The following is a 60,948-nucleotide window of genomic DNA, read 5'->3' as shown; positions in this document are numbered from 1 at the left end:
TGTTCACTGTGTGCTGAAAATTAAGATAGAAAACAAATCTTTGTAGGTTATGTTTTTTGCCCTTCTTTTCTTTGGTTGGTAGCTTGGGGCTGACAAGATAACAACAAGTATCAATTCATGTTTGGAATTAGAAACTCTTAATGATTCTTTGATTCTTTTAAAGGCGTGTGTGAATTTCATTTCATATTCTAGTGTTACTATTAGTGTTACCATTTTGAATTTAAAGCTATTTTCTCTTGGTTCCATAAGATAGCATCTTCTCAAACTTGTCATGTCTCATGTTTCTTTTCTATTCATATAGTTTGAAGGTGGTGGTTCATTTCTGTTCACTAGTGTTGGTTACTGTTGTGGATGAGTTTGTTACATGTAATTGGGTTTAGTCTAAAAGTGGGGCATCTACTTTTAGTGCTATGTTGCTGGATTGTATCTTTAATTTATATCAACTGGTTCATTAGTATGGACAGAAAGATGGGATTTTTAGGAGATGGTGGAAAGATATGGCTTAAATGGTGGGAGAAGATCTTGGGAAGTACATGTAAAATCCATCAACAGTATTATCAGTGTATTGGTTCTAAAAGAGTTAGGAGAAAATTGTGGAGGAAATTGTTGCTGGCATGGGTTTTGGGTTGGTTTATAGTGTCTTTATGGATCTTTTATGGTATTACCTTACACAACATTGAAAAGAGGAAAGAGACTTTAGCTAGAATGTGTGATGAAAGAGCTAGGATGTTACAGATCAGTTTAATGTTAGTATGAGTCATATTCAAGCCATGTCTATTCTGATCTCAACTTTCCATCATGCGAAGAATCCTTCTGCCATTGACCAGGTACCTACTCTTTCTATTCATTGTCTTGCAATTAAGGATCTAATTCAATCTTGTGTTTTTTGTTTTTTGTTTTGTCTTAACCCTTCTCTTCCCCTATGAAGGGGCTCCTGATAATTGAGTCCTGAACAATTCATCTTTAGCATGAGTTCATTAATCAGTTGAGCCAAATCACTTAGTTTTTCAATTATGTACTATGTAGTAGCTTTATCCTTTCCTTCTGGTTTTCAAGTTTTAAGTCTTCATTTCCATCTGAATTTATGTTTTTGAATAGAAATGAAGTAAATGTATATTTTATTTATGAAGTTGATATCAGCAGTAGTGTGATGTTAACAAATGTACATAATAAGTTGTAAAACATGCAGAAAACCTTTGCAAAGTATACATAAAGAACTGCTTTTGAGAGGCCACATACAAGTGGTGTTGCATATGCTGTAGGGGTGCTTCAATCTGAAAGGGAACAATTTGAGAAGCAACAAGGGTGGAGTATTAAGTGGATGGATACCATGGAGCAGAACCCGGTTCATGAGGATGATTATGTACCAAATGAATTGGAGAATATGCTCCTGTCATCTTTGCACAAGATACAATTTCACATGTCATATCTATTAATGTGCTTTCTAGAAAGGTAAGTTTCTTGTGAGATTATATGTGGAGTTATGGTTTGTACTTTGTAGTCGCTGTTCTTAACTTGTTCATATACAGGAAGACCGTAAAAATATGTTGCGAGCAAGAGAATCAGGCAAAGGGGTTTTAACTGCCCCTTTTAGGCTGTTGAAAACAAACCATTTAGGAGTTATCCACACATTTGCTGTTTACAAGAGAGATCTTCCATCAAATGCTTACCCAAATGAAAGGATACAAGCAACTGATGGGTGTGTATATGTTTTGGAATTTGTCAACGGCCTATTTAGATTCACTTATTTGAGCATAAGAACTTGTAAGATTGATTATACGAGCTTATGCAAACAATTATGACTTGACCATAAGTTGTTTTCAGCTTATTTCCATAAGCTTATCTTGGATAGCTTATGAAAACAGCTTAAAGCATATATGAAAATAGTTTGACTTTATTTTTCTTTTGGTATAGAAATAGCTTATAAATAAACACTTATATGATAAATGTTTGCGCTTCAGGCACTTAATTAACTTGTTTATCCAAACTTGGCCTAAATATGAATTAGCTAACTTCAAGTTCTGAAGTAAATGATTTAGTGAGCAACTTTATTCGATTTGGCGTAAACAATTCATGAACATGGTTAATGTTTTAACTAACTGCTATGGAGGTATCTTGGTGGGGTGTTTGAAATAGAGTCATTAGTGGAGAAATTGCTTCAGCAACTTGCTAGCAAGCAAACCGTGCTTGTTAATGTGTATGATACAACAAATCAGACACACCCAATTCCCATGTATGGTTCTGATGTATCAGGTGACGATTTCTATCATGTGAGCTTTCTTAACTTTGGAGATCCTTTTAGGAAGCATGAGATGCACTGCAGGTAAGTAAAGTGCAGCAGAAAGCTCTTTTTTTCCAAATAAGTTTCTGTCCTTTTGATGAATTAACTTTGAAATAATGGAAATCCGTACTTAGAAATCAAATTTTAAGCTGATCTTTTGCAGAGACTTCTATCATAACGAATAGAGTATATCTGCAGAGTTCTGCATACTCTGTTACAATAATGATGCTATCTCACATTAAGTACAAGATATGTTATCTAAAAACTTGATATATTAGCCTTATAAAACTTGTGATACACTATATTAGGGTCACATGGTATGGTTTGTTTCCTAATTTTCATATTGATTAAACTTTTATGATATTTTAAGATTGATGCTGACACAGGTTCAAAGAGAAACCACCATTTCCAAGGTTGGCGACGGTTACATCAATTGGCATCCTTGTTATTGCACTCCTTGTTGGACATATTTGTCATGCAACTGTGAGTCGACACTAGTACAAAAAATACTTTTTTGATTCGTGCTTATGTCGGTTCGCTCTGCTACCCGTCTTAAGAAGTGACGCGGTGGCAGTTCCGCAATTTTTTCAAACCTTCTTAAGTCGTTTATAAGGTTATCCGACTTAAGGTTGATAAAATGATGAAAAGAAAATATTTGTTATTAATTCCTTAAGTTGTTAGGTTGACCAATTGACTTAAGAAGTTATTTACTTAAGTCGGTCGGTTGACCACCCGACCTAAGAATTTTCCCTTTTTTTTTGTCAATATAAAAACTTTCCCTCTTTTATTTATTAATTAATTAATTAAAATTAGTTAAATTAAATTAAGTAGTTACATAAAAGCCTTTCTCACTTTCTCTCTGAACTTTCTCAAGCCTTTTCTTTCAACGATACTCTTCTTTCTCCCTCTGAATATCAATGGAACTTTCTCACACCCTCAGCGGTTTACTAATCTTGATTCCTCCCTCATCTCCGGAACCTCCACTGCTATCACTCGCTGCCTTACTCACTTGCTGTTGTCACTCTCCCTCACAAATATCGTAGTCCGCCAATCACTGCTGTCATCGAACCTCCACTCCTGTTACTCGCTCCCTCTCTCCCCCACAAAGGTATTTTTATTCTTTTTATTCATTCAGAATTTGTTCTATCAGTTGGGTATTAGGGTTTACTTGAAATTGTCATGCCTTTGAATTGATTTGATAAAATTGATAATTCTAGGGTTTGATGGTTTTAAGTTCTATTAAGTTTGGGATTAAGAAAAGTGAAAACACTTTTCTGGATAATAACCATGGATGTATGTGTCTTATTTGAACAAGGAAAGGTATAAAATTTACTACTGATATTGATTCACAGGGTTCACCGAATGTGAATGGATTCGTGTTCTAGGACGGATAGAAACATGCACTATGTACGCAATGTCATGATCTAGGAAATACTAATGTGTGTCTCTGATATTAGACTTTGGAGATGGGGGCGTTGATTTGTTGAATAATGTTTAGATCAAAGTCACTTTAGCCTTAACGACTCTAGACATAATTATAGAACAAAGAAAGGGTAAATGGATTCTCAAATAGTTACTATATTTTGTTTTGTTTAGCTGTATTTGGTCGGTTACTCTACTAGGTAGGAAGAAAGGTATAAAAGTTACTCTACTGTATTTTAGAATCATTCATACTTAAGTTCCTATGAGAAAGCATATGCTGAAGTTATTACTTTAGGCCTCCAAAAACATTCACTTATTTTTTTTGGTTGCTAGCTATGGTATTAATGTCTGTACGAGCAAGAGTTCTCACTAGTTTACGCTTACTGCCACTCTGTTCTATATAGCAGTTAAATTGTTTTTTGTTTTGTTTTGTCTTGTTTTGTTTAAGAACCTAGTGGCAAAGTTCACACATTGCGGGTTCGAATCCACACCCCAACATATCAAATGTCCTCGTAGCCTTTTATTGACTGAGTTGCACTTATATGACATAGCAATTGAGTTTCTGTAGCACATAAAATGGGCTTCTGCATTATCTACACTCATACAATGGGCTATTGATTTGGGGGGTCTGTTAGGTGTAAGAGACATTCATAGTCTTATACCTGCACTTAACAAATGAGTGAATTATGATTATAGCTATCGAAACTATTAGATGGTCTATTCCGCCAAGTATATGAAGGTAAAATTAGTTTATGAATTTGAAAATCATCAATCAAAGTTTATGAATTTGAAAATCATCAATCAATTTAGTCATTCCTTCAGCCAATTCAATCAATTCTGATTAATTTGGCTCTCATAATAGGGATCAGCAGAAGGTTACAAAAAATATATATTAAGGGTTGTTAGTGCTGAGCCTTTTTATCTCAATTTGTTACTATTTTTTAGGCTATTAAAGTTTGAAAAGATTGCCGAAGTATATATTAAAATGTCATTCTAATCATAAAGTTTGTAATCTTAGTTTCAACTTACAACTATAGAGTAGCTACCTCTCATAAAAAATAAAATAGGAGTAGTTATGACATTTGGAATAACATGACATATGTGTCAATCATAACGCTGTGACACTTATGTAATAACCTAGGAAATATAATACTATCCTATAGTCAAAACATTTTTAGTTAATATATTATTATTATTAAACTATATGTCTTATATTGAGTATAGTAATATTATATCAAAGAATGACATTTTTGTTGAAACAGAAAAACACTTAATGCACATGTCTATGCTTTGTTTCTTGTTTTTATATAGGAACCAGGAATCTTGAAAGCCTTTTACTGCAGTTTTTTTTTCCTCTCTGAGTACTACTTTTGTACTACACTACGATACAATTTAGGCAATATATTTTGTTACAACACCTGTCTTTCCAACATTTTTCATTATTTATATTTATCATATATGTAAATAGGTGTGGAATCAATGGTTGAAGGTGTACCAGTTGAGTAAGTGTTTGGAAACCTTTTGTATGAATAGGTGTGGACTCAATGTCCATTTCTGCCAATGTCCTAATAAAAAAAGAAACTCAAAATTTGACCTGCTGGGCATGTACATCGGTATATATATGATTTAATGCTCAGATTGCAGCCCACCTACCTATAGTGTGTGTTATAAATTGGCTCTTTGCAGCTACTTTATCATGTTCTTTACAGATTGTAGCCTACCTGCCTATAGAATTTAGATAACCATAATGTTCACTTACTCTTTTTCAAGTAGTTGGTTTTTGAACAATAGTTACAAGTTTAAGTTGCCTTAGCGTATAGAGAGTGGTTGTGTCAAAAGAAAATTATAGAGCAGAGTGAATAAATTCCCTGGTTAATGTCAAGTTATTTTTCCTTTTGGCTTAATATGAAGAAACAAGTATTGCTTTGTGATTTTCTAGTTATGTTATCCCTGATACTTCATTGTTGAGTTGACCTGTTCTTTGTTTGACACCGGAATCTCGTTGCTTGCTTGAAATTTCTGTAGCCAATGGTGCTTGCTGTATTTGTTTAAGACACATTGGTCTCCTTTCCCTTAGAGACTTAGAGTTCAGTTAGCAAAATATTAGATTCATGCTCAATAGACTTTAAATAAGAAGACATTTAAAGTTGGATGTAAATCAACTAAAATTGTCTTCTAACTTAAGTTCATTTCCAATATTACTATAATGTAATGGTGACGGTTGATGTCATTGTAGTGCAAACAAGTGGTTACCTTTGACTAAGAAGATTACACAGGACGTGTTGCAGTCTCTAAGCTCTCAACAAAATCAAAGTTTCCCAATTCATTCTCTTAATACCACTCAAATGTTAGCTCAAAGGGCAGTTGATATATTGTTCCAGAGACACTGGATGATGAAGAGGATATGGATATCCCAGAAGAGTGTGAATTGTATATTGATGGAAGCAGTAATATGGTGGCACATGCTAATGTGTAAAACCTAGGGTCCACTATACACAATCAGGTGCTAACTAATGATATGGTTTGAGTGGTTGTTTTCAAGGTGATAGATGCAATGGCTCAAGTACAACAACAATTGTTGTGGCAGTCAACACTTTCATTAAATGACCGAAAAGACTTTTGCGAGTTATTGCTAATATGGTATTTATTATATTTATGTCTATCACTATTTACACTTGATACTGTTTAAACTAGTGTAATGTTTTATTATAATGGTTTAGGATGTTGATACACCTACGAAAGTTGATGTTCCACCAAAAAAGTCGGAACCTATTTGTCAAAAATTGATAGTGAAGGCAATGTATATGGAACAAGTTTTGAAGTTTAAGGCTGAACATAGTGGGATTGATATTGAGCTACCAAGGGACAGTATCATGGACTTGTGTTTGGGTAAAAAAGAATTACACTTGACTATTTTGCAAGTGTGGCTGACGTAAGTATATTTTGTTTGTAAATTTAATGGTCATTCAATTACTTAATTTTATTTTATAATGTAATTTTGTTTAACTATCTTAGGTATCTACAACGTGTGTTGAATTGGTCAAAAGTGGAATGTACGGATCCCTTGATCCATATTATACTCTTAGTCAAAATGACCAAGTTAATGTTCAAAACTACATTCGAAACACGATGGACCATAATAAAAAGGATTTGTGCCTAGCTCCTTACTTTAACAAGTGATTCTTTTTTTCTCTCTTTATATCTAATCACTTGTAATATAGAGATTTTAATTTTACAAATAATAATTTAATTGTTTACTGCCCTTGTAGTCATCACTGGAAGTTGCTCATAATTAATCCCAAGAAGCGTGAGGTGACATTTCTATGTTCATTAGGAAAGAAGCCGGCAAATAAAAAAATATCAGCCATTGTTGATTCGTAAGTATTCAATTTATTTATTGTACATGAACTGTGATATGTTTAATGATATAAGTAGTAACGATTAAGTATTAATTATTGTAGAGCTTTGGAAGCTTATAATAAGCTACAAATGGTGAGAAAGCATAATAAGGTATTATGGTTTTATCCCACTGTAAGTTGTTTACACATGCTACTGCTTCCTCTATCATTTTTTAATAGTATTTACCGACTAAACGGTCACATTTGATCATATTCAATTTCAGAGTCGAAGACAATCGGTTGTTTACGAGAGCGGATACTTTGTCATGCTACATATGTTGAGAATTGTATCCGGTGGCATTGTGGATTCATGGATGCAAGTACGTTATAAGATTTTTTTAACAACTATTATAAATTAATTAATTTGATTTTTACATGTTTGTATGATAAACTTATATTATGACATCATATATTTATTCAGATATTTGCGGATTCAACTCCATTCCAAAAGGATGAAGTTAAAAATGTTCAAGAACTTATCAAAGCAAATTTGATTCTGGAACTTATCGAAGCAAATGCGGAGTCATCTTAGTGTGAGAATTATTTTTGGAGCAGGTAGGGAGTAAGCTTTAGTGTGACACCGGTTTTTTTTTTAGTAGTTGGGGTTTAAGCTTAGTGTTAGCCCTGTTTTTAGTTTTTTGTACTATTTGCATTTTGGTCCTAACATGTACTTTAGTGTGCCAGTGCAGTGACTATTTACGTGTGACATTATAGTTATATTGTTTTACATTATAGTTCTATGGTTTTATTTAATTAGTACATGTAGAATTTGGTTATGGTTTGCTCTTCAATATATTTTTCTATTATTACAAGTTAACAACATCAGATATTTTGCATGTATTCTGTCTAAAAAAAAAAAATCTGCATGTATGCAGTGAACAAAAAAAATGGTTGCAGGAAAAATAAAGGAGCATATTATGCATGAAGGCTATATGGAAAAAAAAAACTGAACTTTGTAAGTCGGTTCCCAGATAATCGACTTAAAAAGTGATGCCTTAAGACAGTTGCTAAATCTGACTTACAGAGCAAAAACTTCTTATGACGGGAGCTATTAGGTCAGACATGTACCCGACTTAAAAAGTCTTTTTTTAACCGACTTAAAATGATGCCTTAAGACGGTTGCTAAATCCGACTTACAAAGCAAAAACTTCTTATGACGAGAGCTATTAGGTCGGACACGCGCCCGACTTAAAAAACCCTTTTTAGCCGACTTTAAAAGGGTTTTTTGTACTAGTGCGAATTGCCAAAGTAGAGGATGATTACCAAGAGATGATGGTGCTTAAAAACCGAGCTGAAGTAGCTGATGTTGCTAAATCTCAGGTATGCAATTTTGTTTTTATTTTTGAGAGAGTATGCAATTTTTGTTGTCGCTATTAGATTTTTATTTATTTAGGCTCAAGTTACACCAATGATATGAGCTGAATCAATTGTCAACATTGCAGTTAGTTGAAAATTCACTCTCTGTATACATAATATCCCAAGTATATCTATTGTTTCTTCATCCATGACCATGCTCTTAAATTGGATTTTGAGGGATGATGAATATGCTCATGGACACTGATCTAGATGTAACCCAACAAGAATATGTCAGAACAGCACAAGGCAGTGGAAAATCTCTGGTGTCAATTATAAATGAAGTTTTGGACCATGCAAAGATTGAATCTGGTAAGATAGAGCTCGAGGTTGTGCTGTTCGATATACGAGCAATTATGGACGATGTGTTATCACTATTTTCTGAGAAATCTCAAGGAAAAGGAGCTGAGGTAATAATATATATGTCTATTCTTCTGATGCACTTCTACCACCATGTTGAAATTTTCAGAATCATAACTTAACAAGCTTTACATGTTTGGTTTTATTCTTTTTTGGGAGCAAAGTTAGCAATTGATGTCTCGGATCAGGTTCCTCACCAGCTTATAGGTGATCCTGGAAGGTTTCGACAAATAATTACAAATCTCATGGGTAACTCGATTAAGGTAAAATACCAATGAGTCCTATCAAACCTCTTTAAACTCGTTCCTTTTGTGGACTAATTTACAAGTCAAAATATGAAAACTAAAATATGCAATTGTTTGGCAGTTCACAGATAAAGGACATATCTTTGTGACTATCCATCTTGTTGAGGAGGTTTTCCATTCAATAGAAGTTGAGAAAAAATCTATTTCAAAAGATGCAGAACATACATTAAGTGGTTTCCCAGATGCTGATGGTCGTCGCAGCTGGGAAGGATTCAGAGCCTTCAGTCACCAGGGACCTCTTGGTTCTTTCTCGTCCACCTCCTCCAATGATCTCATCAGTTTGATTGTATCGGTAGAGGATACAGGCGATGGTATTCCTCTAGAGTCGTAGCCGATGATATTCACTCCATTCATGCAGGTAGGTCCATCCATCTCAAGAAAACACGGAGGAACTGGTATTGGTCTAAGCATTAACAAGTGTTTAGTGGGCCTCATGAATGGAGAAATCAGATTTGTGAGCGAACCGAAGATTGGAAGCACTTTAACATTTACAGCTGTGTTCACCAATGGATGTCCTAATTCAAACGAGCTTCAAACTCAACAAATCAATAACCTACCTCATCCTGCAACCTCAGAGTTTAATGGTATAGCTGCACTAGTTATTGATCCGAGACCCGTTCGTGCTGAAGTGTCGAGATATCACATACAAAGGCTTGGCGTTCGTGTTGAAATAGTTTCAGATTTGAAGCAAAGTTTGTCCACCGTAACCGATGGGGATGCAACTATCAATATGGTCCTGATTGAACAAGAGGTTTGGGAAAGAGACTCAAGTATTTCATCGCACTTTGTGAATAACATTAGGAAAGTTGTTGAAGTTGATAAAGGAAAAGAGTTTCCTCCAAAACTATTTATTCTCGTTAATTCTAGTATTTCTTTAAGAGCGAGTTCTACGGCATCATGTCTTCATAATCCAACAGGTGTCAAACCTTTGAGAGCAAGTATGCTTGCGGGTTCACTACAAAGAGCAGTGGGTGTTGGGAACAAAGGGAATCCTCAAAACTGAGAACATCAGGGTTTGTCACTCAAGCATCTTCTCTCTGGGAGAAAGATTCTTATTGTAGATGATAATAGTGTGCATCGCACGGTAGCAGCTGGTGCTTTGAAAAAATATGGAGCTGGTGTGGTTTGTGTAAGCAGTGGAATAGAAGCCATCACTATGCTGAGGCCACCCCATCAATTTGATGCACGTTTCATGGATATTCAAATGCCTGAAATGGATGGGTATGCATATTAGATTCTTTCTTCTAGAATCTGGATAATTATCTTTTGAACTTAAGATCTAAATTTCATTGAAAACTCTATCTAGGATGAAAATGGATTGCCTGCAGTCACACATTCAAGTTTTTGTGAATATGAACGGTTCGATCTTGATTGGACGATCACATTCTAACTTCCTGTTTTTGACCTATTTTGTAAAGTTAGAATACAATTTGTCTAATTTGAAGATTAAACGTCCCATGTGAATGATGTGTGACTATTTGACTGCAGGGAATCCAAATGCAAAACTTAGCACACTTTTTGAATTACATTGAAAACAATCAATGCACACAATAACACATATCATTCTATATTAGCACATAGTTAGCTAATAACCATTTCCCAACAGGTTTGAAGCTACACGTCGAATTCGAGAGATCCACTACTACAGAAAGGATTTTTCACATCAGTTGAAAATCACTTTTCGCATCAGGTGGCAACTGATGTAAGGTGTCATGATGTGGTATGTCCATGTCTTTTAACATCAGGTACGAATTGATGTGAAAGCTATCTTTCCACATCAAACGTTTCTTCCACTGATGTGGTACGCTCTCTTTAAAATTTAACAATAAGGTTTTCACATCCGTTTTATGATAGAAACTGAAGTTAAATATGTATATTTCACATCAGACCTCTTACCCACCGATGTGAAATCTATTACTTTTTATAAAAAAATATAAGCTATTTTTTAAATCTACTTACCAAATCAGCTTGAGACCTCTCTCCTTTTACATTATAGATAAGAAAAAAATTTATGGATATTTTAATGCCACATCAATATTTTATATATTAAAAAGTACATATGCATACATGAATACAATCTAAGAAGTTAAATTATAGCAATATCAACGTAAGGCTATAACAACATCTTTGGGCATAATCATTTAAAAAAATAAAAACATCTTTGGACATAATATTCATCAAACTATATATAAATATATATATACCCCTATCAAGCATAGCCACAGCAACATCCGACAATATCATCTAGGCCATAATTATGTCCACTAGCATTTCTCATCTGCTAAGAAAAAAGGAATAAAATTCAATTGAAAAAGTTATATCACAGGAAAAAATTTATTTCAAGTGCAGAAAAAGTTGTATCACAGGATTTTCTACAAAAAAAAAATATCACATAAAATTGAATTGAGTTGGAAGGGATAAAAGCTCCAACCTGACAATCTGGTCTAAAATCATGCCCACATTGGCTCACACAGTGAGCCTCATCAATTACAATCCTTGAAAGCAACTAACGACCATGTAAACTCTCCAGTTGATGGGAAATTCGCGCAAGGCTGAGCAGAGACCCTAATGATCAGATGCTTTCATGCTTTCAGTAGATCTGGTCATTATTGAGGATGGAAGACAGGGCTGTCAGTGCAATTAGAATGTAACATAAACGATCAATTTGAGAAAAAAATTAAAGGACCTATGTGAAGAAAATGATAAACTTAGAGGACGACAAACATAATTTCGCCAAACTGAAATAAAAAAATTTCTTACAGAAATTACTTCTTATTTCTAATGATGAATAAATAATAATCTGCAGCTTAAATTAGAAACATGCCTCTTGTTATATCAAGCTGCATCATCTTTCTAGAAATAGCCCTATGGCTTTGAACTCGTTTTAATTTTAAACAGATCTATATCATTTTCAAGTTTCAAATTGCATTTCTTCAACTACAATAAAAACAAATCAATTGCCAACACCTCAAACATCTAGTTCAGCTTTTTCCTATCTACCAGCAACCAAATATCAAGTGACCCTCTTGTTACAAATCGAGCAACTGCTAATGCTAAATCTTGTACATGTCTATTGTGAATTGGACCTCTAAATTCTGTAAAGCTTCCTATTTAAACATAAAATTATATAGGATATTCATTTCTTTATTTTCAAACTTTAGTGTAATGTGGTGATAATGAACAAGCTTATCGCACAAAATTCACCTGAGAATGATAGGGCCACCGGCCACCAATGTCATGAATTTTCAAGATCTAAAACCTTTCAATATAATCTAAAAGTCATAAGAAAAAATTCAGATAAAACAATAGATTAATAATTTCAGGCACACACAAATTATATTGCTAATTTGCTATTGTTACCAATTAAAATTTATAATCAAACACATCAGTCAAAAATAATTTTACAGACTGTCGGTCCATGAACATTCATTCAATGAAGATAACTGAAATTTAAGAATCGTATCAATTCATAACTCACCTCACGTTGTGACTGCTATATGTCCCCATGGAGTTTTTTTTGCTCCAGCCAACAATCCAACAAGCTCAGAAGCAGACTCATTTTTCTCGGTAAATATAATTGTTCGGCCTCCACTGAAACAGTCCACATTTGTCCTTGTACCACAGGCTCATTCAATTGAAACAGACCATATTTCAAAAAACATATTGCAGCAGTATCATATCTCATTACCTTGAGTTGATCAGCAAATCTTTTTCGTTGTACCACAGGGTCCTTCAATTCAGTTCACGCGTTGCAAATCTGAAAATTAACGAAACGGTGATCAGAAGTCAAAAGGAGTGAATCCCATATCTTTAAACATAGATCCCCTAAATATCATGATATTACCTCAAATTTGTTAAAAAACAATTCAAATCGTTCAGTCAGGCCTGGTTTTAATATGTACCACTTTGCCAAAGGACTCGTTATCTCAGGATGGTTTGTGATGAATGTAGGATTGATACATCTTTCCTCCAAAAAGTGCCACATAGATAAACAATCATGTATCCTACAGATAAACATATATATGCTAAAAATAAGGAACTCAGATACTGGAAAGAAGTATAACAACTAGAAGTGCAGACTTTTAAGCTGAACAAACACTTCTATAAAATGACGAAAGAGAAACTACTACAATAAAATTCATTAACAGTAAAAGAAATACAAAAGAGTAGTAGTCAAGAGTTGAATTTAACCTTGACTAAAGATGCGACGACTTTATTCTCATACAAATTATTGTCACATATCATTCAATAATTAGAATTGGCACAACTCTTAACAGGAAAATAGTTACACATGGTAAAACTAGTTGTTAAGTTACATAGACTAAAATGTCAATGGTTTTTTCCACCTCAGATCCACCACTATTTCATTCTAGACAAAAACTAAACTCTGCAGCTGCAGCAAAAAGGTAGGGAAGAGAGTTTTAGAAAGAAATTTTACTGAGATGGTGAGAAAATGAGAGAAGACAAAGGACAACCTTCTATGAGAATGTGAGAATAACAGAATGTCTACTTCACAACTGGGGCTAAGCTAGCATTCCTCATAGCAGTCCCCACCTACAACAAGAGGGGGACCAAAACTTATTAAGGATAAGAATAAGACATGCAAGAGTCTCAACCAATAACTGTATTAGGAATAGGAAGGTAGAAATGGTCAAATTCATTACTGTGCGCAAATTTATTCACTAAATTTTGCATCAAAAACAGAATCAGAACACAAAACAGCAAAAGTGTGCATAAGGAGATACACAAAGCAGCACCCACTGAACACTGTTTTGCAGCAAAACAGAATCAGGAACACCTAAACACAAGGCAATACAGTCACAACAACGGAGACCTTGCCACAACCTATGAAGTACAGACACCTCTAGGACTAGGCGTGTTGCGGTGTCCGACATGCGTCGGTGTCCGACACTCCTATGACACCCGTACGACACATGTCGAACTAGTGTCCTAAATAATTGTTCTTTCCTTTACCTTGACACTCATACGACCAATGTCCGACACCAATATAAAACTCATATGAACCGTGTCGAAAAACTCAGACATATTTCTAAAACAAATTTTTTCTCTCTTGCTTCTGAACACCATAGATACAAGAGTTACGTAACCAAACTAAATGCAAGGAACCAAACAGATTCAAGGAACCGGTAAAAACACGGCGCATGTATACGAAACACCACTCCCTATACAACCATAAAGATAGCTAATGAAGTTCAATGATTAGGTCCTTTGGAGTCAACTCTATGTCATCAATCTCTAAATGATTAGGTGCTAATTTTATAGGCATAAGGCTTAGAGTCAACATTGTAAAACATGCAAAGAGATACAGTTAGATATTGTTAAGTCTTCAATAAATTCTGGTCTTAATTTTTAGATATTGTTGTTGTTGTAGAATTACTATATACTTTTATATAGAACAAAACCTTATACTTAGCCCTTTCAAAAGTTCTGAGAAGGAAAAAATCAAAAATAGTTTTTAGCAGGCAGAGACATACCAAGGTTACAAATAAAAAATACTTAACCTTCAAATTAAGATCTTTGGTTGACTCATATATGTCAAAGTGGCGTGTCCAAATTCAAATCCACCATGCACATGAACATGATGAGATTTGAGAATCCCATCCGCAAATCAAGAAGGTTGAAGATTCTATGGCTCATACATGCCACGAAAAAACTAATGTTTATTTGAGTTTCAAGAATAGTATGCATTAGCAATGAATGAAATGAAGAATAATGTTTCAAGATGTGATACGATATACAATTAAAAAAACCACACAAAACAGAAATGATAAACAAACAGAAAAGATTTAAACATACAATTCAAAGAGCTATAATGTTGTGTACTATAAAAATATAAACAGACACATTTTCAAAATAGGTACACAATGTTAAAGCATGTATTAATGAAATAGGGACACATCTGCGACAAAGAATATCAACAACAAAAGGTTAATCAAATGTTTAATGACAAATGAGATTAAACCCAAGCATGAACTGGAGGATACTCGGTATAACATAAATAAAAATGCAAGTAACAATCAGCCGATATGACATTCTAATTGACAAATCAACAATAATAATCAAATAAATCCATTTATACAAATTATATACTTGTTCTATCAAACAAACCATAAATCAGTTGAGCCACATCACTTAGTTTTTTGTTTTGTCTTAACCCTTCTCTTCCCCTATGAAGGGGCTCCTGATAATTGAGTCCTGAACAATTCATCTTTAGCATGAGTTCATTAATCAGTTGAGCCAAATCACTTAGTTTTTCAATTATGTACTATGTAGTAGCTTTATCCTTTCCTTCTGGTTTTCAAGTTTTAAGTCTTCATTTCCATCTGAATTTATGTTTTTGAATAGAAATGAAGTAAATGTATATTTTATTTATGAAGTTGATATCAGCAGTAGTGTGATGTTAACAAATGTACATAACAAGTTGTAAAACATGCAGAAAACCTTTGCAAAGTATACATAAAGAACTGCTTTTGAGAGGCCACTTACAAGTGGTGTTGCATATGTTGTAAGGGTGCTTCAATCTGAAAGGGAACAATTTGAGAAGCAACAGGGGTGGAGTATTAAGTGGATGGATACCATGGAGCAGAACCCGGTTCATGAGGATGATTATGTACCAAATGAATTGGAGAATATGCTCCTGTCATCTTTGCACAAGATACAATTTCACATGTCATATCTATTAATGTGCTTTCTAGAAAGGTAAGTTTCTTGTGAGATTATATGTGGAGTTATGGTTTGTACTTTGTAGTCGCTGTTCTTAACTTGTTCATATACAGGAAGACCGTAAAAATATGTTGCGAGCAAGAGAATCAGGCAAAGGGGTTTTAACTGCCCCTTTTAGGCTGTTGAAAACAAACCATTTAGGAGTTATCCACACATTTGCTGTTTACAAGAGAGATCTTCCATCAAATGCTACCCCAAATGAAAGGATACAAGTAACTGATGGGTGTGTATATGTTTTGGAATTTGTCAACGGCCTATTTAGATTCACTTATTTGAGCATAAGAACTTGTAAGATTGATTATGAGAGCTTATGCAAACAATTATGACTTGACCATAAGTTGTTTTCAGCTTATTTCCATAAGCTTATCTTGGGTAGCTTATGAAAACAGCTTAAAGCATATATGAAAATAGTTTGACTTTATTTTTCTTTTGGTATAGAAATAGCTTAAAAATAAACACTTATATGAAAAATGTTTGCGCTTCAGGCACTTAATTAACTTGTTTATCCAAACTTGGCCTAAATATGAATTAGCTAACTTCAAGTTCTGAAGTAAATGATTTAGTGAGCAACTTTATTCGATTTGGCGTAAACAATTCATGAACATGGTTAATGTTTTAACTAACTGCTATGGAGGTATCTTGGTGGGGTGTTTGAAATAGAGTCATTAGTGGAGAAATTGCTTCAGCAACTTGCTAGCAAGCAAACCGTGCTTGTTAATGTGTATGATACAACAAATCAGACACACCCAATTCCCATGTATGGTTCTGATGTATCAGGTGACGATTTCTATCATGTGAGCTTTCTTAACTTTGGAGATCCTTTTAGGAAGCATGAGATGCACTGCAGGTAAGTAAAGTGCAGCAGAAAGCTCTTTTTTTCCAAATAAGTTTCTGTCCTTTTGATGAATTAACTTTGAAATAATGGAAATCCGTACTTAGAAATCAAATTTTAAGCTGATCTTTTGCAGAGACTTCTATCATAACGAATAGAGTATATCTGCAGAGTTCTGCATACTCTGTTACAATAATGATGCTATCTCACATTAAGTACAAGATATGTTGTCTAAAAACTTGATATATTAGCCTTATAAAACTTGTGATACACTATATTAGGGTCACATGGTATGGATTGTTTCCTAATTTTTATATTGATTAAACTTTTATGATATTTTAAGATTGATGCTGACACAGGTTCAAAGAGAAACCACCATTTCCAAGGTTGGCGACGGTTACATCAATTGGCATCCTTGTTATTGCACTCCTTGTTGGACATATTTTTCATGCAACTGTGAGTCGACACTAGTACAAAAAATACTTTTTTGATTCGTGCTTATGTCGGTTCGCTCTGCTACCCGTCTTAAGAAGTGACGCGGTGGCAGTTCCGCAATTTTTTCAAACCTTCTTAAGTCGTTTATAAGGTTATCCGACTTAAGGTTGATAAAATGATGAAAAGAAAATATTTGTTATTAATTCCTTAAGTTGTTAGGTTGACCAATTGACTTAAGAAGTTATTTACTTAAGTCGGTCGGTTGACCACCCGACCTAAGAATTTTCCCTTTTTTTTTGTCAATATAAAAACTTTCCCTCTTTTATTTATTAATTAATCAATTAAAATTAGTTAAATTAAATTAAGTAGTTACATAAAAGCCTTTCTCACTTTCTCTCTGAACTTTCTCAAGCCTTTTCTTTCAATGATACTCTTCTTTCTCCCTCTGAATATCAATGGAACTTTCTCACACCCTCAGCGGCTTACTAATCTTGATTCCTCCCTCATCTCCGGAACCTCCACTGCTGTCACTCGCTGCCTTACTCACTTGCTGTTGTCACTCTCCCTCACAAATATCGTAGTCCGCCAATCACTGCTGTCATCGAACCTCCACTCCTGTTACTCGCTCCCTCTCTCCCCCACAAAGGTATTTTTATTCTTTTTATTCATTCAGAATTTGTTCTATCAGTTGGGTATTAGGGTTTACTTGAAATTGTCATGCCTTTGAATTGATTTGATGAAATTGATAATTCTAGGGTTTGATGGTTTTGATTTCTATTACGTTTGGGATTAAGAAAAGTGAAAACACTTTTCTGGATATTAGACTTTGGAGATGGGGGCGTTGATTTGTTGAATAATGTTTAGATCAGAGTCACTTTAGCCTTAACGACTCTAGACATAATTATAGAACAAAGAAAGGGTAAATGGATTCTCAAATAGTTACTATATTTTGTTTTGTTTAGCTGTATTTGGTCGGTTACTCTACTAGGTAGGAAGAAAGGTATAAAAGTTACTCTACTGTATTTTAGAATCATTCATACTTAAGTTCCTATGAGAAAGCATATGCTGAAGTTATTACTTTAGGCCTCCAAAAACATTCACTTATTTTTTTTTGGTTGCTAGCTATGGTATTAATGTCTGTACGAGCAAGAGTTCTCACTAGTTTACGCTTGCTGCCACTCTGTTCTATATAGCAGTTAAATTGTTTTTTATTTTGTTTTGTCTTGTTTTGTTTAAGAACATAGTGGCGAAGTTCACACATTGCGGGTTCGAATCCACACCCCAACATATCAAATGTCCTCATAGCCTTTTATCGACTGAGTTGCACTTATATGACATAGCAATTGAGTTTCTGTAGCACATAAAATGGGCTTCTGCATTATCTACACTCATACAATGGGCTATTGATTTGGGGGGTCTGTTAGGTGTAAGAGACATTCACAGTCTTATACCTGCACTTAACAAATGAGTGAATTATGATTATAGCTATCGAAACTATTAGATGGTCTATTCCGCCAAGTATATGAAGGTAAAATTAGTTTATGAATTTGAAAATCATCAATCAAAGTTTATGAATTTGAAAATCATCAATCAATTTAGTCATTCCTTCAGCCAATTCAATCAATTCTGATTAATTTGGCTCTCATAACAAGGATCAGCAGAAGGTTACAAAAAATATATATTAAGGGTTGTTAGTGCTGAGCCTTTATATCTCAATCTGTTACTACTTTTTAGGCTATTAAAGTTTGAAAAGATTGCCGAAGTATATATTAAAATGTCATTCTAATCATAAAGTTTGTAATCTTAGTTTCAACTTACAACTATAGAGTAGCTACCTCTCATAAAAAATAAAATAGGAGTAGTTATGACATTTGGAATAACATGACATACGTGTCAATCATAACGCTGTGACACTTATGTAATAACCTAGGAAATATAATACTATCCTATAGTCAAAACATTTTTAGTTAATATATTATTATTATTAAACTATTTGTCTTATATTGAGTATAGTAATATTATATCAAAGAATGACATTTTTGTTGAAACAGAAAAACACTTAATGCACATGTCTATGCTTTGTTTCTTGTTTTTATATAGGAACCAGGAATCTTGAAAGCCTTTTACTGCAGTTTTTTTTCCTCTCTGAGTACTACTTTTGTACTACACTACGATACAATTTAGGCAATATATTTTGTTACAACACTTGTCTTTCCAACATTTTTCATTATTTATATTTATCATATATGTAAATAGGTGTGGAATCAATGGTTGAAGGTGTACCAGTTGAGTAAGTGTTTGGAAACCTTTTGTATCAATAGGTGTGGACTCAATGTCCATTTCTGCCAATGTCCTAATAAAAAAAGAAACTCAAAATTTGACCTGCTGGGCATGTACATCGGTATATATATGATTTAATGCTCAGATTGCAGCCCACCTACCTATAGTGTGTGTTATAAATTGGCTCTTTGCAGCTACTTTATCATGTTCTTTACAGATTGTAGCCTACCTGCCTATAGAATTTAGATAACCATAATGTTCACTTACTCTTTTTCAAGTAGTTGGTTTTTGAACAATAGTTACAAGTTTAAGTTGCCTTAGCGTATAGAGAGTGGTTGTGTCAAAAGAAAATTATAGAGCAGAGTGAATAAATTCCCTGGTTAATGTCAAGTTATTTTTCCTTTTGGCTTAATATGAAGAAACAAGTATTGCTTTGTGATTTTCTAGTTATGTTATCCCTGATACTTCATTGTTGAGTTGACCTGTTCTTTGTTTGACACCGGAATCTCGTTGCTTGCTTGAAATTTCTGTAGCCAATGGTGCTTGCTGTATTTGTTTAAGACACATTGGTCTCCTTTCCCTTAGAGACTTAGAGTTCAGTTAGCAAAATATTAGATTCATGCTCAATAGACTTTAAATAAGAAGACATTTAAAGTTGGATGTAAATCAACTAAAATTGTCTTCTAACTTAAGTTCATTTCCAATATTACTATAATGTAATGGTGACGGTTGATGTCATTGTAGTGCAAACAAGTGGTTACCTTTGACTAAGAAGATTACACAGGACGTGTTGCAGTCTCTTAGCTCTCAACAAAATCAAAGTTTCCCAATTCATTCTCTTAATACCGCTCAAATGTTAGCACAAAGGGCAGTTGATATATTGTTCCACAGACACTGGATGATGAAGAGGATATGGATATCCCAGAAGAGTGTGAATTGTATATTGATGGAAGCAGTAATATGGTGGCACATGCTAATGTGTAAAACCTAGGGTCCACTATACACAATCAGGTGCTAACTAATGATATGGTTTAAGTGGTTGTTTTCAAGGTGATAGATGCAATGGCTCAAGTACGACAACAATTGCTGAGGCAGTCAACACTTTCATTAAATGACCGAAAAGAGTTTTGAGAGTTATTGCTAATATGGTATTTATTATATTTATGTCTATCACTATTTACACTTGATACTGTTTAAACTAGTGTAATGTTTTATTATAATGGTTTAGGATGTTGATACACCTACGAAAGTTGATGTTCCACCAAAAAAGTCGGAACCTATTTGTCAAAAATTGATAGTGAAGGCAATGTATATGGAACAAGTTTTGAAGTTTAAGGCTGAACATAGTGGGATTGATATTGAGCTACCAAGGGACAGTATCATGGACTTGTGTTTGGGTAAAAAAGAATTACACTTGACTATTTTGCAAGTGTGGCTGACGTAAGTATATTTTGTTTGTAAATTTAATGGTCATTCAATTACTTAATTTTATTTTATAATGTAATTTTGTTTAACTATCTTAGGTATCTACAACGTGTGTTGAATTGGTCAAAAGTGGAATGTACGGATCCCTTGATCCATATTATACTCTTAGTCAAAATGACCAAGTTAATGTTCAAAACTACATTCGAAACACGATGGACCATAATAAAAAGGATTTGTGCCTAGCTCCTTACTTTAACAAGTGATTTTTTTTTCTCTCTTTATATCTAATCACTTGTAATATAGAGATTTTAATTTTACAAATAATAATTTAATTGTTTATTGCCCTTGTAGTCATCACTGGAAGTTGCTCATAATTAATCCCAAGAAGCGTGAGGTGACATTTCTATGTTCATTAGGAAAGAAGCCGGCAAATAAAAAAATATCAGCCATTGTTGATTCGTAAGTATTCAATTTATTTATTGTACATGAACTGTGATATGTTTAATGATATAAGTAGTAACGATTAAGTATTAATTATTGTAGAGCTTTGGAAGCTTTTAATAAGCTACAAATGGTGAGAAAGCATAATAAGGTATTATGGTTTTATCCCACTGTAAGTTGTTTACACATGCTACTGCTTCCTCTATCATTTTTTAATAGTATATACCGACTAAACGGTCACATTTGATCATATTCAATTTCAGAGTCGAAGACAATCGGTTGTTTACGAGAGCGGATACTTTGTCATGCTACATATGTTGAGAATTGTATCCGGTGGCATTGTGGATTCATGGATGCAAGTACGTTATAAGATTTTTTTAACAACTATTATAAATTAATTAATTTGATTTTTACATGTTTGTATGATAAACTTATATTATGACATCATATATTTATTCAGATATTTGCGGATTCAACTCCATTCCAAAAGGATGAAGTTAAAAATGTTCAAGAACTTATCAAAGCAAATTTGATTCTGGAACTTATCGAAGCAAATGCGGAGTCATCTTAGTGTGAGAATTACTTTTGGAGCAGGTAGGGAGTAAGCTTTAGCGTGACACCGTTTTTTTTTTAGTAGTTGGGGTTTTAGCTTAGTGTTAGCCCTGTTTTTAGTTTTTTGTACTATTTGCATTTTGGTCCTAACATGTACTTTAGTGTGCCAGTGCAGTGACTATTTACGTGTGACATTATAGTTCTATTGTTTTACATTATAGTTCTATGGTTTTATTTAATTAGTACATGTAGAATTTGGTTATGGTTTGCTCTTCAATATATTTTTCTATTATTACAAGTTAACAACATCAGATATTTTGCATGTATTCTGTCTAAAAAAAAATATCTGCATGTATGCAGTGAACAAAAAAAATGGTTGCAGGAAAAAATAAAGGAGCATATTATGCATGAACGCTATATGGAAAAAAAAAACTGAACTTTGTAAGTCGGTTCCCAGATAATCGACTTAAAAAGTGATGCCTTAAGACAGTTGCTAAATCTGACTTACAGAGCAAAAACTTCTTATGACGGGAGCTATTAGGTCAGACATGTACCCGACTTAAAAAGTCTTTTTTTAACCGACTTAAAATGATGCCTTAAGACGGTTGCTAAATCCGACTTACAAAGCAAAAACTTCTTATGACGAGAGCTATTAGGTCGGACACGCGCCCGACTTAAAAAACCCTTTTTAGCCGACTTTAAAAGGGTTTTTTGTACTAGTGCGAATTGCCAAAGTAGAGGATGATTACCAAGAGATGATGGTGCTTAAAAACCGAGCTGAAGTAGCTGATGTTGCTAAATCTCAGGCATGCAATTTTGTTTTTATTTTTGAGAGAGTATGCAATTTTTGTTGTCGCTATTAGATTTTTATTTATTTAGGCTCAAGTTACACCAATGATATGAGCTGAATCAATTGCCAACATTGCAGTTAGTTGAAAATTCACTCTCTGTATACATAATATCCCAAGTATATCTATTGTTTCTTCATCCATGACCATGCTCTTAAATTGGATTTTGAGGGATGATGAATATGCTCATGGACACTGATCTAGATGTAACCCAACAAGAATATGTCAGAACAGCATAAGGCAGTGGAAAAGCTCTGGTGTCAATTATAAATGAAGTTTTGGACCATGCAAAGATTGAATCTGGTAAGATAGAGCTCGAGGTTGTGCTGTTCGATATACGAGCAATTATGGACGATGTGTTATCACTATTTTCTGAGAAATCTCAAGGAAAAGGAGCTGAGGTAATAATATATCTGTCTATTCTTCTGATGCACTTCTACCACCATGTTGAAATTTTCAGAATCATAACTTAACAAGCTTTACATGTTTGGTTTTATTCTTTTTTGGGAGCAAAGTTAGCAATTTATGTCTCGGATCAGGTTCCTCACCAGCTTATAGGTGATCCTGGAAGGTTTCGACAAATAATTACAAATCTCATGGGTAACTCGATTAAGGTAAAATACCAATGAGTCCTATCAAACCTCTTTAAACTCGTTCCTTTTGTGGACTAATTTACAAGTCAAAATATGAAAACTAAAATATGCAATTGTTTGGCAGTTCACAGATAAAGGACAAATCTTTGTGACTATCCATCTTGTTGAGGAGGTTTTCCATTCAATAGAAGTTGAGAAAAAATCTATTTCAAAAGATGCAGAACATACATTAAGTGGTTTCCCAGATGCTGGGAAGGATTCAGAGCCTTCAGTCACGAGGGACCTCTTGGTTCTTTCTCGTCCACCTCCTCCAATGATCTCATCAGCTTGATTGTATCGGTAGAGGATACAGGCGATGGTATTCCTCTAGAGTCGTAGCCGATGATATTCACTCCATTCATGCAGGTAGGTCCATCCATCTCGAGAAAACACGGAGGAACTGGTATTGGTCTAAGCATTAACAAGTGTTTAGTGGGCCTCATGAATGGAGAAATCAGATTTGTGGGCGAACCGAAGATTGGAAGCACTTTAACATTTACAGCTGTGTTCACCAATGGATGTCCTAATTCAAACGAGCTTCAAACTCAACAAATCAATAACCTACCTCATCCTGCAACCTCAGAGTTTAATGGTATAGCTGCACTAGTTATTGATCCGAGACCCGTTCGTGCTGAAGTGTCGAGATATCACATACAAAGGCTTGGCGTTCGTGTTGAAATAGTTTCAGATTTGAAGCAAAGTTTGTCCACCGTAACCGATGGGGATGCATCTATCAATATGGTCCTGATTGAACAAGAGGTTTGGGAAAGAGACTCAAGTATTTCATCGCACTTTGTGAATAACATTAGGAAAGTTGTTGAAGTTGATAAAGGAAAAGAGATTCCTCCAAAACTATTTATTCTCGTTAATTCAAGTATTTCTTTTAGAGCGAGTTCTACGGCATCATGTCTTCATAATCCAACAGGTGTCACAAAACCTTTGAGAGCAAGTATGCTTGCGGCTTCACTACAAAGAGCAGTGGGTGTTGGGAACAAAGGGAATCCTCAAAACTGAGAACATCAGGGTTTGTCTCTCAAGCATCTTCTCTTTTGGAGAAAGATTCTTATTGTAGATGATAATAGTGTGAATCGCACGGTAGCAGCTGGTGCTTTGAAAAAATATGGAGCTGGTGTGGTTTGTGTAAGCAGTGGAATAGAAGCCATCACTATGCTGAGGCCACCCCATCAATTTGATGCACGTTTCATGGATATTCAAATGCCTGAAATGGATGGGTATGCATATTAGATTCTTTCTTCTAGAATCTGGATAATTATCTTTTGAACTTAAGATCTAAATTTCATTGAAAACTCTATCTAGGATGAAAATGGATTGCCTGCAGTCACACATTCAAGTTTTTGTGAATATGAACGGTTCGATCTTGATTGGACGATCACATTCTAACTTCCTGTTTTTGACCTATTTTGTAAAGTTAGAATACAATTTGTCTAATTTGAAGATTAAACGTCCCATGTGAATGATGTGTGACTATTTGACTGCAGGGAATCCAAATGCAAAACTTAGCACACTTTTTGAATTACATTGAAAACAATCAATGCACACAATAACACATATCATTCTATATTAGCACATAGTTAGCTAATAACCATTTCCCAACAGGTTTGAAGCTACACGTCGAATTCGAGAGATCCACTACTACAGAAAGGATTTTTCACATCAGTTGAAAATCACTTTTCGCATCAGGTGGCAACTGATGTAAGGTGTCATGATGTGGTATGTCCATGTCTTTTAACATCAGGTACGAATTGATGTGAAAGCTATCTTTCCACATCAAACGTTTCTTCCACTGATGTGGTACGCTCTCTTTAAAATTTAACAATAAGGTTTTCACATCCGTTTTATGATAGAAACTGAAGTTAAATATGTATATTTCACATCAGACCTCTTACCCACCGATGTGAAATCTATTATTTTTTATAAAAAAATATAAGCTATTTTTTAAATCTACTTACCAAATCAGCTTGAGACCTCTCTCCTTTTACATTATAGATAAGAAAAAAATTTATGGATATTTTAATGCCACATCAATATTTTATATATTAAAAAGTACATATGCATACATGAATACAATCTAAGAAGTTAAATTATAGCAATATCAACGTAAGGCTATAACAACATCTTTGGGCATAATCTTTTAAAAAAATAAAAACATCTTTGGACATAATATTCATCAAACTATATATAAATATATATATACCCCGATCAAGCATAGCCACAGCAACATCCGACAATATCATCTAGGCCATAATTATGTCCACTAGCATTTCTCATCTGCTAAGAAAAAAGGAATAAAATTCAATTGAAAAAGTTATATCACAGGAAAAAATTTATTTCAAGTGCAGAAAAAGTTGTATCACAGGATTTTCTACAAAGAAAAAAAAAATATCACATAAAATTGAATTGAGTTGGAAGGGATAAAAGCTCCAACCTGACAATCTGGTCTAAAATCATGCCCACATTGGCTCACACAGTGAGCCTCATCAATTACAATCCTTGAAAGCAACTAACGACCATGTAAACTCTCCAGTTGATGGGAAATTCGCGCAAGGCTGAGCAGAGACCCTAATGATCAGATGCTTTAATGCTTTCAGTAGATCTAGTCATTATTGAGGATGGAAGACAGGGCTGTCAGTGCAATTAGAATGTAACATAAACGATCAATTTGAGAAAAAAAATTAAAGGACCTATCTGAGGAAAATGATAAACTTAGAGGACGACAAACATAATTTCGTCAAACTGAAATAAAAAAATTTCTTACAGAAATTACTTCTTATTTCTAATGATGAATAAATAATAATCTGCAGCTTAAATTAGAAACATGCCTCTTGTTATATCAAGCTGCATCATCTTTCTAGAAATAGCCCTATGGCTTTGAACTCGTTTTAATTTTAAACAGATCTATATCATTTTCAAGTTTCAAATTGCATTTCTTCAACTACAATAAAAACAAATCAAATGCCAACACCTCAAACATCTAGTTCAGCTTTTTCCTATCTACCAGCAACCAAATATCAAGTGACCCTCTTGTTACAAATCGAGCAACTGCTAATGCTAAATCTTGTACATGTCTATTGTGAATTGGACCTCTAAATTCTGTAAAGCTTCCTATTTAAACATAAAATTATATAGGATATTCATTTCTTTATTTTCAAACTTTATTGTAATGTGGTGATAATGAACAAGCTTATCGCACAAAATTAACTTGAGAATGATAGTGCCACCGACCACCAATGTCATGAATTTTCAAGATCTAAAACCTTTCAATGTAATCTAAAAGTCATAAGAAAAAATTCAGATAAAACAATAGATTAATAATTTCAGGCATACACAAATTATATTGCTAATTTGCTATTGTTACCAATTAAAATTTATAATCAAACACATCAGTCAAAAATAATTTTACAGACTGTCCGTCCATGAACATTCATTCAATGAAGATAACTGAAATTTAAGAATCGTATCAATTCATAACTCACCTCACGTTGTGACTGCTATATGTCCCCATGGAGTTTTTTTTGCTCCAGCCAACAATCCAACAAGCTCAGAAGCAGACTCATTTTTCTCGGTAAATATAATTGTTCGGCCTCCACTGAAACAGACCACATTTGTCCTTGTACCACATGCTCATTCAATTGAAACAGACCATATTTCAAAAAACATATTGCAGGAGTATCATATCTCATTACCTTGAGTTGATCAGCAAATCTTTTTCGTTGTACCACAGGGTCCTTCAATTCAGTTTACGCGTTGCAAATCTGAAAATTAACGAAACGGTGATCAGAAGTCAAAAGGAGTGAATCCCATATCTTTAAACATAAATCCCCTAAATATCATGATATTACCTCAAATTTGTTAACTAACAATTCAAATCGTTCAGTCAGGCCTGGTTTTAATATGTACCACTTTGCCAAAGGACTCGTTATCTCAGGATGGTTTGTGATGAATGTAGGATTGATACATCTTTCCTCCAAAAAGTGCCACATAGATAAACAATCATGTATCCTACAGATAAACATATATATGCTAAAAATAAGGAACTCAGATACTGGAAAGAAGTATAACAACTAGAAGTGCAGACTTTTAAGCTGAACAAACACTTCTATAAAATGACAAAAGAGAAACTACTACAATAAAATTCATTAACAGTAAAAGAAATACAAAAGAGTAGTAGTCAAGAGTTGTATTTAACCTTGACTAAAGATGCGACGACTTCATTCTCATACAAATTATTGTCACATATCATTCAATAATTAGAATTGGCACAACTCTTAACAGGAAAACAGTTACACATGGTAAAACTAGTTGTTAAGTTACATAGACTAAAATGTCAATGGTTTTTTCCACCTCAGATCCACCACTATTTCATTCTAGACAAAAACTAAACTCTGCAGCTGCAGCAAAAAGGTAGGGAAGAGAGTTTTAGAAAGAAATTTTACTGAGATGGTGAGAAAATGAGAGAAGACAAAGGACAACCTTCTATGAGAATGTGAGAATAACAGAATGTCTACTTCACAACTGGGGCTAAGCTAGCATTCCTCATAGCAGTGCCCACCTACAACAAGAGGGGGACCAAAACTTATTAAGGATAAGAATAAGACATGCAAGAGTCTCAACCAATAACTGTATTAGGAATAGGAAGGTAGAAATGGTCAAATTCATTACTGTACGCAAATTTATTCACTAAATTTTGCATCAAAAACAGAATCAGAACACAAAACAGTAAAAGTGTGCATAAGGAGATACACAAAGCAGCACCCACTGAACACTGTTTTTCAGCAAAACAGAATCAGGAACACCTAAACACAAGGCAATACAGTCACAACAACGGAGACCTTGCCACAACCTATGAAGTACAGACACCTCTAGGACTAGGCGTGTTGCGGTGTCCGACATGCGTCGGTGTCCGACACTCCTATGACACCCATACGACACATGTCGAACTAGTGTCCTAAATAATTGTTCTTTCCTTTACTTTGACACTCATACGACCAATGTCCGACACCAATATAAAACTCATATGAACCGTGTCGAAAAACTCAGACATATTTCTAAAACAAATTTTTTCTCTCTTGCTTCTGAACACCATAGATACAAGAGTTACGTAACCAAACTAAATGCAAGGAACCAAACAGATTCAAGGAACCGGTAAAAACACGGCGCATGTATACGAAACTCCACTCCCTATACAACCATAAAGATAGCTAATGAAGTTCAATGATTAGGTCCTTTGGAGTCAACTCTATGTCATCAATCTCTAAATGATTAGGTGCTAATTTTATAGGCATAAGGCTTAGAGTCAACATTGTAAAACATGCAAAGAGATACAGTTAGATATTGTTAAGTCTTCAATAAATTCTGGTCTTAATTTTTAGATATTGTTATTGTTGTAGAATTACTATATACTTTTATATAGAACAAAACCTTATACTTAGCCCTTTCAAAAGTTCTGAGAAGGAAAAAATCAAAAATAGTTTTTAGCAGGCAGAGACATACTAAGGTTACAAATAAAAAATACTTAACCTTCAAATTAAGATCTTTGGTTGACTCATATATGTCAAAGTGGCGTGTCCATATTCAAATCCACCATGCACATGAATATGATGAGATTTGAGAATCCCATCCGCAAATCAAGAAGGTTGAAGATTCTATGGCTCATACATGCCACGAAAAAACTAATGTTTATTTGAGTTTCAAGAATAGTATGCATTAGCAATGAATGAAATGAAGAATAATGTTTCAAGATGTGATACGATATACAATTAAAAAAACCACACAAAACAGAAATGATAAACAAACAGAAAAGATTTAAACATACAATTCAAAGAGCTATAATGTTGTGTTCTATAAAAATATAAACAGACACATTTTCAAAATAGGTACACAATGTTAAAGCATGTATTAATGAAATAGGGACACATCTGCGACAAAGAATATCAACAACAAAAGGTTAATCAAATGTTTAGTGACAAATGAGATTAAACCCAAGCATGAACTGGAGGATACTCGGTATAACATAAATAAAAATGCAAGTAACAATCAGCCGATATGACCTTCTAATTGACAAATCAACAATAATAATCAAATAAATCCATTTATACAAATTATATACTTGTTCTATCAAACAAACCATAAAAATAATAGAAATAAAAATAAACATTTGATAGAAAAATAAAAACGTAAGATCTGAATGAAAAGGAAGAACAAGTACCTGATGATTATATCTGATTAAAATGCCGCAACTTTTAAAACCTTAAAACCCACCAAGATCAAATCAAACGAAATCTACAAAAAAAATCACACAAATCAATAAACCCCAAAACCTAACATTTAGTTCAATAAACTGAAATTCAAAAATCAAACAACACAATCAGCTAAACCCTAAAATTATTTCAACAACAATAACAGCAAATCAAACAACACAATCAGCTAAACCCTAAAATTACTTCAACAACAATAACAACAAAGAAGTTAAAATTAAAGGGAAGCTAAAATGAGTGTTAAAGAAAAGTTATAGGTTTGAAGAGTGAATAAGTTCAGAAACGAAGAACAAAACATAGAAGGGTTTGCGTTTTGCTTCACTGCTTGCTCGAAGAAGAAGTGAAAAAAGATTGGGAATTTGCGCTGTGTTTGGTTCGATTGAAGAATTGGAATTGCGATTTACAATTGTGTTTGGTTCGATTGAGGATTGGGAATTGGAATGAAGAAGAAGAAGTGAAAAAGAGAGGAACGAAGAAGAAGTGAAAAAGAGTGGGTAGATGTGTTTTTAAGATAGAGGAAGGGATAAGGTAAAGGTGAAATTTTGTTTTTACCTCAGGCAATTCTCACCCACTGATGTAAAAATAAGTTAGCCAAAGTCTTCACTCAAATTGCGAAAATGCCACCGTGTGTTTTTCCCTTCATTTCAATTATGCACTGATGTAAATGCTATATGCTACTAGGAATTCCCTTCATATGCTTATGTCAACTGATGTAAAAATTCACAGTGTGTATCTTTCCCTTTAGATATTTTTCCTGCTGATGTGAAAACTAAAACCCCCATGATGTTAAATGTATATTTTGTAGTAGCGATCGAAAACAATGTGAAAGACAGAGAATTGTTTGTTCATCTACCCATTCTGGCTATGACCGCAGACGTGATGCAGGCTACACACCAGGAATACTCTAAGTGTGGGATGGATGGATATGTTTCAAAACCATTTGAAGTTGAACAACTTTATAGAGAGGTTTCAAAGTTTTTCCAATCATCTTGATAAACAAAAATACAAAGCTGTTCTAAACCAAACAAACAATGGAAGGATCAGCGTCTACTCGTTAAGTAGTAGATTGATGAGTCAATAATTAGTAATTTTTATATGATATTTAGTTTCGTTTTATATAGATTTAAGTTTATTTTATTTAAGTATTATTTGCTTTTTGAGCTATTTTACTTTATGACCAAGTAAGGGAGCTATTACTACGACGTAATGTCCTTCGGTCAGCGAAACGTAGGGGCTACTTATCAATGTATGATGAATAAAGTCTATGACAAGACACTTTGGGCGATATTCTAGATGTTTACATGGACGACATGATTGTAAAATCCCAACAAGAGGTGGATCATGCCGCTCATCTCAAGAGAGTGTTCGAACAAACTCGGAAATACAACATGCGGCTCAACCCAGAAAAATGCACCTTTGGAGTCCAAGCGGGTAAATTCCTTGATTTCTACCTGACAGAAAAGGGAATTGAGGCGAACCCAGATAAGTGTCACGCATTTACTGATTTCCCAACACCCCACTCCAAGAAGTCCATCCAAACACTTAACGGGATGCTAACTGCCCTCTCCAGTTTCGTGGCTAAGTTTGCTCAACACGCCCTTCCTTTCTTCAAACTCTTGAGAAAGCAAACAAAGTTCGATTGGACGGAGGAGTTCGAGAACACTTTAAAACATCTCAAAGAAACCCTCTCTGCACCGCCAGTTCTCTCGCGACCCGACCAAGGTGAAGTACTGTACCTATACCTCTCTGTTTCCTCTAACGCGGTAAGCGCCGTCCTCATCAGAGAAACGGCGGAGGGACAAAAACCAGTCTACTTCACCAGCAAAGCGTTGCTAGGGCCCAAAATGAGGTACCAGAGAAACAAAAAGGTATCTCTTGCCCTCCACACAGTGGCCCGAAGATTGAGAGAGTATTTTCTAGCTCATATGGTGATAGTCCGGACGGACCAACCCATCAGACAAATCCAGGGTCGCCCTGATGTAGCCGGTCGGATGATGAAGTGGTCACTCGAGCTATTCGAGTTCGACATACACTACGAATATAGAAAGGCACTGAAGGCACAAGTGTTCGCTGACCTCCTCGCCGAAATAACTTACCCGACCGAGGATAGACCTAAAGAATGGACCGTCTTCGTGGACGGATCATCCAATTCCAAAGGAAGTGGGGCTGGAATAATTGTAGAAGACAACAAAGGTATCATTGTCGAGATTTCCCTTGCTTTATCGTTCCCCGTAACCAATAATGTAACACCCCGTTTTCCCAAAATATAAAAAATTCAATAATAAATCAGAGTATTCAACTTAAAACAGGATGTCACACTTCTTTAACAATTCAAATAGGATGAAGTCACTATTTATTTAAACAGCACCTGTCAATATTTTAATTACTTTGCAGCGGAAAATAAAACATCTTAATTAATTCATCATAATGGCACTATGGCCTCATCATCATTCAACTTATTAAAATCCAAATCAAAGGTTCTTCAACAGAATTCAAAATCAAACATAGTTCTTGACAAATAACATAGTTCATGATAAAATAACATCGTTCATGGCAAATACGTAACACATGGAAACAAGCAATATCCCCATCCCGTTACGTATCAGAGCAACCTAAGACGACACAACGGAGACTACTCAAGACTGCAACTATTCTTGGACACATGCAAGTTACCCATGTAAGTAGGGATGTCAATGGAGATTTTCATAATGGGTCCCCGCGGGGATTCCCCTTTCGGATCCCCATCTTCGGGGATTTTTTTTCCCCACAGGGCGGGGATGGGGAGAAATATTCCCCCGTAGCCACTTCGGGGCGGGGATCGGGGAAGTATCCCCTGCCCAGCAGATTCTCCGATACCCGTGAAAATACTGTAATATCCTTACCTTTTTACAAAAACCTTAATATTTACCCTTGGTTTTTTGGACTTTTCACATGGTTTCACAAAATAAAATAAAAAAGTGTAAAATATAAAATGCTTTTGGTTACTGGAGATTGAGAAACAGAATACAGAAACACGGCCTCCAATTTCCAATTTCCAAACCCTAGCTGAGCTGCGCCTCCCAACTCCACTCATCTTGGCTTGAATCGCCTTCATCCAAAGCTTCAAGTTTCAATCGCCTTCATCCTTCTTCATATCAAATTTCTGCTTATCTTTCTCAATCTTCTCTTTCACAAAAACCCTATCAAATCTTCTCTTTCTCAAAGTAAGTTTTCCTCTCAATCTCAAATTTAAAGTTATAGTTATGTTGAAATCATGCAGTTATGTTAAAATTATGATTCTGTTTTTAATTTTTTGTGAATTTTTCTACTAAGATTATAGTCATGTGTTGTGAGTCTTATAACTTATAGTCAATTTTTGTAGTTATGTTCAATTTATTTTTGAATTTTGCTGCTAATTTTTTGTGAGTCTTACAGTGATGTATACGTATTATATAAAGAAGGGTATTAAGTTCTGTTTTTTTTTTATTGTTCACGATATGTTTGATGAAATGCCAACTATTGCTTTTGTTGAAGTTATGGATTTTTTGTAAATGAACATGATTTGGTACTTATTTGTGATTTTAGGTTATGCCTACTTGTCCTTGTGAAGATAGTGATCATGAGCATGCTTTTAGGGATATTTATGTTTTGTTATGCTTTAGTGCGGAATGAAATAGCGTCCTATAGAAAACAAAAATAGAATGAAATAGTTGTCACTTAGTTAGCTTTTTGTGGCAGTTTACATACATAACTAGGTTGTAGGTGCATACTTTTGGATACTTAGGTTGTAAATGCCAAACTTTTGATAAGTTGATGTTTAATAATTTTGGTTGATGTTTGAGTTTGTCGATTCTTTTTGTAGATTCCATTTAACTTTTAAATTTGCCTTTTATGTGTGTATGTGAAGGTTTTTATCTAAAAATGGCTAATGAAGAAGTTCAGTCACCCAATTTTGGTTGATATTTATGTGTGTATGTGAAGGTTTTGGATCCTAGATATAAAATGCAATTGCTGAATTACTTCTTCCCTCTTATTTATGGTAGTGATTCTTCTAAAGAATTGGAAAAGGTGAAGAAAATGTGTGAAGATTTGATTTTTGAATATCAAGCAAATGATAATATGGTTAGTAGTGAATGCAGTGTATCAACACTAGATGGTCCTTCTGTTGAAAAGCAAGATTGGGAGCAAGGTTATATGAAATATGTGATGGAAAATGCTTCAACTAATGGGAAATCAGAATTTGTTTCTTATTTAGAAGATGGCATCTTGTTGAACAAAGAGAATAATGAGTTGCTTAAAATTTTTGATATACTTGGATGGTGGAAACAAAATGGTGTGAAATATCCAACTTTGCAAAAGATTGCAAGAGACTTTTTGGCAATTCCAAACTCCACGGTTGCTTCGGAATCTGCATTTAGTACTAGTGGCCATGTTGTAACTCCACAACGTAGTAGGTTGAAGGAAGACACATTAGAGGCTTTGATGTGCAGCCAAAATTGGTTCCGAACAGAAATGCAAGGTAGTACATTTAATGTTAAATTCATCTTTTTTTTATTATTTGTATTTTTGTCACCATACTTATAATTTAGCTATTTTTTTCTTAGGTTATTCAAAGATATTGGCTTCTTTTGAATGTGTTGATGAGGATATGGATGATGATGAGGTAGTGTAAAAATTATTATTGTTGACTACTTTCATGTTTTTAAAGTATTTTTGTGAAGTAGTTATGCTTATGACTATATGTTTACTTGTTGTAGGAAATGAGTCAAACATAATTGTGGTGGAGGGTGATGGAGAAGATCTTATAAGGAAAAGTTGGAAGCAAGATACATGATTTTCTGTTGTGAATGGATGCCTTGTTGAAAGATAGAGACATGATTTTTTGTTGTGAATGGATGACTTCCTATTTTGAATTTAGATGTATTATTAAGTAATGTGACTTGTCCACTTTTGTGGTTTTGCTACTAGATTATTAATGTATCAAGTAATCCAACTTTTTCTATTAATTCTCTTTGTTATCTATTAATATCTATTATATCTCTTTAGCCTAGGGTATGTATGTGTTTAGCTATTTTCCATTATCTTGACCAAGAAAGGGACTGTACAGAGCTTAAATTAGCAACAAAAAAAAAACTGCGGGGATTCGCAGGGACGGGGATCGGGAAAATATCCCCCCGTAACGGGGATTGGGATCGGGGATGGGGATCGAGGAAGTATCCCCCGCCCCCGATCCGCCCCATTGACATCCCTACATGTAAGGCAACAACTTCCAAGCAGAAGGGGTGAGATTTCACATTCAATAATAATAAGCATATAATTCATTAGTAGAATTTAACAACATATATAACACTTATTTAACTATGTTACTTCATCATAATACTTCTTAATTCAACTCCTTAATTTATTGATAACTTGGCAACAATGACAATAAATCAACTACGACATCCACAACTTCGACAATGCAACAACAACTAAGACATCATGCATGTGGTACAATTCAGGGCATAAGCCCTCGTCTCTATTGAGCATAAAAGGCTCCCAAGGCTTGACCCCTCATCACTTTTGAGCACAAGGCTCCAGGGCTTGAGCCCTCGTCGCAATTGAGCAAAATGCTCTAGGGCTTAAGCCCTCATCGTTTGTACGAATAGACTCAACAATTTGACATCTTAACATCCTAACATCTTAACAACTCAACAACTTGGCATCTTAACATCTTAATAACTCAACAACTAAGACATCATATAACATTGTATTCAAACATCAACAATTCATCATGCATCTTTGTAAAAATATAATAAACTATACATAACATATTTTCATGTCAAACCAAGGCTATTAGAAAGATATCTCAATTATCAACAACTTTCATGTTATACCAAAGACCAATTCAAAACATAAACATATGAACAAAACGCAAAAACATGAAACAGAGAATGCTGTCACTGTGCAATTTTGCTGTGACCTACGTACAATAATTTGACCATAACTCAAGTTCTGTAAATCGTTTTGACGTCAGACCAATGGCATTAGAAAGCTAACATCCTTACCTACAACTTTCGTGTTTACACCTAAGACCAATTCCGCACCGATCAATACCAGTTTTCATATCAAAATTTGGAAAAAGTTGTTCTTAAATTCATAAAAATTCATTGTGACATACATGCAGTAATTTGACCATAACTCAAGTGCTATAAATCTATTTGACGTAAGACCAACAACATTAGAAAGTTAACATCCATACCTACAACTTTCGTGTTACACCTAAGACCAATTCTACACCGATCAATACCAGGTTTTATATCAAAATTCGGGGCAGAGATGAAAATAATCAGAAAAATCAACGTATATTATTCAAAATCATCACAATCAACAACAACAACTCAACATAATTCATACCCAATTACTAATATGGCATTAACAACAACAATCATCAACAACCACAACTCATAATCATTAATTCAACCACAAATCAACAACAACATAACATAAATAATCAACTGAGCATAATTCATCCATTAAATTGCAATTCAAAACCCTATCTTCTTTTCAAACCCTAACTTCTCTAATCATCAAAATAAAACAACAATAAACACGCTAAACCCTATTTCAGAACCATATACTTATGATTAAAGAAGGTTAGTCCCACCCTTATGATAGAGCCAAACCGCAAGTGCACGGTCTATCAAAGTAATAGTAGTAAAAGAGTATCGTTCCACTAGGGAGTTGTTCAATTTAACTAACTTTAAAAGAATGATTGGAGGAGAAGAAAAGTTATAAAAAGGGAGGTTTAGTTGCTGAAGGTAAATAACAATAATAATAAAAGAGCCTTGGGATCATTGGTTCGTCATAACAACGAATCCGTCACAATCAAGCCTTAAACTTATAATTCTACGTTATTCTTAATTTCTAAAGACAAGTTTATCTTTAGCGTATCAAAGCTTCTCTCGAAGTCGGTGAGTGTATCCCTCCAACAACCACACCTATTCTCATGGGTGATTGCCTTTGGGACCCTTGAAGATCGAAACTTTATATGTCTCAAGGTTTGCTAGACTATTCTCATGTTTCGTAAACCTTGTCTAAATTCACTTGTTCGAATATCAAAGCTCCGAGTTCGCTTTATGAATTGATATTTGAGATGATGAATTAACGATTATCAAACCCTCTGCGTTCGCTTCCACAATTTGATAATAGTTAATTCATGTTAAAGCGGTGAATTTAGATTAGGAATTAAGGTAACATATAATTAGGGTTTAAGGCTTGGTTTGATTCGGATTACGTCATTAGACTTATCAAATAATCCCAAGACAAAGAAGTCTACTCACTCATGTTCATTGTAGACATGGGGGAAGAAGAGAGAAAGCAATAAAATAAATATCGAGAAAGAAAGTAAAGGAAATAAAAGAACTTTATTGAAATAATTCACTAAAATATTCAAAGGAAAGGTGAATGTTTATGATGGAGTGCTCCTCTATTTATAGCTTTACATTTGACTTAAAATCTAAGCAACTATAAGGGCTAATCAGTAAAACTACATCAGAGTAACTTGGGCTTGAAGAAAAGCAGCAAAAGAGCATCCTGGAGGGTGGCACGACCGTGCCACATGTTGGCACGGGCCGTGCCAAGCTTCTGACTTGTGGAGATATATTTTTGTCTCCGTATCTTCGTATTTTTGCAATGTATTTGCTCCAGTCCTCTTTCTTTTGCTCCAAGACACCTTCCACGATATATTCGTTCCTAAAATAAAATAAAATGCAATTTGAAGTAAAATATTCAAAAAGGAAATAAAACTAAAATAAAGTTAAACTAAATCTAAATAAAACGGTACTAAATAATGCATTAAAACGAACTAAATTATGACTCATCAAAGTCCCCCACACTTGAATCTTTGCTTGTCCTCAAGCAAAAGGAAATGGACATAGCAACAACATAAAAGATTAATTATGGCAATGCAATTGAAAACAACATGTCTCTTTGAAGGCTTTGTTTCAAGTACACTATGCCCCTATTTAAGTTTCTTTGTCCGAAGGGTCAAGAGACGAAGTCTTTGATTTGACGGGACGAAGATACTTAAATATTAACATTTGCACTGTTTTTGGACATAAAAATACGTTCTCACATTTGCAAAAACATGAATGTCATGCAACACTTTGATTATAAATGCAAGACAAACGACTGGATTCTACAGGGCATGTCATATCACTCGGGATCTAGGTAGACATTAACAGGGTAGACAAACTAGGGGACGAAAGGTAGGTACAAGTTGTTCTTTGGATTGAACTGGCCACTTGACCAAGTGATACGAACAAAAGGTGGGTACAAGCTGTTCTTTGGATCGAACTTGCTACTTGACTGGGGATAGAAGTACAAGACAGGTACAAGCTGTTCTTTGGATCGAACTTGTCACTTGACCGGAAACATAGACATATAGGCAGATACAAGTTGTTCTTTGGATCGAACTTGCTACTTGATCAATATCACAACATGCAGGCAGGTACAAACTGTTCTTTGGATCGAACTTGTTGTTTGACCGGAAACACAGGCATATAAGCAGGTACAAGATGTTCTTTGGATCGAACTAGCCACTTGACCAATAACAAAACATATAGCAAGATACATGGGGAGCTTGATTTAGCAAGACACAAATTGGGAGTAAATTGACATTGACTTGATTTGAAGATTGACATGACCATTATCGTTGGTCTGGAAGGAACTTTCACAGGGATTTTAACACAGACATCAAGTTTGCAGATAGAAACATGGCCAAGTAACGTTGGCTCACAGAAATTTCACAGGAGTTTTCACAGACATAAACAGAGACTTTAACAGAGACAATAACAGAGGCATTAACAGAGACATTGAATTGAAAATTGAGATTGAAAGAGACATAGGTGTTGAATTGAATTGAAAGTTGAGATAGAAAATGCAACATGTATGTATGGTATAACAATTTTACAAATGCATGAGCACATAGAATGCATGATTATGCATGTATGAATGCTTGGAAATGCATGATTGGTTTACAATTTGGCAGAGAAGTTTTATAGAGACAGACAAAACATTGGAAGATCGGGCACGTGGTGGCTCGTGCTATAACATATACACACAGGAATCCTCTTTGGAGAGACCGTCGTTGAGACGTATCGAAACCATGGCTGAGGGCAATATATCACTTCACATATACAAAACTTGCAGAAGAGGGAACCTTGGAAGATTCTTTAATACAGGTCGTCATTGCTAGGCGTGTCAGTGCTGGGTAAACATTGGATGTTCGCATCTATGGTCAATGCTTTTCATATCATTTTTCATTCTTTTATTTTCATTCTTTCGTTTTTCAATCCCATTTTTGCCTGAACTGCCCTTTCGAGTTTTCGATCCACCTGGAATACATTCTTTTTCATTGCCCCATTTTTGCCTGAATTGCCTTCATGGGTTGTCAATCAGCAGGGTGCTCATTTTTGCCTAAGCCGCCCTTTCGGGTTTTCGACTTAGCGAGCTTTTCATTTTCGTCTTTTTTATTTTTCATTTTTCATTTTTCATTCAGTTTTTTCATTCTTGCCATTGACCACAGATCACCCTAGGGAACAACCTGCTCGTAACATGTATTGAAATGGACATTGACACACATTTATTCATGCATGTTTCACTGGAATGTACCCTATTGCTCAGGTTTGCTTTCAAAAATAGTCAGAAAAAGGTTTTTCAACTTTCAAAGATGTTTGTTTCAGACATTGACATTATCAAATAGAAAGAAAGTATTTTGTATATAGCATTGAAAATAGAAAGAAAATAGAACTTCAAACAAAAGCACAGGCTCAAATTGATGTAGAAGAGTGAAAGTTAGCCAAAGGCATAACTCCATGGATTTACAAAGCTTGGAAAATGGTAATTTTATTGGTTGGTGATACATTGAACACGATGACCACTACATTTCATAGAAATTTTGAATTCACAAGTACAGAAGCTTCTGATGAAGACGATCATTGACAGCTGCGTGTGCCCCAAGGGGGATGGTGATTTGCCAGATATAGTTACTTGTCTTTCATTATCAATCTCATTTTTGCATGAACCGCCCTTTCGGGTTTTCGGCTCATCGAGACGCTCATTTTTGCCTGAGTTGCGTACAATCCCAGCGAGCTTTTTCATATTCATTTTTTTGTCCCTAACTTTTGCCTGGATCGCCCTTTTGGGTTTTCGATCCACCGGGAAGTGCATTTTTGCCTAGGCCGCCCTTTCGGGTTTTCAACCTACCACGCTGTTCTTTTCATATTTTTAGACAAAGTATTTCTTGACTATATCGGCATTTACAGGATTCGGAAGTTCAACACCATCCATGTGTGTAAGGATCAAAGCACCACCAGAGAAAGCCTTCTTGACAACATAAGGACCTTCATAGTTAGGTGTCCACTTGCCCCTTGGGTCGGGTTGCTGGCTTATCCTTCTTTTCAAAACAAGTTTGCCTTCCTTGAATTCCCGAGGTCGGACTTTCTTGTCTAAAGCATTCTTCATTCGCACTTGATACAACTGTCCATGAGCCATAGCACCCATGCGTTTCTCTTCAATCAAATTCAACTTATCATACCGACTTTGACACCATTCAGCCTCAGTTAATTTTGCTTCCATGATCACACGAAGAGACGGAATCTCCACTTCCAGAGGGAGAACTGCTTCCATGCCATATACCAGAGAAAAGGGAGTTGCCCTGGTTGAACTGCGAACCGTAGTACGGTAACCATGTAAGGCAAAAGGTAGCATCTCATGCCAGTCTTTGTAAATAGTGACAATTTCCTGAACAATCTTCTTGATTTTCTTGTTAGCGGCCTCAACTGTACCATTCATCTGAGGTCTATGAGGAGAAGAGTTGTGATGTTCAATCTTGAATTCTTCACATAAAGCTTGCATCATGCTATTGTTTAGATTGGAACTAATGTCAGTGATGATCTTGCTGGGAACGCCGTATCGGCAGATGATGTTATTTTTGATAAACTTCACTACCACTTGCTTGGTCACATTTGCATAGGAAGTAGCTTCAACCCATTTGGTGAAGTAGTCAATTGCCACTAAAATGAAACGATGACCATTGGAAGCTTTTGGTTCAATTCTTCCGATCATGTCGATGCCCCACATAGAGAAAGGCCATGGGGAAGAGATAACATTGAGAGAGTGTGGAGGCACATGAATCTTGTCAGCATAGATTTGACACTTGTGGCACCTCTTGGCATGTTTGTAGCAGTCACGCTCCATTGTCATCCAGTAATAGCCGGCTCTTAACAGTTTTCTTGACATGGTATGGCCCGTGGCATGGGTCCCAAAAGTGCCGTCATGTACATCATGCATCAATTTCTCAGCTTATTGTTCATCAACACATCTCAACAAGACCATATCGTAGTTCCTCTTGTATAGGATTTCTCCGTCCAGAAAGAATCTACTAGCCAGTCTCCTCAACATTTTCTTGTCTTTGTTAGAAGCACCAGGTGGATACTGCACCATTCAACTGTTTGATGTCATAATACCAAGGCTTTCCATCATTCATATCTTCATCAGCCTGACTATGCACTTTTTCAATAGTAAACACATGAGCGGGTCTATCAAGACGCTGCACCTTGATTATGGGCACATCATTCCAGTGATTTCACCCGAAACATCGAAGACAAAGTAGCAAGGGCATCAGCCATCTGATTCTCATCCCGAGGGATATGGTGTATGTAACAGCCCGATTTTCGTTAGATCTATTTTATTATTTATTTGTGTTTGTTATATGTGCTCTTATGTGATTAATTGCCTCTGTGTGTATTTTTGGTTGGGGTTCATAGAATTCGGTGTTAGAAGGGTATTTTAGTCATTTTGGACTTAGGGGTATTTTGGTCATTTTGAGGGGAGGGGTAATTTTGTAAGTTTTGCCGAAGGTTATTTTAGTGCTTAGTGAGGGTTTTATTTTACTAAGTGTTGGAGAGTGTAGTAATTATTTTATTTACCGTTAAGTGACCGTTAGTGTTATATTTTACCGGTAAGTGAGTAGTAACATTTTTGAGGTTGAATTAGAAATGGGTTAGGCCCATTAAGGTTTGTGAGATAAGCCCATTAAGTGAGCCTTTATAAACTTGTGTTAGTGAAGAGATAGGGTTACAAACATTTTCATTTCATTTCACAATTAGAGAGAGTTAGAGAGAAAAGCTCAAGAGGAGAAAAAGGGTTTTGAAGAGAAGAGACTAGAGAGAGCTAGAAGAGGCTAGAGAATCAAGGGTTGGAGCTAAAGTGAGGCACTAGCTATTGATTGTGGAGAATTAAGGTAAGAGGGTTAGGCTTCACTCATAATTTCATAACTTTTCTCTTTTACCCATTTTCATGAAATTGATGAATTGGTTTTAATTGATGTAAATTCGTGCATAATTGTTGTTGTTATGTTTGAGAACATGATTTGTATGATAATTGTGTTGTTGTTGTTGAATTTGTATGTCAAAATGGATGTATATGAATATGATATGATTTTGTGTGAAATTGATGAAGAATGAAGTTGTGGTTGTTAAATTGTGGATGATTTCATGATTAGATGGTGTTTTTGTTGTTAGATGTGTTGTTGATGAATTGATGCATTGGGTATCATGAATTGGAGAATTATGATGAGATTTGTTGTTGTGGTTCAAATTTGTGAAGTTTTGTTAAGTTGTTCATGTGAAGGACCAAAATGAAATTTTGATATATGAAGTTGTTGGCTAAGTTTTTGATGTTGATGGATGAATTGAACTTGGTAGAATTTCTGTTTTCATGTTGTGATTTTGTTAGTCGAGTCGTTTGGGATAAAACGGGATTTTCGTGTGAAAATTCGAGTGTTAACCGTTTTGAAAAATGAGTATGATGTGAGGTTTTGGAAAATGATTTTGGGATGGTTGAAACTTGAATTTTTCTGTACATTATGATAGAGCTAAGTGTTAGGAGAATGTAGGCGAAAACGGCATCGAAAACGGATTAACGGTTTGATTTTTATGCTCGAAAAAGTGAAGGTTAAAAATCTGATGCTGTCTGTCAAACTAAGAACGTGCCACGATGCGGGACCAACGTGCCACGATTCTGCCCAGAAATTTTAGTGTTTTTGACTCTGGAAAAATCGTGCCACGATGGGAGACCCACGTGCCACGATCCTGTTTGACAAGGAACCCTAAAAAAGGCATTTTTCTTCAATCCAATTGTTTCCAAACTTGTTCCAAAGTGTAGGGGCTTTACCCTAACCATCTATGGGTGTTTTTATGAAGGAAATAACTTTGTTAAAAGGGGTCTATTGAGTTCTTATGTTGCTTGGCATTGAAATGAATTAATTAAGAGACGAACTTGGTGAATCCTATAATTTCGTTGTGTTTGGCCGATGAAATGCTTATGTAACCTCTACTGCACGTACATGTGACTTACGAGAATACATGGCATAGGCAATTAGGCTTGTTTACTTGATTTTGACTTAAATGCACAATTATTTTCAATGTTGATATTGAATGATGTGAATGTTAAGAAATACTTGTGAATACATGTGCAGTTTGTTATTCATCGTTCTTAAATGTATCTTTCATTCTCAAAGATTCTTGTTAATTTTAAGTGGATTATGATGATGTAACGCTAACCCTCAGTGGTTTACCACCTACCTTTCCGTATGGACGGGTAGATGGAGTGCAGGATGCTTAGTTGTTGCTTGTTGATGCCGAGGAGTGGAGTTCCTCTTTTTTATGCAAGTGTCTAGATTAGGGCTCTGATCTAGGATAGACTTTGCATGTTGTTTATTTGACTTTGTATTTTGGAGTTGTTGAGATATTCTGTTATTTGAGGTTTGGATGATACATTTGTATTTAGTTTGGAGATCCAGAGTGTTTATGAATTATATATTATTCCGCTGCTATGTGGTATAACATGATCCTTATACATGTATGAATTGTGGTTATTCGGAGACGTAGCATCTATTTCTAGAATATTTCTGATGTATTCGCGCGTTTTACCGCTTATTAGAAATAGGGTGTTACAAGTTGGTATCAGAGCCGTGGTCAGTCTTGTCCAGACTAGTAGACTAGTGTTTGTTGATTTACCCTGTTAGTATGCGAATGGTAATGAGTTACCTTCGGTACTTGTTCTTGTGTTTTTGTGCTGTTGTTCTTATCTGTTGGTTGGTTTTGTGTAGAAGTGAGATGGCTGGTGGTAGAGATGATGCGGCAATTGCGCAGGCTTTGGCTTCGATGGCTCAGGTGTTGGCTCAGGCTAATGAGCAGGCGGCGGTTGGTCATCGTGATCCTGGTGAGCCTGAGGAGCGAAGGTTGGATCGTTTCTTGCGAAACAGTCCGCCGACGTTCAAGGGTAGATATGACATGGAGCTCAGAGTTGGGTGCAAGCCATGGAGAGGATCTTTCGTGCTATGGTGACTAGTGAGGATCAGAAGGTCAGACTGGCTACTCACATGCTTGCTGAAGAGGCTGAGTATTGGTGGACCAATGCTAAGGGAAGGCTTGAGGCTGGTGGAACTGTGACTTGGGCTAGGTTCAAGACTGAGTTTTTGAGGAAGTACTTTCCTGAGGATTTAAGGACTAAGAAGGAAGTTGAGTTCTTGAACTTGAAGCAAGAGAACCGTTCAGTGGCTGAGTATGCAGCAAAGTTTGAGGAGCTTTCGAGGTTTTGTCCGTACATCAATGCGGAGGATGCTATGGTCTCTAAGTGTGTGAAGTTCGAGAGCGGTTTGAGTCCCGATATCTATCAGTACATGTGTATTCAGGAGATCCGAGACTTTGATACTTTGGTGCATAAGTGTCGCATGTTTGATGAAGCTGGAAAGGTCAAGGTGAATCATTATAAGGCGATGAATGAGAAGAAAGGAAAGAGTCATGGATTTGGGAAGCCGTACAACAAGGACAAAGGAAAGAAGAGGGAATCTGGTGGAGGCTCTAAGCCGAATGTTGCTGATGTGAGATGCTACAAGTGTGGAATCTTGGGTCATTACTCTAGTGATTGTCGCAAGGGTGATAGTTGCTACAAGTGTGGACAGAAGGGTCACAAGGCATTTGAGTGCAAGAAGGATATTACTTGTTTCAACTGTGGTGAAGAGGATTCTTGTTAATTTTAAGTGGATTATGATGATGTAACGCTAACCCTCAGTGGTTTACCACCTACCTTTCCGTATGGACGGGTAGATGGAGTGCAGGATGCTTAGTTGTTGCTTGTTGATGCCGAGGAGTGGAGTTCCTCTTTTTCATGCAAGTGTCTAGATTAGGGCTCTGATCTAGGATAGACTTTGCATGTTGTTTATTTGACTTTGTATTTTGGAGTTGTTGAGATATTCTGTTATTTGAGGTTTGGATGATACATTTGTATTTAGTTTGGAGATCCAGAGTGTTTATGAATTATATATTATTCCGCTGCTATGTGGTATAACATGATCCTTATGCATGTATGAATTGTGGTTATTCGGAGACGTAGCATCTATTTCTAGAATATTTCTGATGTATTCGCGCGTTTTACCGCTTATTAGAAATAGGGTGTTACAAGTTGGTATCAGAGCCGTGGTCAGTCTTGTCCAGACTAGTAGACTAGTGTTTGTTGATTTACCCTGTTAGTATGCGAATGGTAATGAGTTACCTTCGGTACTTGTTCTTGTGTTTTTGTGCTGTTGTTCTTATCTGTTGGTTGGTTTTGTGTAGAAGTGAGATGGCTGGTGGTAGAGATGATGCGGCAATTGCGCAGGTTTTGGCTTCGATGGCTCAGGTGTTGGCTCAGGCTAATGAGCAGGCGGCGGTTGATCATCGTGATCCTGGTGAGCCTGAGGAGCGAAGGTTGGATCGTTTCTTGCGAAACAGTCCGCCGACGTTCAAGGGTAGATATGACCCGGATGGAGCTCAGAGTTGGGTGCAAGCCATGGAGAGGATCTTTCGTGCTATGGTGACTAGTGAGGATCAGAAGGTCAGACTGGCTACTCACATGCTTGCTGAAGAGGCTGAGTATTGGTGGACCAATGCTAAGGGAAGGCTTGAGGCTGGTGGAACTGTGACTTGGGCTAGGTTCAAGACTGAGTTTTTGAGGAAGTACTTTCCTGAGGATTTAAGGACTAAGAAGGAAGTTGAGTTCTTGAACTTGAAGCAAGAGAACCGTTCAGTGGCTGAGTATGCAGCAAAGTTTGAGGAGCTTTCGAGGTTTTGTCCGTACATCAATGCGGAGGATGCTATGGTCTCTAAGTGTGTGAAGTTCGAGAGCGGTTTGAGTCCCGATATCTATCAGTACATGTGTATTCAGGAGATCCGAGACTTTGATACTTTGGTGCATAAGTGTCGCATGTTTGATGAAGCTGGAAAGGTCAAGGTGAATCATTATAAGGCGATGAATGAGAAGAAAGGAAAGAGTCATGGATTTGGGAAGCCGTACAACAAGGACAAAGGAAAGAAGAGGGAATCTGGTGGAGGCTCTAAGCCGAATGTTGCTGATGTGAGATGCTACAAGTGTGGAATCTTGGGTCATTACTCTAGTGATTGTCGCAAGGGTGATAGTTGCTACAAGTGTGGACAGAAGGGTCACAAGGCATTTGAGTGCAAGAAGGATATTACTTGTTTCAACTGTGGTGAAGAGGGTCATCTTAGTACTAAGTGTACCAACCCGAAGAAGGCGGCGGGGAAGGTGTTTGCATTGAATGCGGAAGAGGTGGAGCATCCGGATAATCTCATCCGAGGTATGTGTTTTATCAATAGTACTCCTTTGATTGCAATTATTGATACTGGTGCTACTCATTCTTTTATTGCGGCTAGTTGTGTTGAGCGTTTGGGTTTGGTTGTGACTCCGTTGTCGCGAGGGATGGTTATCGATACCCCGGCTAGTGGTTCGGTGACTACTTCCTTAGTATGTGCTAAGTGTCTTGTTAGTTTTGGTAACGTGGATTTTGAGTTGGATCTTGTGTGTCTTCCATTGAAGCATATGGACGTAATTTTTGGTATGGATTGGATGTTGACTTTTGGTGTTAACATTAATTATTTGACCAAGAGTGTAGCGTTTTCTAAGCCGGTGGCTGAGGAAGGTGGGAAGTTCTTGACCGCGGAGCAAGTGAAGAAGTCCTTGGATGGTGAAGCTAGTGTGTTCATGATGTTTGCTTCTTTGAAGGAAATTAGTGAGAAAGGAGTTGGTGAATTGCCGGTAGTGCAAGAGTTTCCATAAGTTTTTCCGGACGACATTACCGAATTACCGCCGGAGAGGGAAGTTGAGTTTGCAATTGATTTGGTTCCGGGAACGAGTCCTATCTCGATTGCGCCTTATCGGATGTCTGCATCAGAGTTGGGTGAATTGAAGAAGCAATTGGAAGAGTTGCTTGAGAAACAGTTTATCAGACCGAGTGTTTCTCCGTGGGGTGCTCCTGTATTGTTGGTTAAGAAGAAGGATGGTAGCATGAGATTGTGTGTGGATTATCGGCAGTTGAACAAGGTGACAATCAAGAATCGGTATCCGCTTCCGAGGATTGATGATTTGATGGATCAGTTGGTTGGTGCAGAAGTGTTCAGTAAGATTGATTTGAGGTCAGGATATCATCAGATTAGAGTAAAGGCGGAAGATATATCCAAAACTGCGTTCAGAACGAGGTATGGACACTATGAGTATTCTGTGATGCCATTTGGAGTGTCTAATGCGCCAGGTGTCTTCATGGAGTATATGAATAGAATATTTCATCCTTTTCTGGACCGTTTTGTGGTGGTGTTTATAGATGATATTTTGGTGTATTCGAAGTCTGAAGAAGAGCATGCCGAGCATTTGAGGATTGTGTTGGGAGTTTTGAAGGAGAATAAGTTGTTTGCTAAGTTGTCGAAGTGTGAGTTTTGGTTGCGGGAAGTGAGTTTCCTTGGTCATGTGATTTCTAAAGGTTGTATTGCCGTGGATCCGTCGAAGGTTGATGCAGTGTTGCAGTGGGAATCACCTAAGTCTGTTTTTGAAGTTAGAAGCTTTCTTGGGTTGGCAGGTTATTATCAGAGATTCATTGAGGGATTCTCTAAGTTGGCGTTGCCATTGACGCAGTTGACTCGGAAAGGGCAAGCGTATGTTTGGGATGCTAAGTGTGAGAAGAGTTTCCAAGAGTTGAAGAAGAGGTTGACTTCAGCTCCAGTGTTGATTTTGCCGAATCCGAAGGAATCGTTTGTTGTGTATTGAGATGCTTCTAAGATGGGTCTTGGTGGTGTGCTTATGCAGAATCGTCAGGTTGTGGCTTATGCTTCGAGGCAGTTGAAAGTGCATGAGAAGAATTATCCGACTCACAATTTGGAATTAGCAGCCGTGGTGTATGTGTTGAAGATTTGGAGGCATTATCTGTATGGTTCTAAGTTTGAAGTGTTCAGTGATCACAAGAGTTTGAAGTACTTGTTCGACCAGAAGGAGTTGAATATGAGGCAGAGAAGGTGGTTGGAGTATCTTAAGGATTTTGATTTTCAGCTGAGTTATCACCCTGGAAAGGCTAATGTTGTTGCTGATGCGTTCAGTAGGAAGTCGTTGCATATGTCTGCTTTGATGGTAAAAGAGTTAGAGTTGATTGAACAGTTTCGAGATTTGAGTTTGGTTAGTGAGTTGACACCGGATGGTGTGAGGTTGGGAATGTTGAAGCTAACAAGTAATATTCTGGAGGAGATCAAGAATGGTCAGAAGGGAGATTTGGAACTCGTAGATCGAGTAGTGTTGGTTAACCCAGGTAAGGATGGAGACTTCAGGTTGGATGAGAACGGTGTTTTGATGTTTCGTGATCGTGTTTGTGTACCAAGTGTTCTTGAGCTTAAGAGGCAGATTTTGGAAGAAGGTCACAGGAGTAGTTTGAGTATTCATCCAGGAGCGACTAAGATGTACCAAGATTTGAAGAGGTTGTTTTGGTGGCCTAGAATGAAGAAGGAGATCGCAGAGTTTGTGTATGCTTGTTTGGTTTGTCAGAAGTTCAAGATTGAACATCAGAGACCGTCAGGTTTGATGCAACCGTTGTTTGTGCCAGAGTGGAAGTGGGATAGTATATCAATGGACTTTGTGGGAGCGTTGCCGAAGACTGTTAAGGGTTTTGATTCAATTTGGGTGATTGTTGATCGGTTGACGAAGTCGGCACATTTTGTTCCTATTAAGACCGGTATGTCTGTGGCGAAGTTGGCTGAGATCTACATTGAGCAGATTGTTAGATTGCATGGTATTCCTTCTAGTATTGTGTCGGATCGGGATCCGAGGTTTACTTCTAAGTTTTGGGAGAGTTTGCAAGTTGCTTTGGGGACTAAGTTGAGGTTGAGTTCCGCTTATCATCCCCAGACTGATGGTCGGACGGAGAGGACTATTCAGAGTTTGGAAGATTTGTTGAGGGCTTGTGTTTTGGAGCAAGGTGTCAGTTGGGTTGAATGTTTACCGTTGATTGAGTTTACTTACAACAACAGTTTTCATTCTAGTATTGGAATGGCACCGTTTGAGGCTTTGTATGGTCGGAGGTGTAGAACTCCTTTGTGTTGGTATGAGTCAGGAGAGGGTGCTTTGTTAGGACCGGATGTTGTGCAAGAGACTACGGAAAAGGTTAAGATGATCCAAGAGAAGATGAAAGCGTCTCAGAGTAGGCAGAAGAGTTATCATGATAAGAGGAGGAAAGACCTTGAGTTTCAGGTTGGTGATCATGTGTTTTTGAGAGTGAATCCTGTAACTGGTGTTGGACGTGCTTTGAAGTGTCGGAAGTTAACTCCTCGTTTTGTTGGACCTTTTGAGATTGTTGAGAAGGTTGGGGTTGTAGCGTATCGGATTGCGTTACCACCATCTTTGTCGAATCTTCATGATGTGTTTCATGTGTCTCAGTTGAGGAAGTATGTGTATGATGCGTCTCATGTGATCCAAGTGGATGATTTGGAAGTAAGGGATAATTTGACTGTTGAGACTTGGCCAGTTAGGATTGAGGATCGTGAAGTGAAGCGTTTGCGTGGCAAGGAGATCGTTTTGGTTAAAGTGATTTGGGTTGGACCGACGGGTGAGAGTGCCACTTGGGAATCGGAGAGTAGGATGAAGGTTTCGTATCCGGAGTTGTTTCCTTCAGGTAATTTTCGAGGGCGAAAATTCTTTTTAGTGGGGGAGAGTTGTAACAGCCCGATTTTCGTTAGATTTATTTTATTATTTATTTGTGTTTGTTATATGTGCTCTTATGTGATTAATTGCCTCTGTGTGTATTTTTGGTTGGGGTTCGTAGAATTCGGTGTTAGAAGGGTATTTTAGTCATTTTGGACTTAGGGGTATTTTGGTCATTTTGAGGGCAGGGGTAATTTTGTAATTTTTGCCGAAGGTTATTTTAGTGCTTAGTGAGGGTTTTATTTTACTAAGTGTTGGAGAGTGTAGTAATTATTTTATTTACTGTTAAGTGACCGTTAGTGTTATATTTTACCGGTAAGTGAGTAGTAACATTTTTGAGGTTGAATTAGAAATGGGTTAGGCCCATTAAGGTTTGTGAGATAAGCCCATTAAGTGAGCCTTTATAAACTTGTGTTAGTGAAGAGATAGGGTTACAAACATTTTCATTTCATTTCACAATTAGAGAGAGTTAGAGAGAAAAGCTCAAGAGGAGAAAAAGGGTTTTGAAGAGAAGAGACTAGAGAGAGCTAGAGGAGGCTAGAGAATCAAGGGTTGGAGCTAAAGTGAGGCACTAGCTATTGATTGTGGAGAATTAAGGTAAGAGGGTTAGGCTTCACTCATAATTTCATAACTTTTCTCTTTTACCCATTTTCATGAAATTGATGAATTGGTTTTAATTGATGTAAATTCGTGCATAATTGTTGTTGTTATGTTTGAGAACATGATTTGTATGATAATTGTGTTGTTGTTGTTGAATTTGTATGTCAAAATGGATGTATATGAATATGATACGATTTTGTGTGAAATTGATGAAGAATGAAGTTGTGGTTGTTAAATTGTGGATGATTTCATGATTAGATGTTGTTGTTGTTGTTGTTAGATGTGTTGTTGATGAATTGATGCATTGGGTATCATGAATTGGAGAATTATGATGAGATTTGTTGTTGTGGTTCAAATTTGTGAAGTTTTGTTAAGTTGTTCATGTGAAGGACCAAAATGAAATTTTGATATATGAAGTTGTTGGCTAAGTTTTTGATGTTGATGGATGAATTGAACTTGGTAGAATTTCTGTTTTCATGTTGTGATTTTGTTAGTCGAGTCGTTTGGGATAAAACGGGATTTTCGTGTGAAAATTCGAGTGTTAACCGTTTTGAAAAATGAGTATGATGTGAGGTTTTGGAAAATAATTTTGGGATGGTTGAAACTTGAATTTTTCTGTACATTATGATAGAGCTAAGTGTTAGGAGAATGTAGGCGAAAACGGCATCGAAAACGGATTAACGGTTTGATTTTTATGCTCGAAAACGTGAAGGTTAAAAATCTGATGCTGTCTGTCAAACTAAGAACGTGCCACGATGCGGGACCAACGTGCCACGATTCTGCCCAGAAATTTTAGTGTTTTTGACTCTGGAAAAATCGTGCCACGATGGGAGACCCACGTGCCACGATCCTGTTTGACAAGGAACCCTAAAAAATGCATTTTTCTTCAATCCAATTGCTTCCAAACTTGTTCCAAAGTATAGGGGCTTTATCCTAACCATCTAGGGGTGTTTTATGAAGGAAATAACTTTGTTTAAAGGGGTCTATTGAGTTCTTATGTTGCTTGGCATTGAAATGAATTAATTAAGAGACGAACTTAGTGAATCGTATAATTTCGTTGTGTTTGGCCGATGAATTGCTTATGTAATCTCTATTGCACGCATATGTGACTTATGAGAATACATGGCATAGGCAATTGAACTTGTTTACCTGGTTTTGGCTTAGGTGCTCAATTATTTTCAATATTGTGATTTTTGAGACGAACTTGATTGAAAATGATCATTGAAGGCCAATTGCTTATGAACCCTCTATGATTAGATTGATATGATTATGAGATGATGTATGAATGGTTGTTAGGTGATTAATATGATGTTGTGATCATATGTTGTAATTGTTCTTTTATTTGGAATGTAAGGAACTATGTGGAGATATGAACTATATGATATAGTTGAATGATGATTATAGCTGTTGACTTATAGCCGTTGATTATAGCCGTTGAATTGTTGTGAACATATGCATAGTGAATTGAGTCATATGTTCATGCATCATATGTCGTGTCGGATGTTATATCCATATTGCCGTTGACTATAGCCGTTGATAATGATGTTTTTGTTGCATCATGGGTGACGACCTTGAGGAGAATTGGTACCACATGCATCTAGATGAGTCTAGAGCCATTGCATACTTGTTGTTAATTGTTGATTAAGATGGTTGATTTTGTGATGTGTGTATGATACACTTGTGGATATGAATTTGAGATGTTGATATTGAATGATGTGAATGTTAAGAAATACTTGTGAATACATGTGCAGTTTGTTATTCATCGTTCTTAAATGTATCTTTCATTCTCAAAGATTCTTGTTAATTTTAAGTGGATTATGATGATGTAACGCTAACCCTCAGTGGTTTACCACCTACCTTTCCGTATGGACGGGTAGATGGAGTGCAGGATGCTTAGTTGTTGCTTGTTGATGCCGAGGAGTGGAGTTCCTCTTTTTCATGCAAGTGTCTAGATTAGGGCTCTGATCTAGGATAGACTTTGCATGTTGTTTATTTGACTTTGTATTTTGGAGTTGTTGAGATATTCTATTATTTGAGGTTTGGATGATACATTTGTATTTAGTTTGGAGATCCAGAGTGTTTATGAATTATATATTATTCCGCTGCTATGTGGTATAACATGATCCTTATGCATGTATGAATTGTGGTTATTCGGAGACGTAGCATCTATTTCTAGAATATTTCTGATGTATTCGCGCGTTTTACCGCTTATTAGAAATAGGGTGTTACAAGTTGGTATCAGAGCCGTGGTCAGTCTTGTCCAGACTAGTAGACTAGTGTTTGTTGATTTACCCTGTTAGTATGCGAATGGTAATGAGTTACCTTCGGTACTTGTTCTTGTGTTTTTGTGCTGTTGTTCTTATCTGTTGGTTGGTTTTGTGTAGAAGTGAGATGGCTGGTGGTAGAGATGATGCGGCAATTGCGCAGGCTTTGGCTTCGATGGCTCAGGTGTTGGCTCAGGCTAATGAGCAGGCGGCGGTTGATCATCGTGATCCTGGTAAGCCTGAGGAGCGAAGGTTGGATCGTTTCTTGCGAAACAGTCCGCCGACGTTCAAGGGTAGATATGACCCGGATGGAGCTCAGAGTTGGGTGCAAGCCATGGAGAGGATCTTTCGTGCTATGGTGACTAGTGAGGATCAGAAGGTCAGACTGGCTACTCACATGCTTGCTGAAGAGGCTGAGTATTGGTGGACCAATGCTAAGGGAAGGCTTGAGGCTGGTGGAACTGTGACTTGGGCTAGGTTCAAGACTGAGTTTTTGAGGAAGTACTTTCCTGAGGATTTAAGGACTAAGAAGGAAGTTGAGTTCTTGAACTTGAAGCAAGAGAACCGTTCAGTGGCTGAGTATGCAGCAAAGTTTGAGGAGCTTTCGAGGTTTTGTCCGTACATCAATGCGGAGGATGCTATGGTCTCTAAGTGTGTGAAGTTCGAGAGCGGTTTGAGTCCCGATATCTATCAGTACATGTGTATTCAGGAGATCCGAGACTTTGATACTTTGGTGCATAAGTGTCGCATGTTTGATGAAGCTGGAAAGGTCAAGGTGAATCATTATAAGGCGATGAATGAGAAGAAAGGAAAGAGTCATGGATTTGGGAAGCCGTACAACAAGGACAAAGGAAAGAAGAGGGAATCTGGTGGAGGCTCTAAGCCGAATGTTGCTGATGTGAGATGCTACAAGTGTGGAATCTTGGGTCATTACTCTAGTGATTGTCGCAAGGGTGATAGTTGCTACAAGTGTGGACAGAAGGGTCACAAGGCATTTGAGTGCAAGAAGGATATTACTTGTTTCAACTGTGGTGAAGAGGATTCTTGTTAATTTTAAGTGGATTATGATGATGTAACGCTAACCCTCAGTGGTTTACCACCTACCTTTCCGTATGGACGGGTAGATGGAGTGCAGGATGCTTAGTTGTTGCTTGTTGATGCCGAGGAGTGGAGTTCCTCTTTTTCATGCAAGTGTCTAGATTAGGGCTCTGATCTAGGATAGACTTTGCATGTTGTTTATTTGACTTTGTATTTTGGAGTTGTTGAGATATTCTGTTATTTGAGGTTTGGATGATACATTTGTATTTAGTTTGGAGATCCAGAGTGTTTATGAATTATATATTATTCCGCTGCTATGTGGTATAACATGATCCTTATGCATGTATGAATTGTGGTTATTCGGAGACGTAGCATCTATTTCTAGAATATTTCTGATGTATTCGCGCGTTTTACCGCTTATTAGAAATAGGGTGTTACAGTGTAACTCAACCTTCGTAAAATATGTCAACAGGCGTCTTGCATAGTCACGTTAAGGAATCAGCTTCTCATGATGAGTCTCCCATTCACCTTTTATCTAGTTAATAACAAGTGCAAAATCACCATAAATGTCAAGGTGCTTAATTCTCATGTCAATTGCTCCTTCAATACCCAAGATGCAGGCTTCATATTCGGCCACGTTGTTTGTACATTCAAAAGTTATTCGAGCGGTAAAAGGAATGTGGTGCCCTTGCGGAGTTACAATAATGGCCCAAATCCCTTTACCATAAGCATTGACGGCACCATCAAATACCACCCCCATTTGCCACTGGGGTCCGGCCCTTCATCAATCAATGGTTCCTCACAGTCTTTTGCTTTCAGATACATAATCTCTTTATCAGGGAATTCAAACTTAATCGGCTGGTACTCATCAAGAGGTTGACAAGCAAGATGCTCAGCAAGGATACTTCCTTTGATTGCTTTTTGAGCTTTATACACAATGTCATATTCAGACAACAACATCTGCCAGCGCGCAATCTTTCCAGTAACAGCAGGCTTTCCAAAGATGTACTTGATTGGATCCATTCGGGATATCAACCAAGTTGTATGATTCACCATATAATGATGCAGGCGTTTGGCAGCCCAAGCTAAAACACAACAAGCCTTTTCAAGCATTGTATATCGAGTCTCACAGTCGGTGAATTTCTTGCTCAGATAGTAGATAACATGTTCTTTCTTTCCAGTCTCGTCTTGTTGACCGAGAACACAACCCATGGATTCATCTAACACTGATAGATACATAATCAAAGGCCTTCCTTCCACTGGTGGGACAAGGATAGGTGGTTCCAACAGGTATTCTTTAATGCTATCAAAGGCTTCCTGGCATTCATCATTCCATACAACAGGCTGATTCTTTCTGAGCAATTTGAAAATTGGTGCACAAGTAGCAGTCATGTGAGATATGAATCTTGAAATATAATTCAGGCGTCCGAGGAAACCTCTGACCTGCTTTTCAGTTTGAGGAGCCGGCATCTCTCTGATGGCTCGGACTTCGTCAGGATCAACTTCAATGCCTCTTTGGCTGACAATGAAGCCTAGCAGCTTTCCAGATCTTACACCGAATGTACATTTGTTGGGATTCAACCGCAGTTTTCACCTTCTCAATCTTTCAAACATCTTTTTCAAGTATACAACATGCTGTTCTTCATCACTTGATTTCACAATCATGTCATCAACATATACTTCAATCTCTTTGTGAATCATATCATGAAACAAGGTAGTCATACCTCTTTGATAGGTAGCACCAGCATTTATCAAGCCAAAAGGCATTACCTTATAACAGAATGTTCCCCATGGAGTAGTGAAAGAAGTTTTTTCTCTATCTTTAGGTGACATCCATATCTGGTTATAGCCGGAGAAACCATCCATAAAGGAGAACACTTTGGATTGAGCAGTACTGTCAACGAGTACATCAATATGAGGCAATGGGAAGTTATCTTTTGGACTGGCTTTATTCAAATCTCTGTAATCAACACACATCCGAACTTTCCCATCTTTCTTTAGCACTGGTACAATGTTGGCGATCCACTCAGGATATTCAGCTGTCTTGAGGAAACCTGCGTCAATTTGCTTTTGCACCTCAGCCTTAATCTTAAGAGCCATGTCTGGACGAGACCTTCTCAATTTCTGCTTGACGGGAGGGCATTCAGGTCTTATCGGTATCCGATGCTCCACAATCTTGGGATCTAGACCCGGCATGTCTTCATAGGACCACGCAAAGACATCTGGATAATCACGGAGAAGCTGAGTAATCTTCTTTTTTACTTCTGGCTCAAGTGCAGCACCAATTTTGATCTCTCGCTTGCTTTCTTCAATGCTTAGATTGACGAACTCGATTTCTTTCTGATGAGGTTGAATGGCTCTTCTTTCTTGCTCAAGCAGTCGCGTGATCTCATATGGTATCTCCTCATCATCCTCCTCATCTTCGGCTTCATATACAGGGAATTCAAAATTTGGAGGAACCGTAGGGTCACTGTGTTCAACGGGTTTATTATGGTTCAATCTGCATAATATGATTGGGATGATTTTAGAAAAGGTTTTTTCATGCAGATTTTTGAAATTAATAAGAAAATAAAGATGTTTTGGTTTTTTCTGGCATTACCATTATTTCCAAGAAAAAATGCACTAAAAAGTAAAAATCAAAGAGTCGAGGAAAAGACGACAACTTTTATTGATAACGGCAATACCGTAACAAACATGCCCTTACAAAGACATCACTTTCGCCTTGGGCAGAGCGAAAGGATTGTTATTTAGAAAACAAAGAAAAACATGAGCAACAAGACACATTACATGGAAGAATGCATGACTAGAGGAATGTCACTGGCCTCCCAATTTCTCACGGTGCCTGCTGGTACAACAAACACAGGCACATAACTACTCTCAGCAGCATCTTCGGCAATAGCGTTGATAAACCCAGCACTGTAGAAAGTTCCTGTTGAAACGCCCGAGGTCGGGGAGAACCCAAGGCCCTCTTTGCGCTTATTCTCCAGAATCTGTATCACTTTGCCCCAGCCGGCAGCTTGTCCTTCTTGAACAGCTTTTTGGGCGTCTTTCAATGAGGCCATAGTAGCACTAGCTCTTCGAGGTTCCGCACCTTCAACAGTCAAGCCTTGGAATGACGTCCCTTCAGCGGACCCTGCTTCGACACAAGAGAAAGATGACACTTGGCTGACCAGATACGCTTATTCACCATGTACAGTGACAAGCTTACCATTCCTCACAAACTTGAGTTTTTGATGCAGAGTAGAAGTTACTGCCCCAGCATCGTGAATCCACGGTCTGCCGAGGAGGCAACTGTAAGAGGCGTTGATGTCCATGATTTGGAAAGTGACCTGGAACGTCTCTGGTCCAATGGTAATTGACAGATCCACTTCTCCAAGAACAACTTTACGAGATCCGTCAAAAGCCTTAACCAAATAGCTGCTTCCCCTTAGAGAAATTCCATGATGACTCAACTGTCTCAGTGTAGACTCAGGCATTACATTTAAGGACGATCAAGTGTCCACCAACACATTGGATATCATGTCAGACTTACAGTGCACTGATATATGCAAAGCTAAATTGTGGTATTTCCCTGCTTCGGGGAGTTCATCGTCACCAAACCACAACTTATTACAAGCAGTAATGTTACCCACTATTCCATCGAATTGATCCACGGAGACTTCATGATCAACGTAGGCTTGTTCCAGCACCTTCATCAGCACTTTCCTGTGAGCTTCTGAGCTCAGGAGCAAAGACAAGATGGATATTTTTGACGGAGTTTGCAGCAGCTGGTCTACAATCTTATAATCGCTCTTTTTAATGAGCCTCAAAATCTCGTCCAGATTAGACTCTTCAATGAACTGGCCCAATGGGCTGGCATTCTTGTCAACAGGAGGAGCAACCGGTGGAGTTACTGTGGCAGCAGGTGTAACAACCTTCTTCTGGAACAAGGGTGGACGGACCCTTCCACTTCTCAGAGTTGTAGTTTCTTCAGCAATGTTACCAACCGCATCTGGGGATACCAGAGCCACTTCTACCCCATTCTCAATTATAGTCGCATCATACTTGTAAGGGATTGCTTTAGTAGAGGCATACGATACCGGGCCAGGTAGCCTGATCACCAAGGGTTCGACCTTCCTTGTCTGAGGTACACTTTTGGTAGGGAAATCATGAAACACTGGCACAATCACACAAACGTCGCTGGCAACCAAGTGCTTGTTTTCCATTAGACTCTGTATACCACCCTACACGGTATAACAGCCCATGGGATTCTGAAGACACTCTGAACAGGAAGCATGATCGTGATTAAACAAGGAAGCTTGGCAAAGCATGACATGTAGCGGCACCAAAGGAGTAGCAACATTACGGACATCTAAAGCGAGGACCTCTCGAGGAACCCAAGACGTTTTAATCTGGTCAAGAACACGGACTTCTTCGAAAGCCTCGATCATGTTAATAGCAGCATGGTTTGGAAGTGGATTGTCAAGAACGTGTGGAACACTATTTTCAAAAGTCAACTGTCCCCTGTCTATTAGATCCTTTACAACGTACTTCAGAGCATAGAATCCTTCGACATCATGGCCTTGAGCGCCCTGATGGAATTCACATTGGAGATCATGTCGAAACCTGGGAGGCAAAGGCGTAGGCGGAGGCTTGCCTGGTCTGGTGACGCAATGTCCTTTAGCAAGTAGAGTTGGGAGCAGATCAGCATACCGCATTGGTATTGGTGGAAAGTAAGGCCTGGGCCGAGGGCCTTGTTGTTGAGGAGGTTGCTATTGAGCAGGAGGTTGCTGCTGTACCTGCTGAGCAATGGCATTAACGGGTACTGGTGGTTGACCCGGCGGCAGAGGATACTGCTGGTAGAATGGTGGGAAGAAGGGATGTTGAAAGTACTGCATATATTGGTAGGGCAGAGGTAACTGAGCAGCATTAATAGGAGCGACAGCAGCTGTAGACTGGTTACCGGACACCATCCCTACTTCAGATTCCTTCTTTTTATGGTGGCCATTACCATACTTCTTTGGCGCACTAGCTGAGGACTCACCTTTTTCAAGAACAATGATACCTTCTCTGACAGCATCCTCTAGATGAGTTCCCATAGTAACCATGTCGGAGAAATTATTTGGTGCAGAGACTATCATCCTTTCAACATATTCCTTCTTCAAAGTTTTCAGGAATGTCTGTGTCAGTTCTTCCTCATCAAGCCGAGGAGAAATACGGGCAGCTGCCCCTCTCCATCTCTGAGCGTATTCACGGAAGGTTTCGTCCGACTTCTGAGACAAAGACTTAAGAGAATCCCTATTCGGCTTCAAGCGGGTGTTAAACTCATAATGATTTTCAAAAGCAGCAGCGAGTTCCACAAAAGTATGGATGTTGTCTTTACTCAAACCAGTGTACCAGTCTGCCGCATCTTCTGTCAGGCTGTCCTGGAAGCAGTGGATCATCAGTGCATCATTATCTGCGTAGTTGGCCATCTTCCGGACGTACCGAATGACATGGCTATGTGGACAAGAAGATCCGTTGTATTTGTCAAAATCTGGCACTTTGAACTTCTTAGGAACCTCAAACCGGGATACCAGGCATAGATCACGAGCCTTAGCAGAAACACCGTTCCCACGGCTAGCTTTGACCTCACGGAGCTCTCCAGCTAGCTCTCTTAACTGTTCTCTCATAGCCTCCACTATAGGGTCCTGTCCACGCGGAGTGTCAACATCGATTACCTGTTGCACAGTGTGTACAACAGGATCGGTAACAACAGTAGTCACTTGAGGCATAGAGGTATTCGTAGGAGGAAAGGTTGTTGTGGGAATCTGTCCTTGATTAGCAAAACCAGAAATACCAGCCGCAGTGTTGGGAGCATAGAAAGCTGACAGTCCATAGGGACGCCCATTGGGCATAACAAAACGAGCATCAGAAGCCACAATAGACAGTGGGATAGATGGAATCCCTTCAGTAGAAGTTGGAACAAACGTGGCCGGTTGTTCTTGTGCAGCCATCAGAGTAGACATAGTGTCATGAGCCTTACCCAAGTCTTCTTTCATAGCAGCCAATTCGGCACGGAGCTGAGCATTTTCTTCTTCAAAGTTAGCCAAGTTTCTTCTCTTGTACAATCTTGTCTGATGAATTCTAGCTGGTTGGTAAATCTTACGAGCACGAGCCACCTTTTAGACTGCGGCGGAAAAACCAGGAGGAAATGAGCACAAGGGAAATTTTTTGTGACCAATGAATGCATATGATGCATGAAATGTGTAAATGTGTCATACCCCAATTTTTGACCTAAGACACCACTGACACGCGTCTTTTAACCCGGACCAGTCTCTGACGTTTAGTTAAAAATTCGGCAGAGAGGTATTTTAAAACACCTCATTTTTGGTTCCGAGTCAGGTCCTCTTCTCTCTTTTATTTTATTTATTTTTTTAGTCCTTATTTTCATCTTTTATTTTTAATCAATTTTAATTTTTAAGTTTTCTTTTTTATTAATTACCTTTTAGGGATAAGTCCAAGTCTGCATAGTTTTTTATTATTATTTCATTTCTATTATTTTCATTATTATTCTTTTTTTTTCATTATTAGATAAGTCCAATTTTTTTTCTTTCTTTTATTTATTACAAGTCCAAAATTGTCCAAGTTCAGAGTTGTTGTTCTGCGCCACAATCTCAGTCCCAAATCCAGTTCACAATCCAGTCCAGGTGCATCAGTTTCCAGCACAAGTGATGAACGCGTTTTTGTTCATTCCAATCCAAAGCCATTTTTTTTCTACTCTTTTAACAAACCCTAATCCAAATCATAAACAATATAAATTAAACCTGCAGGCACACATTGAAGGGGGGCCAAAAATTCATCAGAAACCAACACACAATTTTCCACGGTGAACCTGAACCTGCAAATCAAGTTTTACGAACCAAAGCATCACTAACACAATTCACACAGACCAACTTTTCCCAAACCAATTTCAATAAACCACAACACAGCATCGCACAACTTCTCAGCCGATTTCACAACACAATTCCACGCATAACAAAATCTGCAAATAGACGCATAAAACCCAATTCCAATACAGCCAATTCACAAACCATCATCAGTCACATAAGCTTTCCAAACCGTCCACAAATCAGCCATAATCAAACAACGAATCTAAACCTATCCACACGCAACACAAACCAGCGTAAACCAGACCCCTCAATCGACCCATAACCACAAGTCCGAACATCAAGATGAAACCGCAATGAAACGTAGCCATCAAAGCTATCACAAACGCAATACAGAAGGCAGCCGACACCGCTGATAGAACCGGCGGAACCAACGCCGTTTAAACCGACGATTCACGCCAACAATTCAATCCACACCGCAAACCATCGAACGAAAGAAAGAAGCAGGAGCGAAGCCGGATCCTCAAACCAAGTACAAAAGGTAATTCTCTTGATCTAGGTTTTATATACACTTGTTT

At 37.0% G+C, this 60,948-nt stretch overlaps 1 protein-coding gene, 1 long non-coding RNA gene and 4 pseudogenes across 4 annotated transcripts; 5 read left to right on the top strand and 1 right to left on the bottom strand.

The window, feature by feature from the left end:
- Positions 1–337: 337 nt before the first annotated feature.
- On the top strand, positions 338–10,825 carry LOC146915909 (histidine kinase 3-like; annotated as a pseudogene). Its single transcript, XR_015016623.1, has 10 exons — positions 338–827; positions 1,190–1,452; positions 1,530–1,699; positions 2,111–2,323; positions 2,668–2,768; positions 8,336–8,425; positions 8,584–8,862; positions 8,938–9,077; positions 9,181–10,340; positions 10,726–10,825. The product of XR_015016623.1 is annotated as a histidine kinase 3-like (transcript).
- Positions 6,424–7,633, top strand: LOC146915910 (uncharacterized; annotated as a pseudogene).
- Positions 10,826–15,570: 4,745 nt separating the features above from the next.
- On the top strand, positions 15,571–25,025 carry LOC146915907 (histidine kinase 3-like; annotated as a pseudogene). The gene is made up of 8 exons (XR_015016622.1): positions 15,571–15,839; positions 15,917–16,086; positions 16,498–16,710; positions 17,055–17,155; positions 22,549–23,077; positions 23,192–23,290; positions 23,394–24,540; positions 24,926–25,025. The product of XR_015016622.1 is annotated as a histidine kinase 3-like (transcript).
- Positions 20,643–21,847, top strand: LOC146915908 (uncharacterized; annotated as a pseudogene).
- A 1,504-nt stretch (positions 25,026–26,529) lies between the features above and the next one.
- On the bottom strand, positions 26,530–28,016 carry LOC146915906 (uncharacterized). Its single transcript, XR_015014799.1, has 4 exons — positions 27,800–28,016; positions 27,169–27,328; positions 26,803–27,081; positions 26,530–26,596 (listed from the first exon to the last, which is right to left on the bottom strand). It is a non-coding gene; the product is annotated as an uncharacterized LOC146915906 (long non-coding RNA).
- A 5,502-nt stretch (positions 28,017–33,518) lies between these two features.
- On the top strand, positions 33,519–34,563 carry LOC146915905 (zinc finger BED domain-containing protein DAYSLEEPER-like). Its single transcript, XM_085716717.1, has 3 exons — positions 33,519–34,081; positions 34,167–34,225; positions 34,320–34,563. Exons 1-3 carry the CDS (start codon positions 33,565–33,567, stop codon positions 34,335–34,337), a joined length of 594 nt encoding a protein of 197 aa, XP_085572843.1. The 5' UTR covers positions 33,519–33,564; the 3' UTR covers positions 34,338–34,563.
- The last annotated feature ends 26,385 nt before the right edge of the window (positions 34,564–60,948 follow it).

This window comes from Medicago sativa, chromosome 6 (assembly GCF_051527215.1).
Source record: "Medicago sativa cultivar Bolivia chromosome 6, Bolivia_mono, whole genome shotgun sequence".
Lineage (NCBI taxonomy): Eukaryota > Viridiplantae > Streptophyta > Magnoliopsida > Fabales > Fabaceae > Medicago > Medicago sativa.
This window is presented reverse-complemented; position numbering and strand designations above follow the sequence as displayed.

What these genes read in the sequence shown, in the direction of transcription:
- LOC146915905 (XM_085716717.1), top strand. Translation starts at nt 33,565, where the DNA reads ATGCAATTGCTGAATTACTTCTTCCCTCTTATTTATGGTAGTGATTCT. An exon ending in GTTCCGAACAGAAATGCAAG is followed by an intron (nt 34,082 to 34,166) that starts GTAGTACATTTA and finishes TTTTTTTCTTAG; the next exon opens with GTTATTCAAAGATATTGGCT.